Genomic DNA, 72,089 nt, shown 5'->3' on the forward strand with positions numbered 1-72,089 from the left:
CATCGCCTCCAACCTCTGAATCGGCCAATCTTCCCCTACCTCCATCCTCTTCCTTCTCTAGTTGCCATGGTAACCAGAACAGATCTCTAGCGCGCCCCACCCCATCGACGGAAAATGTGGCAATGATCTAATAGGTCGTTCTCCTATCTCCTCCTCCTTCCCCTCCTTCCCCTGGGCCCAATAATTTCACTTCCAGATTACCCACGTAGATGGCGACTGGATCCACACGTTCATGGCAAACACACCATAGATTTGTGTCGCATGTATCTACAACTAACATGAATTCCGTCCATTCAAGTTTATTCCCCTTTGCCCTCCAATGAACACAAAGTCTGCCATGTTCTAGCCTAGATCTGATCTAATCTTTTAGGTTGGGTTTGCTACCAGTAGGTGCTCGAGAAGGTTGTGTAGGATTCACTAACATCAGGGTAGAAAAGAGAAATTTGGGCGGTACATATGGAGGGGGAAAATTAGTTGCCAGCTATCTTTGTTGTTACTTGCCATCATGTAATGTTGGTTGTTGCCAGCAGTTCAACATGATAGTTGCCATCCAAATTGTAGAAAGGGTGAATAAATATGCATGCCGTATCAACAGAAACGCATGGCTACGATGCTTTCTGACATGCCATGTTGTATGGGTTGTTTATGCAAGAAATGTGATAAGTTTGCCGTGTTTCCTTTTATGTTGAAACAACAAAATGCAATTCTAATAGTAATGCATTCTTGTTTATGAAGTGACACTACTGGAATCAGCTACTTTGCCCTCTGCCAGCTCTTTGCCATCATCCACCGAAAAGCAGATGGCAAAGAAATGGCAGACGACAAAATAGGCCTTTGCCATCTGTCGGCTCTTTGCCATCAGCTGGCTGACGGCAAAGAGAGAGGTGCCCCCCGCCCCCTACCCGTTTAGAAAAAACTTAACACCCCACCTCTTTGCCGTCTGCTAGCAGACGGCAAAGAGAGATAAAGGCAGACGACAAAGAGCGGCGGACGGCAAAGAGCAGACTAACTAACGGCCCCCACCCCCCCCCCTGCCCGTTACTCTCTCTTCTCTCCCTCTCTCCTCCCCGACGCTCCGCCACCAGATCCCCACCCACCGCCGCCCCCGCCGTCGCCCCCGCCTCGCCGCCCGGTGCCGCCCCCGCCCCCGCACCCGCTTGGCCCGTCGCCCCACCACCCCTCCGCCCCCACCCCACCTGCCGACACCCCTTCACCCCGCCACCCGCCGGTGCCGCCCCCACCACCGCCCCCGCTTGCCCCGTCGCCCCACCACCCCTCTGCCCCCACCCCACCCGCCAACGCCCCGTCGCCCCGCCACGGCCCCCCACCACCGCCCCCGCTGACCGTCCCATTGCTCCAGTGAGGGACTACTTTTTTTCTTCTGTTTTTTCATTTTTTTGCTGTTTAATTGTTAGTGCTAGATTGTGTTAGTGTTAGTATTAGAAAAGAATTAGAAGTAGTAGAAGGAGTAGAAGAAGGAGAAAAGAAAAGAAGTAGAAAAAAGATGAAAAAAGAAAAAGAAGAAAAGAAGTAGAAGAAGAAGAAAGGAAGAAAAGAAAAGAAGTAGAAAAATGATGAAAAAAGAAGAAGAAGAAAAGAAGTAGAAGAAGTAGAAGAAGAAGAAAAGAAGAAACGAAAAGAAGTAAAAAAGTAGAAAAAAGATGAAAGAAGAAGAAGAAGAAAGGAAAGAAGAAGAAGAAGAAGAAGAAGAAGAGAAAGAAAGAAGAAGGATAGATGGAAACACACCGACCCCCTGACCCCGACACCCTGACCCCCTGACCCCAGCACCCCGACCCCGACACCCCAACCCCCTGACCCCTGACCCCGACAACACACCCCGACAGGACACCCCGACACCCGACACCCTGACCCCCCGACCCCGACACCACAACCCGACACCCTGACCCCGACGCCACACCCCGACACCCCACCCCCTAACCCCCTGAACTCGACACCCCGACCCCCGACCCCGAAACAACACCCCGACCCCGACACGGCACCCCGGCACCGACACGACACCCCGACCCCTGACACCTCCCGTAGAGGTGTTCTTTGGCCTTCCAGAGGCCGACGGGGTCATATATTTGTGAATTATTAGTTAGGTCATATATTTTTCGATTTTGTTATGAAAAACATCATATATAATTGTGTTTATCGGGTAGATTTAAATGTGCAGTTGTTTCATCACTGCGAGGTTTGGTGTTCAACGACCTCGCCGTGTGTTTGACGAGCTCTGCACCTTCGTTCATGGGTGAGCACAAATGACATGTCCTCCTCCCCCATGAATTATTTGCTCTGTTTCGGTGTTTGTGCTGATGAAACTTGATAGCTAGCTATATATGTGTCTTGATCATCGGTATATGTAACCAATATGCGTCTCCCATTCGAAAGCGTCTTAGTTATAAATATGCATGCATTTGCATATTTATAAGCTTGATTCTTTCGAATTGTCCAACGCTATCCATGGACAGCCCGAGTATGTGTAGATTGGGTTCGTTTTCCCATATGCTTTGCTCCGGATCCGACGCATAAATTTCGTCAGTGCCCCCCCTGTTGTTCTCCGGGTACACATCCTCTCTGTTTATTGCAAAGAAGTGTATCAGGAGAACAACGGGGAGGTGCTGCCGAAATTTTGCGTCAGATCCAGAGCATTGCATGGGAAAATGAACCCAATCTACACATACTCGGGTGGGATTAGGACCTATCATTACCTATTAGAGTGTAGGTTGCATGGACGTAATAAATTTGACAAAGTAGATCCACTAATGAATATATACATGGTGAATTACATATATAATTGTTGTGTGTCCAGTAGCTCTGAAAGTCAAGATGAGTGATCGTGCATGGATGTATACCGGTCACACTGGTCAGAACAAATGGAGCGCTGAATGGTTCACAAAAACCAAGGGGTTTGTGCAAGCCGCATTTGCAAATGGCCAGAGGAAAACCTGGTGCCCCTCTTTCTGGCGCGGCAATTGGGAAAAGAGGACAGAGGCTGAAATGGACAAACACCTGCAGAAGAGTGGTTTTACGCCCGATTATATGGTGTGGAAATTTCATGGTTAGTCTACCCAACGTGACCGAGTTGAGGTGGATCGTCGTTGCACTGACAAGCATGGTACCGGGATGCAAAACATGGTGCAAGACTATGATGATGCTCGGGATTCGGACGAGGAGATGGAGGAATCTGCAAAGGCCTTCAATGAAATGTTGGAGTCTTCAAAACGTCCGCTCCACGAGCACACTGAGCTTTGTGAGTTGGATGCCATCTCACAAGTAATGGCTCTGAAGGCTCAGTTCAACTTGGGCAGAGAAAGCTACGACGCAATTATGACAGTATTTGGACGCTTTCTAACCAAAGGCCATGTAATTCCTACAAACCTATACCAGTCGAACAAAATCCTCTGTGCACTGAAGATGCCCTATGAGAAGATACATGCCTGTGAGAAAGGATGTGCCTTATTTAGGCTTGACTATGCAGACTTGAACTATTGTCCCATTTGCAAGTCTTCCAGGTATATTGTGGTAGACAACGGTATGGGTGAGAAGACACAGACCAAAATCCCCGTTAGTGTTGTTCGGTATATGCCAATCGTACCAAGACTTCAACGTCTTTTCATGGTCGAAGAGACGGCTAGACAGCTGACATGGCACAAAACAGGCAAAAGAACCGAACTAGATGCAGATGGGAATCTGATGATGGTACACACATCGGATGGTGTTGCGTGGAAAAAGTTTGATGAATTACATGCTGACAAAGCGGCAGACCCGAGGCATCCTCGAGTCGGCATCAACACGGATGGGTTAAGTGTGTTTGGTATGACGACAGCTCAATACAGTTGTTGGCCGTTATTTGTCTTTCCACTCAATCTCCCCCTCGGACAGATTATGCAAAGAAAGAACATTTTCCTAACATTGATAATTCCAGGGCCCAACTATCAGGGGAAAAATATGAATGTGTACATGCAGCCGCTTAAGGACGAATTGCAAGAAGCCTGGGATAATGGGTTCAAGACATACGACGCCTATAGCAAACAGAACTTCATAATGCGTGTCTGGTACATGTACTCGACGCATGACTTGCCGGCGTATGCGCTATTCGTTGGCTGGTGTGTGCATGGAAGGTTCCCGTGCCCCACATGCAAAGGAGCTCTTGAGTTTCTTTGGCTTCAGGCCGGTCGCAAGTTTTCTTGCTTCGACATGCATAGACAGTTCCTGGATCCTCACCATAAGTTCAGGAAAGACAAGAATAACTTCATGAGAGGTAGAGTTGTCAAAAACTCTGCACCACCTGCATTGACAGGCCAATAGACCCTGGATTAGTTAAACTCTCTCGAGCCAGATCCAGAGCGTCCAGGGTACTTCAAGGGGTATAATTCTAAGCACGCCTGGACTCACAAAACATGCTTATGGGATCTGCCTTACTTCAAAGACCTCCTTTGCCCACACAACATCGATGTGATGCACACCGACAAGAATATCGTCGAGGCACTTTTTGGTACATTGTTCGTCATGGATGGGAAGTTAAAGGATAATACTAAGGCTAGAGTCGATCTGGAGGCTATTACTGGCAGAACTCAGCTATTTCTTCCGTGTTCTTTGTGCGAAAGAACTATCGCCTGGCGTGCTAGAAGAAATGGAAGAGTTGGCGCCAGAATTGATCTGTAAGTTAGAGAAGATCTTTCCACCGGGCTTCTTTAATCCAATGCAGCATTTGATTTTGCATCTCCCTACCGAGGCAAGATTGGGGGGCCCGTGCAAAATCGTTGGTGCTACCCAACTGAGAGGATGCAGAAGACGCTTCGTGAAAAATGTAAAAATAAACGTAGAATTGAAGCATCGATGGATGAGGCATTCATCACTGAGGAGGCAGCAAACTTCATGACAGCACACTACGAAGCCAAAAATCGTCATTTGCATAATCTGAAGCCTCGGTACAATGTTGATGACCCCAAAAAGGGTGGATCCAACCTCAGCCTATTCAAAGGGAATCTCGCACCAGCCAGTGTTTCAAATCCAGTATCTTTGGATAATGAAGAATGGCGGACCATTTCATTGTATATCTTCAACAACCTGATAGAAGTGCGGCCGTACATCGAGTAAGTTCTCGGTACATTGTTTCACAACTTCTATTTCCTTTGAACTGCTCTTATTCCTGGATATTTCATACAGTTGATACATCGCCGTATTCTCGTATGGAGTGCTGATCGAAAAGGATTCCGTCGAAGAGTATGAGCTTCTCGCAAAGCAAGGAGGCGGCTATCCCAGTTTCATCTCTTGGTTCAAACAAACAGTAATTCCTATTAGGCAATTTCATTTCATTCGCTAATTTGTGCATAATGCAACAATCCTTTGATATTAAACTTGTAGGCTAATTCAGAGTCTATGGACGCCGAATTGAGACAAGTCGCTAATGGTTTTGACTATAAGGTCCGTTCATTTGACAAATACGACATCAACGGGTATCGCTTTCGTACCTATGGCAAAGAGCTATCTATGGCCGACCGAAAGTCTACAGATTGTTGTGTATCTGCTATCAGCGAAGGAGGTACCGAGTATTATGGGAGAGTTGAAGCAATTTATGAACTTCTATTCTATGGTGAAAACCAGCCGAATGTCGTAGTCTTCAAATGTTATTGGTTTCAGCCGAAGGAGACTACAAGGACTCATGAATTAATAAGGGCTAGTTGAAATCAACCAAAGCAACCATTTAGATGTTCCTGATGTCTATATTACGGCTCAACAGGCGACCCAAGTATTCTATCTACCGTGGGCCTGCGAAACTAATCCAAATCTGAAAGGTTGGGATGTCGTTTATGAAGTGCTGCCACGTGCTAGACTTTCTCCCCCAAAGGAAGAGGATTATGAACCTCACATTAACCCAGACACATATGAAGGAGAATTCTTCCAAGAGACACGTCTTTCCAAAAAGCATTTCAAGAACCGCTATACTTCACCCCAAAACATTGAAGTAGACAGCGACAACGAATCCGACATCATCCCAGCAGAGGAACAAGAAGAGCCGGAACAAGAAGAAGTTACTTCTGCAGATGACCTGTCAATGCTTGACCGATTACGTCAAGGTGGCCTTGCACATGTTGATGCCACTGAACCCTATGAGTCCGTCATTGATTATAGTGATGATGATGATTATGCTTTTATTGATGATACTGATCGAGATTATTAGTAGTGTCAGGTATTCAATTTTTTTATGTTGTACTTGATGATGATACACTTAAGTGATATACATATTATTATTCATGTCGGTATTTTTTTATGTTGTACTAATTTCATTTATTCTTTGGCATGGCAGGTGTTGAAAGATGGTGGGAGCTGGTCGGGAGCGCGCCGAGGCCCCTTCTTCGTCGGCGCGTGGTGTGAGGTCTTCCATTCCACACGCACCTCTCCGCCGAGCGTTGCTGGACAGTATGGCTACACCGCCGGGCCCTTCTTCGTCGACCGCGGTGCCCAGCAGGGGACAAGGTAAGAAGAAGAGAGGAGGTGGAGCACGTGGTCGTGGGAGAGGAGGTAGGGTGACTGCTACGGCGCCTTCCTCGCCGCCACCCCCACCTATTTCATCGGAGCACGTGACTGCTAGGGTGGACTCGTCCGAGGAGGAGGCTACACGGACTCCGGTCCACGAGCCTTCGGTCCACGGGACTTCGGCCCACGAGCCTCGGGTTGACGGGCCTTCGGCCCACGAGAGTTCGGCCCACGAGACCCCGGAGGAGCACACATCTGGATGGGGTACCCGGCCGGATCAGCCTGAGGAGCCGAGTGGCCATGCTGATGATGGCGGGGAGCCGACTGATATTGAGGAGGAGGGGGCACCATCTACCAGCGTGGTTGTACACAGCTCTCGTCCGTGCCAGCGACCCGCGAGCAGAGGTGGTTGATTTTCCCTGATGGGGAGAGTTAAGTGCATTTAATATTTTTGTACCTTCTGCATTCACCTTTCTTCAAATAACTAATGTGTTGGCCTTGTCATGTTGCAGGGGTTGGGACCACCATCATAGTGTTGGCCGGCCCAACTCCGTCCTTGGAGTTCTTTGTCAGCAAAACTTCCCGGGGTTTGTCATGTTGCCTGGTGAGGGTCGGCTTGTAGAGCTTGGATTGAGTTGGGAGCACTACTTGGCTGCCTCGGCCCCGCGGGTGAGATTATCGACGGTGTCTTGTGCAAGACAAGGACACACATGGTGATCAGAAACTTCAGGGTAATTTCTCCTTTACACAATTAAAAATCTTCAACTAGCTAGTTATTAATTGTACTAATCAATATTGCCTCATTTGATTGCAGACATTCTACAGGTGTGAGGAGGGATACGAGGAGGAAGCGGCAAAGGTTATCGATAACGTCTACAAGCGCCTACTACAGAACTTACGGCATGAGGCTCGGGTGCAGGCTATTCGAGACTACTACGGCTCGCGTGGTATCAAGAAGACCAAGACGGCGTGCCGTGAGAAGTTCTTGAGTAAGGAGAAGTACATGAAGGTAATTCTTAAGGCCTTGTACTTACTTCCTTCATTTAGTAATTCATAGCCGTAGCGCTCAAGTTTCTATTTGCTAACTTAGGCCCCTCTGAGATGGTGTGCGGATCGGATGGATTGTTGGGAGGTGTTGGTCAATGAGTGGTGCTCAAATGAATGGCTAGCCCTCCACAACGAGGCCAAGGACAAACGTGCCCAAATGGAAGGTGTGCCACACTATCAAGGCAGCTCCAACTTATTTCAGTTCAGGTGAAACTGGGTATGTGGTTTTCTTCATGATTCATGCAATTCATTCATCATGCTAGCTTTAGCCCTTTAATTACTAACTAACTTTGTTTCTCTCTTTCAGGCACACTACAATAAGGCGGATAAGGTGTAAGAGGTGTGCGACCTGTATGCCATAGCCCACACTGGCCCTTACAAGAAAGTCAAGGCATTCTCTGCGTCTGACCTCGATGATCCAAAGAAATTCACCAACATCTCCTCCCACGACAAGCTCGTGCAATATAGAGATCAGGGGAAGGCGAGGAAAGGGGAGGACTTTAATCCGAGCCAGGTTCTCATTGATACAGAGCTGCTCATGATATCTGGTGGCAGGAGGTCCCATGGCTCCATAGCCATGGGAGATGTACTTATCCGTTGTCCTAGCACACTCCCGGAGATCAAGGCGTGCTAGTCGAGCTCCGCTCCTGAGATAAGGCCTCGTGAACGGCCAGTCCAACTCGCCTTCAAGGTTAGTTATATGTACTCAGCTATCTTTCTCCATTACATTGTGTGCGCTTCCATCAATGATTACAAATGGTCATGTGAGTGGTGTTGCAGGCTGCTATACAGCGTGAGAGAGATAGAACAGAGAAACTTCTGGCGGAGGCGGCGGAGAGGCAGAGGGAGTTGGAGGAGAGGACGACAAAGATGTTGGAGGAGGAGAGGGCACGGAATGACATGCAGGCAAGGGCCATGTACAAGATCCTTGTGGTAAGTTTCTTCTGCAGATTAGCCAAAACATTCATGTAGTGTTTGTCTCATTACTAACTAGTATGACTGTGTTTGTCAAAAACAAATGTGCAGTTTGTGTGTGAGAAGTCCGGTCATACCGGTCCGCCAATGACAGTGATTGCTCCTAGGACCACGGTGAGTTTAATTTGAATGGACATTACTTGCTAGTCTTAACATTTGAGTGTCATCATGGTAACGAGATATTGGTAATGATCATTGGTGCAGCGTAACTCCAGACAAGCATAGCACGATCCTTCTCCAGCTACCGGCACGAGCCAGCCCCCTCCTACACCTCCATGATCACGGTAAGTTTCTCTAGTGTTTTGCTTAAAAAATGCATAAAGACCTAGACTTAGCTTTATTTCCTCCAATATGCTTACCATAATGACCTAGAGTTAGCTTCTTTTCCTCCAAAATGACTTAATAAGCTTACTGACCTCCAAAACCATCCATTTTACCTAAGTTAGCTCTAAAACGATTTTTACTTAGCTTACTTATGTCAAAAAATGGATAATTAGCTTAGTTAGCTCATAAACGATCCATTTTACCTAAGTTAGCTCTAAAATGACCCATTTACCTTAGTTAGCTTATAAATGATCCAGTTTATCCAAGTTAGCTCTAAAATGACCCATTTTACCTAGATTAGCTCCTAAATGATCCATTTTACCTACCTTAGCTTTAAAATGACCCATTTCACCTAGGTTAGCTCCAAAATGACCCATCTTACCTAGGTTAGCTCCAAAATGACCCATCACACCTAGGTTAGCTCTAAAATGATGCTTTTTACTAAGTTAGCTCATAAACGATCCATTTCAACTAAGTTAGCTCATAAATGATCCATTTCACCTAAGTTAGCTAAAAACAATCCATTTCACCTAAATTAGCTCTTAAATGATCCATTTCACCTAAGTTAGCTAAAAAACGATCGATTTCACCTTAGTTAGCTGAAAAACGATCCATTTCACCTTAGTTAGCTCATAAACGACCCATTTCAACTAAGTTAGCTCATAAATGATCCATTTCACCTAAGTTAGCTCAAAAACGATCCATTTCACCTTAGTTAGCTCAAAAATGATTCATTTCACCTTAGTTAGCTCATAAACGACCCATTTCAACTAAGTTAGCTCATAAACGATCCATTTCACCTAAGTTAGCTTAAAAACGATCCATTTCAACTTAGTTAGCTCAAAAACGATCCATTTCACCTTAGTTAGCTCATAAACGACCCATTTCAACTAAGTTAGGTCATAAATGATCCATTTCACCTCAGTTAGCTCATAAACGACCCATTTCAACTTAGTTAGCTCATATATGATCCATTTCACCTAAGTTAGCTCATAAATGACATATACTTCTTGTTCTAATCTTCTTCTTGTTCTAGTCTTCTTCTTCTAGTCACCTATATATTTATAACTTTCTTATTTGCCATTTTGCAGATTTCATTCACTTCATGGAAGCTAGCTTGCTATGATGGAGTGCTTGTTTTTTCTTTGATGAAACTTTGCATTGTATCTAGCTTGCTATGATGGAACTTGCTATCTTGATGAAACTTTGCATTGTAATATGTGTATGGATGGAACTTGATGGAACTTGCTTATGTATGAATGGATGAAACTTAATTATGTGCTGCATATGTGATATGTTTGCTGTTAAATAGCCCTGTGAAATATATCTATATATGTCATGTATATTTGCTGTGAAATTTGTTGGATTAAAAAAACAGAAAAAAGAGCCAATATGCAGGCTCTTTGCCGTCTGCCATCGACGGCAACAGGCTCTTTGCCGTCAGCCGCGGACGGCAAAGAAGCCACATGGCAGCCAACTGTGCTTCCTGGGAGCTGACCCATTTGGTCAGTTTGCCTACAGTGGCAGACGGCAAACAGTAAACAATTTTGCCATCAGCGGTGGGTGGCAAAGGCCTGCCGTGTAGTGACGTCTAGCTGACATCATACGGCGGACTGCAAAGGCAGGATAAATTTTGCCATCAGCGGCGGACGGCAAAGGCCTGCCGTTAGCCACCTAACGGACTAACAGCGCAATTTTTGCCGTCTGCTACTGATGGCAAAGGCCCCTTTGCCATCAGCCGTGTAAAGCAGATGGCAAAGTAGCTCTTTGCCAGACCTTTGCCGGAGCCTTTTGCCGTCCGCGGCAGACGGCAAAGACCTTTGTCGTCCGCCATTCATGCCTTTGCCGTCCGCCGTGGCAGACGGCAAAGTAGCTGATTCATGTAGTGTGACTCAAAACACAGTGGGAGAAGCAGAAAAAATGAATCATGAAGACGGGATTGATCCTTGGATTTCTAGAAGGCCGCAAGCTCCCCTTTGGGATGCAATAGATTACAATCAACTCATTGTCGGAGGAACATTGCTGCCACTACTAGAGCAGTACACGAACATAGGTACGATGCATGATAAAAAAAGGAGAGTTGACATGTTTGTGGGCTTGAAAATGGCATTCTACTTATGTACTATAAAGTCATTGTTCGCAGGTTCATATGACACAACCACGCAGGCAGGGATACCATGGCAAGTTGCAACACAGGGGGCTATCATGAAAAATAGCATCCTAATGTTGTCAAAAAACTTGCAAGGATGGCAAGACTTACGAGTTTTTTGAAAAAATGCAGGACCATCATGCAGCACATGCCAATAGGCGGCAACTAGATACCTGCCATCAACGTCGTACATGTTGCGGACAATGTATTAGAAAAAGGAAACTAGGTGACATTGGTGTTTACGTGAAGTGATGAAAATTGAAAAAAAGATGACATTGGAGAAAAAATGATGGAAAGGGCATCTACCAAGTCTGGTCACCTGTATTTCTCACATGTGGACAACTGCGTGTGTCAAATTGAATGTATGACAGACAGTGGCCACAAGGTGATTGCACACAGTTGCCATGTCTTAACAGCTGTAGTTGCCATGTGTGAACAGTTGTAGTTGCCATGACTAAACAACTATGTTGCCATGTGTGAACAACTCTGGTTGCCAAGTGTGAACAACTACATTTACCATGATTGAACAACTACATACGCCATGTTATAGAAACTATGGTTGCCATGCATTGACCAACTGCACATGATCCCAGGTTGTTATGGTGGAACCACAGTAGAAAATGTCTCGTGGCAAGCTTCACCATTACAGGCCATTGGTATTGCATATACAACACACCAAATTGAAGTGACACACCAACTTTGATTAGCACATGCGGCACAACAAGGTAACTATGTGAACCAATAAAAATCGTGCATTTTCTTTTGTGGAAAAGCATTGGGGAAAGTGGATTTGTCACGGTGGTGGCGCAAACTACGATTGCCACCAAGTGAATATGTCCATTAGTCATTTATGATCATCTAGATTTTTTGATTACTGTCTGCATGCACATGCCGTTTGTGATTAACTACATTTGCCTTGTGGGCTTGTATCTAGAATACAAGTTTTGATGTTAAGATGCTGGTTGCCATGAATTGGCTACTGTAGTTGCCATATTTGGTCAACTATAGCTGCCATGGCTGAAAAACTGCAATGGCCATGCATGGCCATATGCAGATGCTCAAGGCTTGTATGTATGAATGATATCATGCCAATCAGATGCACCTGCTGTATTTCATTATGATGAATATTCCATTCAAGAAATACTGCCTACACACGTACCTTATTTTTTGTGGGAGCTTCAACTACAATCAACAGCAGCGCAGGAACATCTACTACGGGAACCTCAGAGCACACGGAAGGGGTGTTCCACGAGCAAGTCACTGATGCTGCCACAAACAACACAAAATCAGTGTCAGAACTGGCAATCATTGCAGCAATGACGACAAGCACACATGTGCACACCAACACAAGCAACACTCAAGCAGATGAAACAACCGCCAATACTAAAGTGAATGATGAAACTGATGACACAACGCAAGGGGAAGAAGAAGATGGAAAATTAGAAATCGTGCCACCTCAACCACCTTATGTTGGGTAGAGATTTGGTTCATTTGAAGATGCCAAGGAATACTACCAAGGATATGTGTTGTTCCATGGATTTGCTGTGAACACAGAATACCATAGGAAAATAAAAAAACTAATGAGTATAGCAGAGGTGAGATAAGGTGCTACAAGGCACGAAAGAACAAGAAGGGTAAATGTGTTGTGCATGTCGTGCTGGAACGAAAGAGAGGAATCATTCTTAAGACGGAATGCCCTTTCTGGATGAAGCTAAACGCAGATGGAGCATGGTGGGTGGTCACCGAATATGGCAAAGAACACAACCACGACCTCATAAAGAGGTTTAACCTAGTAAAATTTCCGAGCGACCACAGAGGATTCAGTCCCCATGAGAAGAAATTCATATGGTTGCTACATGATTGTAACATTGGTCCATCAAGTATGGTCCAAATACTGTCCCTGATCCAAAATAGGGATAGTAGTCTGAGTAGCATGCCCTACATACCAGCAGACGTCACAAACCTAAAGGCAAAGTACAGTAGAGAGTAGGTTGGCTGACATAGAAGATACAGTCGCCTACTTTGAAGAGAGAGCAAAAGCAGATCCTGATTTCTTCTGCAGGATAAGATTGGACGATCAGGACCGTGTCAGAAACATGTATTGGGTGGATGGTGCTACAAGAAGAGCCTACAGACATTTCCATGATTGCATTTCGTTCCATGCGACATATCTCACGAATATGTACAAGATGCCCTATGCTCCATTCATAGGAATAAATAACCACAATCAGTCCTTGCAGTTCAGTTGCGGTGTATTTTGGAACAAAGACACAGATGGTTACACTTGGCTATTCAAAACCTTCTTGGAGTGCATGGACGGACTTGCTCCGATGAACATAATTATAGACCAGGATTTTAGCATGTGTGCAGGCATAGAGGAGGTCTTTCCGTTGGTAGTGCACATGCGCTGGAGGTGGTATATTTTTAAGAAGGCTGAAGAGATGCTAGGACCATTGTTTGCTAACCGTCCAGAGCTACACAAGGCTTTCGAGTTGTGTGTGGACCACAGCTTGATGGTGGAGGAGTTTGAACGGAGCTAGACCGAGCTAGACAACGGGACACAACCTGTGGGAGAAGCGAATGTACTGGGTGCCGACCTACTTCATGTAGCGCTTCTTTCCATTTCTATAGACTACGCAACGCAGCAAGGGGTTGAATGCTGTTTTGAAGCGTTACATGAGCCCTGGCAACTCATTGCTGCAGTTTGCCAAGCAATATTTTGCTTTGCAACAGAAAATACTTGGATCTGAGCTACAACAAGAAGCAAACACGGCACTCAAGCAACCTAAATTGCTAACATATTTACCGATGGAGAGGCAGATGAGCAAGATATACACCAACAATATATTTAACAAGTAAGTGGATGATCTTACGATCTTATTTGCCATGTATGACACAACACATTCTACATTGAAAATGCTAAAAAAGTAAATAAATATGTTTGCCATATTTGCTGGTTTGAAGCTGACATGTATAGTGAACACGTGAATGCAAAACAAAATGGTAAAACTGCAATAAAAAACTATGTAGTTGTCAAAACAAATAATAGCTGCCGCTTGTTGTGAAACAAAGTGTAGCTGCCATTTTGAATGTGCTGTGGTTGCCATGTGGGATGTAGTATAATTGCCATGTATAATGCAAACTGTATTTCACATGTAAGATGAACTCATGTGCATTGAGAACAATATGATGCAGTTGCACTACCATGAAGACAGTAGTTGTCATGTAGAATGCAATGTAGTTGCCATCTTTGAACATGCTGATCATTTGAAAAAATAGCCCATGATTAGACTAGACGCATAAACTATAGTTGCGATGTGAAATAAACTGTCGTTGCCATGTGAAAGAAACTGCATTTGCCATGTTAAATAATCTTCAGTTTCCATGTTAAAAAGTCTGCAGTTGCCATGTGGAAACCAACAATACAAAAAATATGTGAAAAAATCTTTCTCTTCCATCGTTGATTTTAATACGTTTTCTATGTTGTGACCTACCTCAACAAAAGGTGCTACAAAAAAATATAAGAATTTAACAAGCACAAAACATGCAGATTCCAGGAAGATATAAAGCATGCCAACATGTACACAACTTACAAGGTTGATGAACATACCTTCAAGGTGTGTACTCTCATGGGCATGAAGAGCCGGACAAGGGAAGAAACTACTTTGTGAAGGCCTGAATAAATGAAGGTGAATACTACTGCCAATGTTGCAAATATGAGCGGTACGGGATTGTGTGATGCCACATACTCAAAATAATGGACATGCACGTGGTCACGCGATTGCCCCGCCATTTCATACGATGGCGGTGGACTTGGGATGCTGACGATGCATTGGGGCCACAAAAAACAACCACAGTTTTGGTTGTGCATGATGACAGACTAGAGGCAACCATGGACTCCGTGAGGCATGTTGTATTGACCAAGAACTATGCTAAACTAATAGATGAAGCATGCAAGAGTGATGAGGCAAAAAGATTGGCAGAAAAGCACAGGAAGGCCCTGAAAAGAGAGCTTGATGAGATCAAGAAGAGGAAGGCTGAAGAAGCCTTACACAGGTTCCCCCGCACCTCAAGTGTGCCTTCGTCGATGGGTCCATCATCTCAAAACTCGGAGGTAGGGTCTGGGAAGGGACATGCAATCTGTAAGCAACTGTGTAGGATTATAACTTGGGTGTTGGTGACAATTTTGTAACGTAGATGATCAAGGTTTAAAAAATGCGAGAATGACTATTGGTGGACAACAGAAATTGAAGAAAATGCCATGTATGCATGACTAAATATGCCATGTAGTTGCTACTAAATCTGCCATGCAGCTTCCACTGAATCTGCCATGTAATTGCTACTGAATTTTCCATCGCATAGATTTCCGTTTTTAGTCCATGCATTTTTTCCACACATATTGTATTATATAAATACTCTGTATGAACAAGTTGAAATAATCACGTTCGAAAACACGAGAGAGAACAGTCACTTATGAACTACCATGCTAACCGATACAGTTATCACTGCAAAGTCCCAAAACAAATGAAATGATTACTTGCATGCGTGATCAACTATATTTGCCATGTTTCGGGCATCATAAACGCATTCAAACTCCCAATTTGTACTCGCAATCACAAACACATGATAATAGTGAACATAAAAGTAGTTCTTGTCACACCTAAACAGGTTCAGATCCACACTTATATTAGAAATATTCAATGACACATACACGCCACCACTATATACTACAGCTACGGGGGATGCCGTCATACCATAGCACACGGACATAGTTTCAAAGAACAAGGTGATACCTTACATTCCTCAGCCATAGAATGTAAGGTATGCATGTGTATGGAGCATCACATGATCACTTGTACTTCTTGTTTGTGGATTTGACAGCTCCCTGTATGAAATATCGTGCTGAAGCCCGCGAGTTGAAATCTTCATTCATCAACTAGTTCCATGTATATATTTTACGGATCTCGATGACCATTGCAGCTGTGATCACATGGATCCATTGACCTTCCCACTTTGCAAGGTATTCCAACATGTAAAACCCGCAGTCATGCCTAGAACGAAACAAAACAAGTGAATACGTGCCAACAGAAACATGATAAACTTTGACGGAGAGGTGAAAAGGGATAAAATTGAGGTGGAGAACACATGAAAAAGATAGTAATTACCCGTTCTCTTGCTTCTCAGTCGTTACATACTCGATTGGGAAATGATTAATCTGGAGTTTTGAGTTTTCATAATGATGGTTCCATGTCTCTTTCAGGTTGTTGATAAAGAATTCAGCATGTGTAGTAAAGTCTTCGTCAACTCCTGAACGGATTGAATCAAGCACCTCAAATCATTGATTCCTCAGGTCAAGACAAATCGCGTACTGATGACCACACTTGTCATTCTAGTGCATGTAGCTGGAACATGGGGAACATGACCTGCAAGTAAAAAAGAGGAAAGAAAAAATAGAGTTCACATCAAAACAGAATGATGTAGTTGAAAAAATGATATGTAAAAATATTGCCAGATGTAGTAAGAGATATATGAAAAGGCAAGCATCAAGTGGCCAAAGTGCACACCTGGAAAAGGTTCGTTTGCCATGTTTAATTATAAGAAGTTGCCATCAGTGGGGAAACAAAGTTGCCCCATATTTTAAGTGGAGTTGCCACATAAGTTGCATTAAAGAGTTCCCACTTATTTTACATGGCAGTTGTTGCCACATGAAACGTCTGTCACGAACACTATGTAACCCACATATTAAGTATAACTACTAACAAAACATAGCATGGAAAAATAGGTACAACGAGAAGAAACACTCACATATTTCTTCAGTGTGAGCTTGAAATCACCATGCGCGGCAAAATGCTTCCTCGGGATTTTATGGTGGAAGTCACCATCCCATATTTTCTATGTCACACTGTACTTCATGGTCGTCTTGTCGGGACAAATGTCCACATGCTTGTTGACGAAGTCAATCCCACATGCAACTACATTCTTCGACATTTTACCAATAGGCCTCATAGACTCGACAAGATCACCCAGGTCGACGAATGTCGCTTCACATTGTATGATTTTGGTTCTGTCCAAACATGAGCTCTATGAAAATGATACAACATGAAAGAATCATGTCTACTAAAAAAATAAAAATAAACAACGCATGGCTAAAAGGGAAGAAAAAATTTGTAGACAAGCAAGTAAGGGGTTATGTGTGGACATTATGCTTTCAGCTCCTTCTTTTGCTTGTTGTTCACCTCGCATTTCCGAAACACTTGATGATATCATCTATTTGGGTCTGCTCCTTTGTAGCCTTAAAATCGGGCTCAAAGTCATCCACCGGTGGTGTGTGAACTACCCTCGTCTGCCTCACAGATCCAGGGGTTGCAGTTCTAACAGTATCCTCGGATACTGCCTCAGCAGGCATGTCAGAAATTGTTTTTCCCTGATTCTGTGAGGACCTGCTGTTTAATGCTTCCTGCTCAATCCTACGGTAAGCTTCTTCGAGGGATGGTGAAATCTCCTCAGGGGTGGCTGGAAGAATAAGACAGTGGGATAAGAAACTTTGGCACAACAAGTTATTATGCAAAAAAGTTCAAACTATGAAGTGTAAGTGCTGGTAAGAAAGTATCAATGTCAAATGTTAATTCGTAAACAAAGTTTGCCATGTGGAAAGGAAAGTACATTGCTGTCACCATGTGCAATGCAAAGCAATTGCCATGTGGCAAGAACTGCAGTTGCCATGCGCCATGCACTACACTTGCCATTTGGCAACAACTATCGTTGCCATGTGTAGTTCACTTCAGTTGTCATACGGCAACAACTGAAGTTGCCATGCACAATGAACTACAGTTGCCATGTGTCAACAACTACAGTAGCCATGTGCAAATGCACTGCAGTTGCCGTGTACAATCCATTTAAGTTGTTATGTGGCAACAACTACAATTGCCATGTGCAACTGACTACAGTTGCCATGTGATGTCGCTTGAAGCTACGTCGGTATTTCCCCAAAGAGGAAGGGATGATGCAGCACAGCAGCGGTAGGTATTTCCGTTAGATATGAACCCAAGGATATCGAACCAGTAGGAGAACCAAGCAATACAACATAAACAGCCCCTGCACACAAATAACAACTACTTGCAACACGACGTGTAAAAGGGGTTGTGAATCCCTTTTGGGTAGCGGCGCCCCAAGATGGGCAAACGGATGTGAGAGAGTTGTAAATATTGATAGATCGAACGACAAATAAATAAACTACAGCAAGGTATTTTTTATTTTTGGTTTAGTAGATCTAAAAATAAAAAGACAAATAAAATAGATTGCAAAGGAAAATAATATGAGAAAGAGACCCGGGGGCTATAGGTTTCACTAGTGACTTCTCTCGAGAAAATAGCAAACCGGTGGGTAAACAAATTATTGTTGGGAAATTGATAGAACTTCAAACAATCATTACATAGGCATCACGTCCAAGATTAGTAGACCGACTCCTGCCTGCATCTACTACTATTACTCCACACATCGACCGCTATCCGGCATGCATCTAGTGTATTAAGTTCATGGAGAAACAGAGTAATGCAATAAGAACGATGACATGATGTAGACAAGATCTATCTATGTAGAGATAGACCCCATCGTTTTATCCTTAGTAGCAACATACATATGTGCCGGTTCCCCTTCTGTCACTAGGATCAAGCACCGTAATATCGAACCCACGACAAAGCACATCTTCCATTGCAAGATAAATAGATCAAGTTGGCCAAACAAAACACAAATATCAGAGAAGAAATATGAGGCTATAAGAAATCATGCATAAAAGAGATCAAAGAAAATCAAATAATTTCATGGAAATAAAAAGATAGAGCTGATCATAAACTCAAAGTTCATCTTATCTCAACAAACACACCGTAAAAAGAGTTACATCATATGGATCTCCAGGAGACCATCGTTTTGAGAATCAAACGAGAGAGAGGAAGTCTTCTAGATACTAACTACGGACCCGAAGGTCTACAAAGAACTACTCACCCATCATCGGAGAGCCACCAATGGAGGTGGTGAACCCCATCCATCATGGTGTCTAGATTGGATCTGGTGGTTCTGCACTCTGCGGCAGCTAGAATTGATTTTCATCGAATCCCCTAGGGTTTTTGGAATATTTCGGTATTTGTAGAACAAAGAGGCGGTCCGGCGGGCACCCTAGGTAGGAACAACTCACCAAGGCGCGCCTGGGCCTCCTGGCACGCCCTGGTGGGTTGTGCTCTCCTCGGAGCACCCCCAGGCGTGGCCTTGGCCCATTAGGTGTCTTCTGGTCCATAAAAAATCTCCGTAAAGTTTCGTGGCATTTGGACTCCATTTGGTATTGATTTTCTGCGATGTAAAAAACATGCAAAAAACGACAACTGGCACTTGGCACTATGTCAATAGGTTAGTACCAAAAAATGATATAAAATGACTATACAATTATTATATAACATCCAAGATTGATAATATAATAGCATGGAACAATCAAAAATTATAGATACACTGGAGACATATCATGATCCCCATGCTTAACTCCTACTCGTCCTCGAGTAGGTAAGTGATAAAAACAAATTTTTTGATGTGGAATGATGCCTATCATGTCATATCATATTCTTTTCTTTATAGCATGCACATTTGGACATTTATATTGTTCACAGTAATTGTCTAGTTTTGACATGATAACTTAAATACTCAAGAATATCAACAAGCAACCATGTCTTTCAAAATATCAATGCTAAAATAAGTTATCCCTAGCCCATCATGCTCAATCATTGATCATTCATGAAACACACTCGCATATTAATTACACCCAATGCTCAAGTACGATCATAGTGCCTCCTAGTTGGTGCTTTAATAAGAGAAGATGGAGACTCAAAAATAAAAATTGCATAAAGTAAAAGAAAGGCCCTTGGCGGAGGGAAGTAGGGATTTGTAGAGGTGCCAGAGCTCAAAGTGAAAACCTTAGAGATAAAAACATTTTGGGACGTGTATCCATACCACCAATGAAACCACATTATCATAACCACATTGATTTACGACAACAATCCAAGAGTAGTGTTGATTAACATTGTTGAAAACTTGTTGAATTACATCTAGAATGGGCACTTCCTTTTTAAGATTCTAATCAAAGATTTTATTATCCCCAAGCAAATGTCTTAAAGCATAATCACTAGTGTAAGTAATTTCATCGGTCACGGGCTTTTCACGATTCGTACCATAAAAAACAAAGATTTCCCTAGCTTCCCATATGATATAGTCAAACTCATTCATAAGAACGAGAGTGGCCAACTTTTTAGCCTTAGGGTTCTTTATAACAGGGAGCTCAAAAAACAATCTTTGAAAAGTAGGATGAGTACGGATTAATTTACTTTCAAGTTTCAGAACTAGTGCTAAAATAGCATCATCATAAGAGGTGGTTCTAAGAGCATCATCAAGACTTAGATTTCCCACACAATTGAAAAATTCTTGGATACGTCCCTTTCCCATAACGTTCCATTGCCCCAAGATAAAAGTTTTAGCATCCAGATTGCCGGTACGTCCAATCCTAGGAGTTAGGCCATCATCTATTGGTGCCATACTGAAATCTCTCATGATTGCAAGCAAAGGATAGATCTGACGAGAAAACGGCGAACAAAAAAGAGGGGCGAATAAAACAACAATTTTTTGTGAAGTGGGGGAGAGGAAAACCACAGGCAAATGGAAAATAATGTAAATTGCGAGGAGATGAGATTTGTGATTAGGAACCTGGTATATGTTGAAGACCCTCCGCGGTAAAGGCGCCAGAAATAGGCACGTGGCCGGGAGACTATCTTGACTTGATCCTCCCAACAATGGCGCCAGAAATTCCTTTTGATGTCGCCTGAAGCTACGTCGAAAACGGGGGGGCTATTTATAGGCATAAGTGGAGCTAGGAGAGTCCAAAAGCGGTGCGGTTTTCGGCCACGCGATCGTGATCGAACGCTCTAGGACAAGGAGCAGAGTTTGGTGGGTTTTGGGCCAAATTGGAGGGGTGTTGGGCTGCAACACACACGAGGCCTTTTCGGTCCCTCGGTTAACCGTTGGAGTATCAAACGAAGTCCAAATGACACGAAACTTGACAGGCGGTCTACCGGTAGTAAACCAAGGCCGCTTGGCAAGTCTCGGTCCAATCCGGAAATGTTTAATCCCCACACACGAAAGAAAGCTAGAAATGGCCACCGGAGGAGAACGAAGCGCCGGAATGCAAAACGGACAACGGGGAAAATGCTCGGATGCATGAGACGAACATGTATGCAAATGCAATGCACATGATGACATGATATGAGATGCATGACAACGACAACAACACACGGAGACAAAAACCCGAACCCGAGAAAATAAAATAACTTAACGCCGGAAACGGCAAGAGTTGGAGTACAAATAGGGAAAGTTGCATCCGGGGTGTTACAACACTCCACCACTACGAAAAGATCTCGTCCCGAGATCTAGGACTGAAAGAACTCCGGGTACTTAGAACGGAGGTGATCCTTGCGTTCCCAGGTAGGTTCACAGTCGGAATGGTGTGACCACTTGACTTTGAGAAATTTGATTGACTTGTTGCAAGTCTTGCGTTCAGTCTCTTCAAGAATAGCAACTGAGTGCTCACAATAAGAGAGATCTTCTTGGAGCTCAATGTCCTTGAAGTTGATGGTACAGTCAGGAGTCTTGAAGCACTTTCAAAGCTGAGAGACATGGAACACGTCATGAACATTTGCAAAGTTTGAAGGAAACTCGAGTTGATAGGCGAGGTCGCCTCTCTTGCCGACAATCTTGAAAGGTCCCACGTATCTAGGGGCAAGCTTCCCATTGATACCGAAGCGATGAGTACCTTTCATAGGAGAGACATGGAGGTAAACATGATCTCCGATCTCAAAAGCCAAATCATGGTGCTTACTATCATAGTAGCTCTTCTAGCGGGATTGGGCTGCTTTGAGGTTATCACGAATGACTTTGCACATTTCTTCTGCTTCTGTGATTAAGTCATTACCCAAAACCTGATGTTCACCGATTTCAGACCAGTTGAGAGGGGTAGGACACTTCCTGCCATACCGAATTTCAAATGGGGCCTTGCCCGAACTTGCTTGAAAACTGTTATTGTAGGAAAATTCAGCATAAGGAAGACAATCCTCCCACTTCATGCCGAAGGAGATCACACAAGCCCTGAGCATATCTTCAAGAATCTGGTTGACACGCTCGACTTGACCGCTTGTTTGAGGATGGAAAGCAGTGCTGAAGCGGATGTTGGTGCCCATGGCCTTCTGAAAAGAATCCCAAAACTTGGAGGTAAAGATGCTGCCACGGTCTGAAGATATCACTTGAGGAATACCGTGCAGAGAGACAATACGAGAGGTATAGAGTTCCCCCAATTGAGCTGCAGTGATCGACTCTTTGATAGGCAGAAAGTGAGCCACTTTGGTGAGTTTATCGATGACAACAAATATAGCATCATTGCCACGCTTGGACTTAGGAAATCCAGTCACGAAGTCCATCTCAATGTGGTCAAACTTCCATTCTAGAATGGCAAGAGGTTGGAGGAGACCTGCTGGCCTTTGGTGTTCTGCCTTCACTCTTCTGTAGACATCACATTCATTCACGAATTGAGCGATCTCGTGCTTCATTCGAGTCCACCAATAAGCTTGCTTAAGGTCCTGATACATCTTCGTGCTCCCAGAGTGGATGGAGAGGAGAGAATTGTGAGCCTCATTCATGATCACTTTACGGAGGTCACCTTTGGGCAAAACAATACGATCCTCGAAGAAGAGAGTGTCCTTGTCATCAAGGCGGTAGCACTTGTACTTGGACTGACGCTTGGCAATCCCAATCTTCACCTTTTTCACCATAGCATCAAGAAGCTGGGCTTGGCGAATCTGGTCTTCTAAGGTAGGAGAGACTTGAAGGTTGGCGAGGAAACCTTGAGGAACAAATTGCAGATTAAGTTTGCGGAAAGCTTCACAAAGCTCGGGTTGATAGGGCATAAGAATCAGACTGTTGCAATAGGCCTTTCTGCTCAAAGCGTCAGCAATCACATTGGCCTTGCCTGGATTATACTCAATACTCGGATTATACTCTTGAATCATTTCGACCCATTGAGTTTGCCTGAGGTTGAGATTAGGCTGAGTGAAGATGTACTTGAGACTCTTGTGATCAGTGAAAATGTCCACTTTTCTTCCCAATAGAAGATGTCTCCAAGTCAAAAGAGCATGCACAACTGCCGCCAACTCGAGATCATGAGTGGGGTAGTTCTTATCATTAGGCTTCAACTGGCGAGATGTATAAGCAACAACTTTCTTCTCTTGCATCAAAACTGCGCCAAGACCTTGGAGAGAGGCATCACAAAAGACCTCGTACGGTTTGGATTCATCAGGTGGAGTCAGAACTGGAGCAGTGATCAATTTCTCTTTCAAAGTGTTGAAAGCAATATCACACTCCGGAGACCAAACGTACTTGACGTGCTTCTGAAGAAGATTAGAGAGAGGCTTCGTGATCTTGGAAAAGTTCTCAACGAATCTTCGGCAATAGCTTGCGAGACCGAGAAAACTACGGAGTTGCTTCACGGTCTGAGGAGGTTCCCAATTCACAATTGCAGACACCTTTTCAGGATTCACAGCAATGCCCTTGGCAGAGATGATATGACCAAGATCAAGAACCTCATCGAGCCAAAATTCACACTTGGAGAACTTGGCGTAGAACTGATGTTCTCTGAGCTTATCAAGAACCAATCGCAAGTGCTTGGCATGATATTCCTTGTTCTTGGAGAAAACCAGAATGTCGTCGAGATAGACCAAAACGAAGTCATTGGTGTAGGCATTGAAGATGAAGTTCATCATGCGAGAGAACATCGGAGGAGCGTTGGTGAGGCCAAAAGACATGACAGTGTATTCATATGAACCAAAGCTTGTTCTGAATGCTGTCTTGGGAATATCTTCTTCACGAATGCGAATCTGGTGATAACCCATACGGAGATCAAGCTTGGAGAATACTTGGGCACCTTTGAGTTGTTCGAAGAGGTCATTGATGTTGGGAAGTGGGTATTTGTTCTTGATGGTCTTCTTGTTCACTGGACGGTAATCAACACAAAGTCGGTCCGTTCCATCCTTCTTCACAAAAATAACACCACAACCCCACGGAGAAGAACTAGGCCGGATAAGACCCATTCTTTCTTGCTCATCGAGTTGCTTCTTTAGCTCCTTCAACTCTTCAGGTCCGAGCTTGTAAGGACGCTTGCACATAGGTTCCGTGCCAGGCTCAAGTTCAATAACGAATTCCATTGGCCGGTGCGGAGGCATTCCTGGGAGCTCTTCTGGAAAGACGTCTTGATATTTGCAAACGACTAGAATTTGCGAGATGGCATCCAATTCACCCTTCTCATTGAGATAAAACAGACAGATGGTATTATCCCGAGCGGCAAAGACAATTACATCCTCAGACGAATGAGTCAATTGAATTTGCCTGGCTGCACAATCAAGCTGAGCCTTGTGCTTAGAAAGCCAATCCATCCTCAGAATAAGATCAATATCCGAGTCACCGAGAACCGTTGGAGAAGATAGAAACTTGTAGTCACCCAAAGTGATAGAAACATCCGGAACTATGGAGTTAGCCTGCATGCGCTTACCGGGAGAGACAACTGCTAAAGGACTAGGCAAGATTTGCAAAGGCAAACCATGCTTAGATGAAAACGGTCTCGAGACGAAACAATGCGATGCACCCGTGTCAAAAAGAATTTTTGCGGGAATATCATTAACAGGAGGGTTACCCATAATCACATCTGACGAGTCCTGTGCCTGAGCTGCATTCATCAAATTGACCTTGGCATGCTTGGGGTTATGCTTGACCACAGCTGTACTTGCTGATCTGACAGGAGGAGGAGGAGGAAGACGCCTCTGGTTGAGACACTTGTTGGCATAGTGACCCTTCTGTTGGCACTTGTTGCACGTGACCTCTGAAAGCGGACGGTGATACGGAGCACTCGATCTTGGAGCTTGAGACGAAGTCTTGTTCTGAAAGCCAGGGTTGGGTGGGTGGGAAGAACCACTGCCACCTTTGCTCTTCTGCTGATATGGCTGACGGAACGGAGGAGGAGGAAGCCAAAACTTCTGCTGCTTGGCCACTTGAGTAGAGGAAGAAGGAGTAACATCTCTGACTCGCTTCCTGGAAGCATCACACCTCAACTGAGCAGCCTCTTGCTTCAGTGCCATGTTGTAGAACTCATCGTATCTCAAGGGCTCGAAGAGAACAAGAGCGAGCTGAATATCTTCTCTGAGACCACCCCTGAACTGATATATCATGCTCTTCTCATCAGGCACGTCCTGCTTGGCAAAGCGGGCGAGCTTCTGGAACAACTTGTTGTAGTCATAGACAGACAAAGAGCCTTGCTTCAGATTGCGGAATTCCTCACGCTTGCTTTCAACCACGCTCTGCGGAATATGATGAGCTCGGAAATCTCGACGGAAATCATCCCAAGTGATAACACGTCCACCTCTGGAGTCCTTGTACTGCTGGAACCATTCTGCAGCTTGATCTTTGAGTTGGAAGGAAGCGAACTTGACAAAGTCCTCAGGCCTGACGTTACTGCACTCGAAATGCTTACACAGATCCACAAGCCAATCGTCAGCATCGGTTGCCTCAACACAATTGCTGAAAGTCTTTGGCCCGTTAGCAAGGAACTGGTTGAGTGTAGCAAAGTGACTCTGATTGCTGCCTTGATTCCCTTGACTGCCTTGATTGCGCTCTTAAAGAATTTGCATGATCAGCTGTGTGTTTGCATTGGTTGCGGCCATCACAGCTTGCCATGCCTCTGGAGGAGGTGGAGGCGGTGGCGGATCAGGATTCGGAGTCGTGCGCGTTGGAGGAGCCATCCTGAAGAGGGTGACCACCATTAGCACATTGACAGATAAATATTGAAGCTGAATCCAACGGAATGAAAATTGCAACATATAGTCTTCACATCCGAACAAAATGAATGAATGCATTCCTCTTCAAATGGTCACATATCCATAAATTGAGAAGCCACATAGAATTAAGGTAGAGAAATAAATCAACAAGGTATGGATCAAGAACGAATAATCGGTAAGAAATCCCAATTTCAAACCGATATTCGTGGAAGAAGAACTAGAGCTACTAGAATTCCCACCTATGAAACTCCTGAACCTTTCCCGTTATGTAATCAGGTGTTGGGGATACAGGGGAAGCATAATATCTCACCCAAACTAGCAAATCCTACATCCAGCTGTATCCATCCTTCAACACATAACCAAGAAACCTTCAGAAACCATCTACCTCAACCTTCGAAAAGCATCTGTTATACAAGTTATGGCGATACTCCCGAACTCCCGCCCTAGTACTGGGTGGCGTCGAGGTTATCTCACCAACGAACTGCATAAAAGAGATTTTTGATGTCGGCGAAAATACCTCAAGTATTCCAGAATTGCAACGATAAAATTATGATGACAACACCTCAGAGCTCAACTCCCCAGGACACTTCCACTAAACCCCTGACAGGAGGCACCAAGACAATGTTCTCATCATAAGCCATCAGAACGATTCCAAGATACTCGCGTGATCCTAAATTTTTTTTTAGTGAAATTTGAGAAGAGAAGAGTCAAAACTCTACGTTAGGGTGCCTTACGAGAGCGATGAGGAGACTGGGAAGTAAAAAGAATTCCTAAGCTCTCCGATATATAATTCCTAAAAGACTCAAAATATTTTTCTAGACACAACTCGGCTGCTAAAAACGATCAAGGAATGGGGCTCCTAAGGTCGGGGAAGGCTCTGATTACCAACTTGTAACACCCTCGATGCGACTATAGCTCCCACGTGTCGAGGCACGACTTAGAGACATAATCGCATTGAAGGGATATGTCGCAAGTTAGGCAATCTTCACAACATCCCATGTAATATGAATAATAAAGGGGAGAACATAGTTGGCTTACACTCGCCATGTCAATCAAGAACATAAATAACATTACATCATCCAAAACACTCATGGCCCGACTACGGCGCCAAAATAGAAGAGAACCCAACATGCATCACGGTCCCAATCACCCCCAACAGGGCACCACTACTGATCATCGGGAAAAGAAACATAGTATTGCTGAGAGTCTTCGTCAAACTCCCACTTGAGCTCGTACTCGTCACCTGGAGCGGAATCACCTGAACCTGCATCTGGTGTAATAGTAATCTGTGAGCCACAAGGACTCAGCAATCTCGCACCCTCGCGATCAAGACTATTTAAGCTTATAGGAAGGGTAAGGCAATATATGTGGAGCTGCAGCAAGCGACTAGCATATATGGTGGCTATCATATTCGCAAAAGAGAGCGAGAAGAGGAGGCAAAGCGCGAGCGTGAAAAACTAGAGGAACAACCTGCGCAAACATTACTCCAACACCGTGTCCACTTCCCGGACTCCGCCGAGAAGAGGCCATCACGGTAACACACTCAGTTGATTCATTTTAATTAATTAAGGTTCAAGTTATCTACAACCGGACATTAACAAATTCCCATCTGCCCATAACCGCGGGCACGACTTTCGAAAGTTCAATCCCTGCAGGGGAGTCCCAACTTAGCCCATGACAAGCTCTCATGGTCAACGAAGGAATAGACCTCCTCCCAAGACGTTCCGATCAGACTCGGTATCTCGGTAACTCAAGACACTTCGACAGGTTAAAACAAGACCAGCAACACCGCCCGAATGTGCCGACAAATCCCGATAGGAGCTGCACATATCTCTTTCTCAGGGCACACTCAGATTGTCTTAGGTACGGGTAGGCCAGCCCAGAGTTGCCCCTGGTAGCCACCGGCAGCTGACAGGTGGACCAACACTCAGAGGAGCACTGGCCCGGGGGGGGGGGTAAAATAAGATGACCCTTGAGTCTGCAGAACCCAAGGGAAAGAAAAGGCTAGGTGGCAAATGGTAAAACCAAGGTTGGGCATTGCTGGAAAAGCTTTAATCAAGGCGAAATATCAAGGGGTTCCCATTATAACCCAACCGCGTAAGGAACGCAAAATCCGGGAACATAACACCGATATGACGGAAACTAGGGCGGCAAGAGTGGAACAAAACACTAGGCGAGAGGCCGAGCCTTCCACCCTTTACCAAGTATATAGATGCATTAAGATAACATAGCAATATAATGATATCCCAACAAGTAAATAAAAGACGTTCCAACAAGGAACGGCTCCAATCTTCACCTGCAACTAGCAACGCTATAAGAGGGGCTGAGCAAGCGGTAACATAGCCAATCAACGGTTTGCTAGGACAAGGTGGGTTAGAGGTTTGACATGGCAATTGGGAGGCTGACAAGCAAAAGGTAGGCATCGTAGCATTGGCATAGCAAGAGCGAGCAAACTAGCAAAGCAAAGATAGTAGTGATTTCGAGGGTATGATCATCTTGCCTGCACAGTTGTCAGAGTTGACTGGATCCTCACAAGAAAACTCAACGGGCTCCTCGGTAGCGAACTCGTCTCCCGGCTCTACCCAAACAAGACAAACAAGCAACAAGGATACAATCAACCACGTGCAAGGATCAAGCGATGCGATGCAATAATGAAATGATGGTATGCTATACGGGATTCGATGCGGGATGCAAAAATGCAAGATATGACAGGAAATGCATGAACCTGGCCTCAACTTGGAATTCCAAGGGTGCCACTGGAAAGATGAGATGAAATCGCTCGAAAACGATATAAAGAACGCCAGAATCGGAGTTACGGTTTGGAAAGGGCAAGCGATTCAAAAAATGACACCGGTCTGCGATTTATAGCAAGTAGGCATCTAAATGCAATGAAATGAACATGCTACAGCAACCAAACAAGACAACAAAATACATGGCAGGGATGCACACAAGATGCTTAACAAAAGACTAGCACTGAGCCACGGCCAATTCATCCATTATGAGGTTCAAACAAGCATGGCAAAAACGCAAATGCAAAACAGATTCCAGACTTAGTGAAATTAACACTTGTCTGAAATTTCAGATCACGAAGCCCTCTTCGGAGCAGCAAAACAACATGATACATGACCTGATTAAGACAAGTAAGAACATGGCATGGAGCTACTCCACAAGCTTAACAAAAGACCCAAAGTGACCTGGGGCCAAAAGGGTTCTCAAAATATACTAACGGGCACACGAACATAGCAAAAACATAATCAGTTTTCAGACTTAGTGAAAACTGAGACATGCTGAAATTTAACTCACGAAGGCATGTAAACGAGCTCGATGCACTCACCACGGTGAAAGTCACGGCAATGCAAGCATACATCCATTAAGAAGGAACAAAATTCTAGCTAGGCATAGCAATAACAAAGGCATATCATGCACGGATCAACTACAATAACATCGGCAAAATCGCAAACGAGTTGACGATCTGCCCAGATTCACCACGAAGCAAAAGTAGAGCTCGATTGACTCAAGCGAGGGTGCTCCACAATTGCAAACAAAGACATGGATGGATAGAGCATAACAAGATTAACAAAACTCCCTTACTGATCATCCTCAAAAGAGGCACGGAGCACTAGGAAACAAGCTGAACATATGGCATCACGAACTACTAAGTCCCTGAAAACAGATTTACCGGGTGCCTCACTTTGCAAGCTTGCACAAGTCACCACACACATCCTAAAAATGTATGGGTTGCACCTCTGGAAAGATAACAAAATCCTTAACAAAACATATGAAGGACTCACAGGCATATCATGCACACAACAATCATGGAAAAAATGACAAAAGTCTAAGATGAACTAGCAGATCTGACAATTAACTCACGAAGCCCTCTTCTAACATCATTTTTGGCATCAAGATGAGCTCAAATGAAAATGATGCAATGGAATGAAATGATGTACTCGTTGAGACGAACATTTTGATATACTATATGCCCAAATCGGAGCTACGGATGTGGAGATTTGGACGGTCAAAGTAGGCATAAAAAATTAGGGTTTGGAGGGAAAGTCAACCGAGGAGTCTCCAGATCTGGATCTGACGCGCGGATAGAGGAGATCGCCGGAATTCGCATTGTAGCTGGCCAGAGTCGATGGAGGGGGCCGGAGCAGCGGGGAGAGGCCGGGGCGGCGTGGTACTTGGAGGGAGAGGCCGGGGCGTGGTGCGGCAGCGCCGGCGGGCGCGGACGGCGGCGGTGGCCCGCCGGAGCGGCGCGGGCGGCGATGGTGCGGCGAGGGGGCGAGGCGGCGGCTGGTCACCGGAGTTGGCACGGCAGCGGGACGGCCGGGCTCGAAGACGAAGGCGACGGGGCGCGGGTGCTGGGCGGCGGCGGCTCCGGGCCGGGAGGGCCCCGCACGGGCCTACGGGCCAGCGGCGCGGTCGGCGAAGTGGGGCGCGGGGTGGCGAATCGGCGACTGCCACGTGGCGGCGGTGGCGGATCCGGACGCGTCCGGCTCCGTCCGGACGTGTCCGGCGGCGGCGGAGGAGATTTTAGGGTTTCGTGGGGGAAGAGAGATCCGAAAAACGGGGGGGGCTATTTATAGGCATATGTGGAGCTAGGAGAGTCCAAATGAGGTGCGGTTTTCGGCCACGCGATCGTGATCGAACGCTCGAGGACATGGAGCAGAGTTTGGTGGGTTTTGGGCCAAATTGGAGGGGTGTTGGGCTGCAACACACATGAGGCCTTTTCGGTCTCTCGGTTAACCGTTGGAGTATCAAACGAAGTCCAAATGGCACGAAACTTGATAGGCGGTCTACCGGTAGTAAACCAAGGCCGCTTGGCAAGTCTCGGTCCAATCCGGAAATGTTTAATCCCCACACACGAAAGAAAGCTAGAAATGGCCACCGGAGGAGAACGAAGCGCCAGAATGCAAAACGGACAACGGGGAAAATGCTCGGATGCATGAGACGAACACGTATGCAAATGCAATGCACATGATGACATGATATGAGATGCCTGACAATGACAACAACACACGGAGAGAAAAACCCGAACCGAGAAAATAAAATAACGTAACGGCGGAAAAGGCAAGAGTTGGAGTACAAATAGGGAAAGTTACATCCGGGGTGTTACAATATTTCCCCAAATAGGAAGGGATGATGCAGCACAACGGCGGTAGGTATTTCCCTCAGATATGAAAAAAGGTTATTGAACTAGTAGGAGAACCAAGCAACACAACATAAACAGCCCCTGCACACAAATAACAACTACTCGCAACCCGGCGTGTAAAAGGGGTTGTCAATCCCTTTCGGGTAGCGGCGCCCCAAGATGGGCAAACAGACGTGAGAGTTTTAAATATTGATAGAGAAAACGCCAAATAAAATAAATTGCAGAAAGGTATTTTTGTACTTTTGGTTTAGTATATGTAAAAATAAAAGGCAAATAAAATAGATCACAAAGGCATATAATATGAGAAAGAGACCCGGGGCCGTAGGTTTCACTAGTGGCTTCTCTTGAGAAAAATAGCAAACCAGTGGGTAAACAAGTTACTATTCGGGAATTGATAGAACTTCAAATAATCATGACGATATCCAGGAAATGATCATTACATAGGCATCATGTCCTAGATTAGTAGACCGACTCGTAGTTCATCTGATCCCAACAAACACATCGCAAAAAGTGTTACATCATATGGATCTCCAAGAGACCATTGTATTGATAATCAAACGAGGGAGAGGAAGCCATCTAGCTACTAACTACAGAACCGAAGGTCTATAGAGAACTTGTAACACCCTAGTTGTGTTCTATACCAAATGGTTTTCCTCTTAGTCGGTTTCATTTTGGGCTTGCTTTGTTTCCCATTGCATTCTCTTGTCATTATTTGTCATATTTCTTTTGCCATCCATTGTTGCATTATGGCCTCATCATATGTTGCATTGTGCTAGGGGGCATTTTACTTGTCATCATCATCATGTGCATCTTCATGTGTAGCATATTGCATTGTGGCATGTTATTTTGTGAGTCATGGCATCATCATATTCCCCCCTCTTCTCCCCACCTCTCTCTTGCATTATTTTGGCAAGCTAATATTTTAGCCTCCAATAATGTTCAAATTTGCTTCGTTATTGTATCACCATGTCTTATACCTATCTGCCAAATTTTAGCTCAGTTGAAGATGTTTTAGTTAGGTTTTAAAATGGCTCAAGTTTGAATTTTATTCTAACTTGAATTATTTTTCAACCTCTAAAATTTCCCAAACCATTTTATTAAATTGGTGCATATTTCCAGGGTCATGGGGATATTCTTATATTTCTCATACACCTCCCCAATCCGCCTGTGCTTTTCTCTTGATTTTCTGCCTGAGGAAAAGTAAGGAAAAAGGAAAAGCAGCAACACCCCCATGGGCCTCGACCTCTAGGCTAGCCCAGTAGCAACAGCACCAGAGCAGGCCAGCCGGCCCAGCTAGCGCCCGCGCGCCAGCCCAGCTAGCCGTGCACCTCCCCCTCTCGGCCTTTTCTCACCTAGGCACGAACGCACCCCCTCTAGCGCGTGCCCACGTGGCCGAGGCGACCCCACTGGTAAGTGACCGCGCGAGCACCCCGCACCCGCCTTTCTTCCACCGTGGTCCCTTGTGAGAGCACGCACATGCCATGGCCCAGCGCGACGGTGTGCTCCACCCGCTCGCCCTTGCCCCCTTTTAACCCCTCTCCATGTCCATGCACCCCCTAGGGTTTCCCTCTCCCTCTCGCCACCGCCGCCAGGTGCGAAGAACCACCTGATCCACTGTTAGAACCCCCTCCCGAGCGCACCTGAGAGCGCGACCTCGTCGCCAGAGTGCTCTCTGTTGACTATAGCTTCCCAGACCATGTCCATCTTTCTCCCCGACATCGTCTACATCCCCGGCGTCCACTACTTCGCCGCGGTACGCCAGCACGCTGTGGTCTTTTTCCGCTTCTTCCCCGCGGTGCCCGCAAGTGTTCATTCATCACCATTGCCCGCTCTGTCCTCTTCTCGTCATCCCGATCATGCTAGCGTGTTCGTCCTGACCCCCAGCTCCTCGCCGACCTTTTTCCCCTCACCTTAGGCTGCTCTATCGCCGGTTGCCATGTTCGCCCAGCTCGCCGCAATCGGGCCTTGTCTCCGGCGAGTGCCCCGACCTCTATAGCGCCTCTGCGCATGTCCATTGTCATCGCTGTGTCATGTAGGCCGGTTCCACATGTTTAGCTGCTCGCGTAGTCATCCGCCTCGCCGCATACGTCTATGTCGTCACTGCCTCTGTAGCTCATCGTCGGTGTCGACTCCGTCGTCGTCCGGTGCGGCTAGTGGCACCCAGGACGCGGGATCATCCTGCAACCCTGCAGCGCCCCTCTGCCACTTCCCTAGGCCACTGGAGCTACTCTGGTGAGCCCCTCTGCTGCTTTGTGCCCGCGTCGAGCTGATCCCCTGCTTCCTCTATTTTGGAAGCCCGCCGTGCAACCACTGCCATGTCGGACCCCGTGTGACCCACTGGTCACCGAGTCAGTGGCCAGGTCCCACCTGTAATCCTCTCCCACCTTTTCTCTTTTCTTTTGTTTATTTCCAACAAATTTTCCATTTCGGGCAGAAGGAATCTTTCCTTTTCAGGCCGAGTCCATTTCTGGACATTTCCGAATATGGATATTGCCATATCTGCTTAATGGTATTTTAGGCAGGTTACATCTTAGAGCAATTGTGATGATTTTTCTACAGTAACCCCCACATATTATACATGTTTTTGGGGTAGAAAAATCCCACCAATCTAGTGGTGTCATTAGTTTTTCCATTTGAGAATGTTCATGGCCATGTCATTTTACATCATGTTACTATTTTGTCATTTTTGTGTGATTAAATTCAAACATGCTATGTGGTATTTTGGCACATGTGTAACTTCCTTTTCATGTATACTTCATGCTAGATTTTATTTCATGCCTTTTAGTGCACTATGATGAGTGCCACAATCTTGCAAAGTTGCTATCATGAATCTGTTTATGCCATGCCATGATTTCTTCTAAGTCTGAGATCTCTTCATATCATTTGCCATGTTTGCATTGATGGTACCATCTTTTCTGTGGGTATTTGGGACAAGTTCAGTAAGGGAGTTTTATCAAGTGCATTTGGTACTATCATGCCATGATCTTGTGTAATGTAATATGTGTCAGCGTTCTGGGAACGGGGTCCCCAGACTTTCATGCTTGCGGCCCATAGCGTGGCACTGCAAGCTGGCCCGTACGACCCATCTTCACCAACAAGCATTCAAGACCCTCGTGAGGGGCCAAGCCTCGCGAGGTGGACGACACAAGACCTACTCGGGAGCGTCCTCACCAGGCTGGCTCGCGAGGGGTAGAGGGATCAAGGCAAGGCAAACCTCGCAAGGTTCCAATGACGTGAGCCATGGCGATCGAGACCAGGCAGGCGCCAGGCGGGCACCAGCGCGCACAGTGTCCTTGTTTCCTCTTTGGTGCTAATGAGGCAATCGCAGGCAAAGAGTCTCGAGGCATCAAGCAAAGGTTTCCGTATCGGTGCAACGAGACAAAGACCAGTAGGATGGAAAGACGAAGGTTACCATGGAGCCCAAGGCGGCGTCACCAATAGAGCCTTTGGCAGGCGAAGACTTCTTTTGTTAGGATAACTTGTACTAGATGTCCCCTTTCACATTAGCCATTGTTGGCTCCCTTCCCGCTCAATATTTGGGGTGAGGACCAAGGCCTCTATAAATAGGATTAGCCACCACAGTAGGGGGAAACGACGAACGAACAAAGCCCCAGACATCTCAACTTGGACTAGGTCCAACCCATCCACACACCCACCAAGCACAAGAACACATCGCCTCAGGAGGCTGTTCTTCCCCTTGTACTGTTCATCCTCAGCCCGAGAGTCAATCCACCACACCACACTGGAGTAGGGTATTACACCACAACAATGGCCCGAACCAGTATAAATCTTGTGTCTCTTGTGTTGAGAGTTCGTCAAGCTATGCTTAGAGATCGTAGCGAGGATGGGGTGTGATTTGGTAGGGGGAGATCTTCGCGCACACCCTAGTGTTCGAACCTCAAGGGTTTTTTCAGAACCCGAGATTCGACATTTGGCGCGTCAGGTATGGGTGGGCCGAAGCTTTCCTTCCATTGCTCCGCGTCCCGATGCTTCGTCACCTCCATGTCGGACGCTCGCCGAGGTCGCGCTGAGCGCCGGGCCGCCCTCGCCGCCCACGTCATTCAGACGGCTCCTATCGGGGGGCCACCCCGTCGTTCTCTATCGCCTGCTGCATGCCGCCGACGCCATCACTGGCCCGGCGGGGAATGAGCAGCAAGGCTCCTCACTGCACCCTTCGATGCGATGGGACGGCCGCACCGCCACTCCATCGCTGACCCCGGCCGGCTCATCGTCTCACGCTCGTCGCACTCCCACAGACACGCAGGCCGCTCTGTGCATGGAGCGCGAACTCCAGCGCTACCGCCCCATCGACGATGTCCATGAGGACTGGCTCGACCGCATCGCCGAGCTTGTCAGCGCCGCAGGGGGCTCCCCTGTGCCGTCCCTCTCGCTGCCTCGCCCTCCGCCAGCTGCAGGCGATGTGGCTCATGGAGCGCCTCCACCACCTCTACCCCAAGACGGCGCCCTGGGGCCAAGGCGTGCGGCCCGCCAGCATGATCCACCGCGCCGGGCGCCTGTACGCGAAGAAGGAATCTGCCAAGAAGTCCCTCGTCCGTAAGAAAACGCTCCTACACTCCTGGCGCCGCTGCGACAAGACCGTGCACCGCCTGTGATGGCGGTGCGAGGGCGTCAAGGCTAGGCTCCGCATCAGCAAAGGGTCCCAGTGGCCATCGCGGGCTGCCGCGCTTTCACCCGCGAGCTGCATAGCGTCGCCTGTCCAGGTGAGTTCAAGCCAGAACTTCCTCCGTGCTACGATGGCACCACCGACCCCGCGGAGTTCCTGCAGCTCTACGAGCTGAGCATCAAGGCGGCCAAGGGTGACAAGAAAGTCATGGCGAAGTGGTTCCCCATGGCTCTCAAGGATGGCACACGCTCGTGGCTCCTGAACCTGCCTCCAGGCTCCATCTCTTCCTGGAACAAGATGCACGACCGTTTCGTCGCCAACTTCCAGGGGCACTCGCGACCGCTCTCCGACCGTGGGTGACCTGCGCCGCATCAAGCAACAACCAGGGGAAACCCACCAGAAGTACATCCAAGGCTTCAACAACGCTCGTCTCAAGATCCCCAAGGTGACGGACGAGGCCATCATCTCTGCATTCTCCGATGGCGTCCGCAACGTCAATATGAAGGAGGAGCTTGCCATCCATGAGGAGCTGAGCACATCCCTGGAGCTGTTCAACCTGGCGACCAAGTGCGCAAGGGCTGAGGAAGGGCGCCTTTTCCTTCTCGAGCTACCAGCTGCCAACCTGGAGGAGAAGAAAGCCAAGGCCAAGGACGTGAAGCGCAAGGGGGCGGCCGTACTCGTGGCAGGGACAAGCCTAAGTCATCCAAGAGCAGTCGACCATTTTGCGCATTCCACAACATGCACAGCCACGACACCAACGATTGCCAAGAGCCCAGAGCCATTCACGACAGATGCTTTGGTCGATGCCCCAACCGCAACGACCGAGGCTACGACCGAGGTGGAGGACGCGGCGGAGGACGCTGGGACGACCGGGGCCCATGTGTGGAGTGGCGCGACTGGCCTCGTGAGGACCGCTGGCAGGATCAGCCTCGCGTAGGTGCCTGGAGGGATCAACCTTGCGAGGACTATTCTTAGGGCAATGCTGGGCTTCCTCCACTTCCGCCACTACCAAGAAGGAACGACAATCACCATCAAGACGAGTGGGCTGGGGGCTTCCAGGAGCCGCGTGCTATCGCCTGCATTTTGGGAGGAGCTTAAGCCCCAGCCTCACAGCGTATCTTCAAGCAGTTTGCTCGCGAGGTGAACGCAGTCCTACCCAAGCTCGAGGTTACTCGTCCGCTATGGTGGTCCAAGTGCGCTATTACCTTCAGCTCAGCAGACCAGCTCAAGTGCGCGGCCACCACTGGCTCTCTCCTGATGCTCAGTTCACCTGTCATCGACAACATGCAGGTCACCAAGACTCTCATCGACGGTGGTGCAGGGCTTAACGTCCTGTCCATCGAGAACTTCGACAACCTTCAACTGCCATACGATCAGCTTCAGCCTACCAAGCCTTTCTCAGGAGTGACCGACGGCTCCACCACCCCGATAGGTCAGGTCCGCCTCCCAGTCACCTTCGGACAGCGCGACAACTACGCGCCGAGCTCATCGACTTCGAGGTCGCCCACACCTGTCTGCCGTACAATGCCATCCTCAGGTATCCATCCTTGGCTAAGTTCATGGTGGTGACCCACCATGGCTACAACGTCCTCGATATGCCATGAAGTGGCGGAATAATCACAGTCCCCTACGAAGAAAGATACGCGGTGTGCTCCCTCGAGCGTGCCTTCCAAGTTGCAGCAATCGACAACCCCGACAGCAAGGGAGAGTACCGTCCTGAGGCCATCCCCAAGAAGAAGAAGCAGCTACGCTATACTGGGCCTCAGGAGAGCGGCGCCGCAAGTGGCGCCACGTCAGGATCAGCGCCCGCACCTGGGGTGCCTCCCTCTGTCGCATAGGAAGGTGTGCCCGACGCCCTCCTCGTGCAGGGCTCGGGGGCTCTATTCTGGAGGGCCTAAGACCTTGCCAACATTACGAGGGAGGCACTCGGGCACCTTTTGGAGGCGTGCTTCGTGGAACGTTTCGCTCAGGAGGACACAGGACGAGGAACGCTAAGCGCTCAGGAGTTCATCACCAAGACAACTCAGGAACTGCATGATGCGAGGCCCATGCGCGGCGATCGCCGCTCACTTGGCGCAGCCCCCCATCCAGGCGAGGATGCCGGGCTGCGGGTCAACATCGACGTCCCAGGGCTCAACAGGGCCGCGTCTCAGGAGCTCTTCTGGCCTTTGCGTGTGGGACGCTGCAAGGGCCCACCACACAGCTACGTTCACATGCCATTCGGCCTGGCGGGCGTGGCGTCCGCCTACCAACGCAACTTGCGTCGCGTCCTGGCGGCTCAGGAGGCCAGGCATCACACAGTCCTGGTTGAAATTGCGACGGTAATCAAGGAACCGCCTGGGCCCACAAAGCATTTTGATGCTCGGGGCCCTGGCGGCTCGTGAGGAGCAACCCCTTCGCCGCCTACCTTCAGCTGCCCCAACATTCCTCCATCAATAGAATCATGTGACATTCCAAGTTTATAGCTAGGAGCGCCCTCAGGGATGCATCATTCCCAGGCCGTGTGGGTCCATCCCTATGGCATGTATCCCTTCTTGTTCATGTCTTTAGCTTACCTTGCTGGGGGCGCCCCTCGTGATGCATCATCCCCAAGCCGCTCAGGCCTGACCTAGTGGCGTATTTGATTTCCATGCTTAATCAATCTATGACTATCACTTGGTTGATTGTCACCAACCACGGGAGCCGCGCGCCGATCGTCTTTCTTCAGGACCCTTCGCGTGAGAAGGTTAGGCACGGCGTTTGTGCTTGGGCCCGTCCGTGTAGCGTCGATAAATCCAATGGCTAAGCTCTGTCTGGCGGGCCGGTCCCGTTCACGTAACCTCCACGGGCCGTTGGTGCTTGGCCTTCTCACGCGATAACCTCAGGAGATTCATCCGGCGCAGGTTGTCTAACCACCTCGCAGGACCACCACTGCGAACAAGAATCAAGACCAGGTGCAACCCGCCTTGAGGTAGGGCCTCATGAGTCCCGCGCTGGCTCATGAGTCTCCAGACACACCTCGTCTAGCCATGTCGTGCTAGCCACATGTCAGGGCGGGGCTGTACACGCCCCGGGGGCTCTCCGCAGTAGGGAGTCCCCTCCCATGTACTAGTGGAAGCACCATGCTCCGCGCTTGCAGTCCACACTTCCGAGGAGCGGCTATGCCTGTGCAAGTGCGGAAGCGCCATGGTCCGTCTTGGTGATAAACAACTGAGGGCGGCCTCACGGCCGTATCAACCTCAGGGAGCCTCCGGGCTCAGTGTCTGGCCTAATCGCAATGCCTCCCCTAGGGAGAGCCATGCGAGGGGGCTGGGCATGGGGGTTGGCTCGGGTCACGCCCAAGCGTACGCCACCTTGCCAGGTCCCGCGGACCAGTCGTCGCACGCCCTCCCAAGAGGAGCTAAGGTATGAAGGTCGTTTGAACATCAAGGGGAACTCCTGAGCATCGCGACTCAGGACCCTAGCTGACCACGTAGCCCCTCACTCCTTGGTCCGTCCTGGTGATCCGGTCGGCCCAATGGTGGCTAAGGTATGCGCAGGGTCGGGCTCTACTGACGTAGGAAATAAAGCAAATGGGAAGGAAAACACAGAATCTCAAAGCAAATATTACAAGACATGTTGTTCTCCGAATATCAAACACAAGTTTAAATGCCTCCACGAGGCACACTACATGCTGCAAGAGTTTCAACAGGAAAGGAGCCGCAAACCAGTCATCCCTGGATACCGCCGGCACTCGCAAGAGGCGCCCCCTCCTGGGTGGCGTCACCTTCACCTGCACCACTGGTCGAAGGCGGGGGGGGGGGGGGGGCGAAGGCATCGAACCTCTGCATCAGGGCCTCCACCTGACCCATCACGGCTACGGCGGCAGCTGCGTAGCACGCGTCGTCCACAAGCTCCAGCAGCTCGTCAAGGCCGGCGGCAGGATCACGAAGATGGAGGTGGCTGAAGACGTGCGTCAGCGCGGCTGAAGAAGGGACGTGAGCCTCTTCCTCTGACATGGGGCCGATGTCGCTCATGACTTCCTCAAGCGCCTCGACCAAGTAGGGAAGCAACTGGGCGGGGCCATCCTCATTGGTGGCTAGCGGCTTCTGCAGGCCCTTCTAACAGAGTGTCTTCAGAGCCTCGCAAGACCTCTTCTCAAGAAGCGCGAAGGCTGCGCGGTCCTCGGCCAGAAACTTCACCTTGGCATCAAGTTTGGCTTTCTCCTCCTGCACCTTTCGCTCCAGCTCCTCTAGCCAGCCGCGCTCAGCAGCCTGCGACTCCGCCAGCTGCTACAGCTCTTCATCGCGACCCTTGGCGGTGTCTTCCTGGGTCTTCGTCCTCTCTTCCTTCGCCTTACGACTATGGGCATCTTCGGCACGCTCTTCACGCAGGATCTTTACCTCGGCCTCCAGCACCCGGCAGCGACCTTGGGCAGCCTCGGCATCCTTCAGCGCCGCCTCGCGAGCAACTACTGCCTGAGCTGCGGCTCGCTTCTCCCCCTCAAAGGTCGCCGCGACCTAGCTCAGCGCCGCCCGAACGGACACATCAGAATGAAGCCAACCAGAGACTAGCTCCAGGTGCCTAGCCGCCAGGAGGGGTTTGACGCTCTGGAGATCTTCTGGCAGCCGGCCAATCTCAGAAAAGGCCCGCTCCACGACGTTAGGAGAAGCAGAGGAACCTGGGGCCAGCAACACGGCAGAAGGAGGAGGAAGAGGCATCATCATCCCCATGGCCTGGGAGGCTGGAGGCTCCTGAGCCCCTTGGACCTCAGCACCCGAGCCGGACTCTGGCACCTCCCGAGTCATCGGGGCCTCGAGGGCTGACTTCTCGCGAGGATGCTCCACCCTGCCTCACCAGGATGATCGGGCAGGAGTAGCACGAGCACCGTCCTCACCTTTGCTCATGGAGAGGGTCGCAGCCGCAGGAGGCGACCAGGGCTCAAGAAGCACCACCTCGCCCTCCCTTCTCCTCTTCGCTTCAAGTATAGTTGCACAATGAAGAATAGTTAGAAGTGAGCATCAGAAGCAAGACCAAGGCGGGACGAGAACACTTACTGGTTCAAAATGGAACAGTCCCTCTGCTTCGGGAGCTTGAAGCCGGAGAGCTTTGTGACCCGAGGCGCGGGCGCGCCAGCTCCGGGAGCAGAAGCAGGGGCAGCAGCTGGGCCAGAAGCAGCTCTAGGAGGCACAAGAATAGAAGCAGCGTCCCGGAGGATCAGCGCCGATCGGCTCCTCATCGGGATCACAGGCGGCTCTGCCTTCTCCTGGCGGGTGCCAGCCTCATTGTCGCCGGGAAGGGTGCGGAGGATGTCAGCTTTTCTCAAGGGGGGCCGCTCCATCCCTTCAGGGTCACCTCCGAGTCTTCCTCCCACTCCTCCTCCTCCTCCTCCTCCTCCTCTTCCTCCCCACAAAACTCACCAGAAGATAGCTCCACTGGCGTCGGCGCCGCAGTGGCCTCGTGGGGCGCCGGCGGCACCAGCCCGCGCCCATCAAAGGTCGGCTTGGCGGCCACGACCTGCGCCCCGTCCTTGCGGCGAAACAAGCTATTGAAGACACTCGGTGGGTACTCCTGGTCGTCCCCGACCAGGAGGCAGAGAACCACAGCCAACTCACCGTCGGACAAGGCTTTCGGGCTCAGGTGAACCTTGTCCTCTTTGTCCCCAAGCTCCCACAAGGGGCGCGTATGCGCCTGAAGCGGGGCTACGCGCAGCATCAGGAATTCCCTCAGGAGCATGGCCCCCGTCACCTTTCCCGCCCTTGCGTTACCCGGCTTCAGGTTGGCGCTCATCTGCTCCAGCACCAACGTCGCCCGCTCATGAGTGAGTTTCACGCAAGACCACCCCTTGTCGGACAAGGGCATCTCCGTTGGCAGCATCAAGCATGGGTGGACGCACTTGGTGTCCATCATGGCCCATTTGCTCCTGAAGCCATCGGCCTTCTTCCTAGTCTTCAAGATTGAGTTGGGCTTGCCGGCCGCGATCAAATTGGCACACCCGGAGGTATGACCCTCGTTGATACGGAGGAAGAAGAAATGGCGCAGCGGAGCCATGGACGTCATCACGCCGAGGTACACCTCGTAGTAGTAGGAACAGATCTACAAGAGAGGGATAGAGTTGGGATGAAGATGCAGTGCCTGCAGCCCATAGTGGCCAAGGACCTCACAGAAGAAGTCAGAGAAGGGGGGAACCAGCCCTGCGACGATGCTGCTCGTGAAGAAGGGGAAGAAGGTGCTTCCCTCGAGCTCCGGCATGTCGGGGCCGACCTGGAGCTCAGTCTTCCCCATCTCGTTGCTTTCCCCCACCGCCAGCAAGCACGTGGTAGTGAGGTTCTTCTCCGAGACATTGGGCGTGTCGAGAGCTAGCTCGTACCAAGCCGGCGACGAGGCAGGCTTGACCTTCCGGGGTGCCATTGGTCACTAATGCGGAAGGGGATGGGAGTAGATCTGGAAATTTTGGAAGCAGGGAGCAAGAAAGGGGATCTGGAGCAAGGCAAAAGGAAGAAATGAAGGCAAGCGCTGTCTACGCCAGCCTTTTGACAGTCGGGTAGTTGCCGAGGCAACATGGGGAAGCGGAGACGCCCACGACCAATCAACCTCCACACGTCGACCAAGGCCGTAGGCTATTGGGCCAGCGGCGCTCCGCACTTGCCCTTTGGCTTTGCCTCGAAGCCAAGCCCGAGCGCGCCTTGGGCCCGGGGGCTACTGTCGGCGTTCTGGGAACGGGGGTCCCCAGAGTTGCCTGCCTGCCGCCCACGACGTGGCGCTACAAGCGGGCCTGTACGACCCATCTTCACCAACAAGCCTTCAAGACCCTCGCGAGGGGCCAAGCCTCGTGAGGCGGACGACACAAGACCTCCTCGGGAGCGGCCTCACCAAGCTGGCTCGCGAAGGGCGGAGAGATCAAGGCAAAGCAAACCTCATGATGTTCCAATGAGGTGAGCCATGACGATCGAGACCAGGCGGGCGCCACGCGGGCACCAGCGCACATAGTGTCCTTGTTTCCTCTTTGGTGCTAAGGAGGCAAGCGCAGGCGAAGAGTACCGAGGCGTCAAGCAAAGGTTTCCATATCAGTGCAACGAGACCATGACCAGCAGGACGGCAAGACAGAGGTCACCATGGAGCCCAAGGTGGCGTCACCATCAGAGCCTTTGGCAGGCGAGGACTGCTTTTGTCAGGATAACTTGTACAAGTTGTCCCCTTTCAAATTGTCCCTTGTTGGCTCCCTTACCGCTCAATATTTGGGGAGAGGACCAAGGCCTCTATAAATAGGATTAGACCACAGTAGGGAGAAACAATGAACGAACAGAGCCTCAGTCATCTCAACTTGGACTAGATGTAACCCATCCACACACCCACCAAGCACAAGAACACCTCGCCTCAGGAGGCTGTTCTTCCCCTTGTACTGTTCATCCTCAACCCGAGAACCAATCCACCACACCACACTCGAGTAGGGTATTACACCTCAACGGGGGCCCGAACCAGTATAAATGTTGTGTCTCTTGTGTTGCGAGTTCATCGAGCTAAGCTTAGAGATCGTGGCGAGGTTGAGGCCATGATTTGGTAGGGGGAGATCTTTGCACGCACCCCAGTGTTCGAACCTTAAGGGTTTTGCCGGAACCCGAGATTCTACAATATGTTCATGTAGCATATAGTTTGTTGTGCTTAAACTTTGCTACATGATGCTGTTTCTGTCATGATCAATGAATTTCTGCTAAGTCTGTTAAACTATTGTTATTTTCATTTTTGCCATGTTGTTTTAGACTTGTTCTAGGGGTTTCTAGAAGTAGCTCAGTGTTCATGATTTGTAGAGCTTCACCTGTACTTCACTGCCATGCAATGTGTTTTCATGTTTGGGTGTTGTAGTATGTTTAAACCTTGCATCTAAGTGGCCGTGTCGCTATTTTAATCAGTTCGCATCATATCTTGTTTTGCTTGTCATTTGCAAACCAAGCATCCGTTTCCGGTGATCTTCATATTGATTTCATTCGAAATCTCCCAACCTATCCAGTGGCATGCTTGGTTTGCCAAGTTGATTCCATGATCATCTTTCCCCGTCTTGAGTACCCATATGCATTGGACATCATACGTTGCACTCCATGCCATGTCTTGCATCATGTTGCTTGCGCATTGCACTGTGATTGATTGTTGTTCCATTGCTTGTGTTCTTGCATTGGGTAGATCCGGGAGATGAGTTCTTGAACGAAGATCCTGTCGAGTACATTTATGATGAGCAAGCTTTTGACAACCCTGAGAACTTTGCAGGCAAGATGATCATTACCCCCGATATCACTTCTAGCTTTGCTTGCTAGTTGTTCATTCTATAGCTGTGTTGTGCTACCTACCACTTGTTTATCAAGCCTCCCATATTTCCATGTCAAGCCTCTAACCCACCTTCCTAGCAAACCATTGTTTGGCTATGTTACTGCTTTAGCTCAGCCCCTCTTATAGCGTTGCTAGTTGTAGGTGCCATGCAGGTTGTTCCATGTTGGAACATGGATATGTTGGGATATCACAATATCTCTTATTTAATTAATGCATCAATATACTTGGTAAAGGGTGGAATGCTTGTCCTTTTGCTCGTTGTTTTGTTCCACTCTTGCTGCCTTAGTTTCTGTCATACCGGTGTTATGTTCCTTGAATATTGCGTCCCTAACACGGTGAGGGTTATCGGCTTCTCTTGACAGTTCATTACATGGCGATTGTAAGCCAACTATTTACTTCCTTGTTCATTACATGGGATTGTGTGAAGATGACCCTTCTTGCGACCATACCAAAATGCGCTTATGCCTCTAAGTCGTGCCCCGACACGTAGGACATATAGCCGCATCTTGGGCATTACAAGTTGGTAATCAGAGGCATCCCGACTTAGAAGCCACCTTCTTGATCGAACCACTGATGTTGTTGAGTCTAGAGAAAAACTATTTTGAGTCTTAGGTTTATATATATCGGAGAGTAGGATTCTTTTTACTCCTCAGCCCCCGTCGTTGCTCTGCTGAGGACTCCTGATGTAGATATTTTGATTTTCCTCTCCTAATTTTCACTAAAAAAATTCGGATCAAACAGGTATCTTGGGATCGTTCCGATATTCTTGTGACAAGAACATTGTTCTTGGTGCCTCCTGACATTTAGGGGTTGTGGCAGTGTCCCGGGGAGTTGAGCTCTGAGGTGTTGTCGTCACAATTTTATCGTTGCAGTTCTGGAATACCTGAGCTCGCCGACATCGAAAATATCTTTTATGCAGTTAGTGGTGAGATAACCTCGATGCCACCCTGTTCTAGGGAGGGAGTTCAGGAGTATTGCCATAGCTAGTATAACATATGCTTTTCGAAGGTCGAGGTACATGGTTTCCGGAGTTTTCTTGGTTATGTGTTGATAGATGGATACAGTTGGAGCATAGGGCTTGTTAGTTGTGTGTTATATATTGTGCCTCCCTGTATCCCCAACACCAGATTGCATAAGCAGAAAGTTTTGGGAGTTAATAGGTGGGAATTCAAGTAGCTCCTAGTTATTCTTCCAGCAGATAATTGGTATGGGATTGGTTAATCCTTACCATTTATTTGTTCTAGTCGTACCTTGTTGTTTCATTCATCAACCTATGTCTAAGTGGCTTCTCACCTTAATGGTCGTGTAATGTTAACTTTGGAATTCATTTGTTCAATCTCTGTTCGAATGTGTATTGTGAAGACTATATGTTGCACATATCTATCCGTTCATTCATCTTGTCTATCATGATTCTAATGGATGTCACCTTCTTCAGGATGACACCCCCAACGCATCTGAATCCGCAACGTAACGATGGAGATCAGTCGAACCCTCCGCCTCCGGAGGCATGGCAAGCTGTCATGGCAGCCACCAACACCAATACCTAGATGTTTTTGCAAATCTCGCAAGAGCGCAAGCAAGTGCAAGGCAACCAAGGGAATCAAGGCCAAGCGCAATTCAACAATCAGCCTCAGTTTGCTACCCTCAACCAGTTTCTTGCAAATCAGCCAAAGTCTTTTAGTGCTTGTGCCAAGGGCATGGACGCCGATGATTGGCTTGTGTACATCAACAAGCATTTTGAATGCAGCAATGTCAGGCCTAAGGACTACGTCAAGTTCGCTTCTTTTTAGTTCAACAACCAAGCAGCTGATTGATATCAGCAATACAAAGATTCCAGAGGGGTCGAGAGATTACCTGGACTGACTTCTACCGGGACTTTCGAGCTCATCACATTCCAACAAGTGTTGTCGAGAGCAAGCATGAGGAATTCCGCAATCTCAAGCAAGGAAGCATGTCTGTGTATCAATACAACATCCAGTTTCTGAAGCTTGCTCGCTTCGCAAGGTAAGACGTTCCTGATGAAAAGGGCATGATCTACCACTTCAGGGGTGGCCTTAGAGAGGATATGCAGTTAGCTCTCATTCTTGTTGAGCCTACTCAGTTCGATAAGTTCTACAATATGGCCCTCAGGCAAGAAGCTCCTCAGCTCAAGTGTGAAGCTTCAAAGAAGAGAATCAGGGATGCAGTTCACTCGTCTTCTTCCTCACAAGTGGTAGCTAAGCAATAGAAGTTCTGGCTTCCTCCACCTCCTCCGTTTTTCAACCCTACCAGCAGAAGAACTTAGGTGGTCGTGGATGTTCCCACCCACCCAACCTACGCCATCAGAACAAGTCTCGGGCTCCGAGGAAGGTGGCCCTCCTCCTCCACCTTTTCGTCCGCTTTCAGAGGTCACTTGTCATAGGTGTGGTTTGAAAGGGCATTACTCAAACAAGACCACCCAGAAGTGCCTTCCGCCTCCTCCCCCGGTTAGGTTAGCGAGCCATGCAGTTGTCAAGCACAATCCCAGGTCTGCAAAGGTGAACACGTTGAATGCATCTCAAGTAGAGGATCTTCAGATGTGATCATGGGTAACCTTTCAGTTAACTCTATTCCTGCCAAAGTTTTATTTGATTCCGGTGCATTGCGTTTCTTCTCGTCAACACCATTTGTTGCTAAGAATGATTTCATCTCGGAGATGTTGAAAAAAACCCATGGGAGTCGTTTCTCCGGGCTTGTCTATGAGGGCTACCATGATGATTCCTGATGTTACCATCAAGATGCGCAATTATAAATTCCTGGTTTCCCCATTTTTTCTTGGCGACTTTGATATTGATCTCATTCTCGGCATGGATTGGCTATCTCAGCACATGGCTTCTCTTGATTGTGTTGACAGGGACATTAAATTGACGCACCCTTATGAGGATGTGATCATCTATGCCACTCGTGATGAAACCATTCGGTTGTTCTCTGTCAATGAGAAGGGCGAGTTAGATGCCATTTCTCATATTCCAGTTGTTTGTGAGTATCAAGATGTCTCTCTAGAAGAGCTTCTAGGTATGCCTCCTCACCGGCTTGTTGAGTTCGTTATTGGTCTTGAGCCTAGTACAAAACCCATTTGCAAGGGCCCCTATAAGCTTGGGCCAAAAGAGCTGAATGAATTGAAGAAACAGCTCGATGAACAAGACTGCCTATGTCTGATCAGACCAAGTTCTTCTCCATGGGGTTGTGGTCTTCTTTTTGTCCAGAAGAAGGATGGCCCGGACCGACTTTGCATCGATTACAGCCCATTGAACAAGAACACAATCAAGAATAAGTACCCACTTCCCAACATCAATAAGCTATTCGAGCAATTCAAAGGTGCAATGGTGCTTTCCAAGCTTGACCTCCATATGGGATATCATTAGATTCACATTCGTGAAGAAGATATCCCAATGATAGCATTAAGAACAAGCTTTGGTTTTTATGAATATACTACCATGTATATCGGGCTTGCAAATGCCCGTCCAACATTCTCTCGCATGATGAACTTCATCTTCAACCCCTACACCAATGAATTTGTCCTGGTGTATCTCAATGATATCCTCGTTTTCTCCAAGAATAAGAAGGATCATGCCAAACATTTGCGATTGGTGCTCGACAAGCTCACAGAGTATCAATTCTATGCAAAGTTCTCTAAACGTGAGTTTTGGCTTGATGAAGTTCTTTACCTTGGTCACATCATCTCCGCCAAAGCCATTTTTGTTAATCCAGAGAAGGTTTATGCAATTGTGAATTGGGAGCCACCTCAGAATGTCAAGTAGCTCCGCAGTTTCCTTGGGCTTGCAAGCTATTGTTGGCGTTCTGGGAACGGGGCCCCCAGACTCGCCTGCATGCGGCCCATGGCGTGGCTTTGCTGGCAGGCCTGTACGGCCCATCTTCATCAACAAGGAATCAAGACCCTTGCGAGGGGCCAAGCCTCGCAAGGTGGACGACACAAGACCTCCTCAGGAGCGGCCTCACCAGGCTGGCTCATGAGGGGCGGAGAGTTCAAGGTCAGGCAAACCTCGCCATGTTCACGTGACATAAGCCATGACGATCGAGACCAGGTGGGCGCCAGTGCGCGCAGCATCCTTGTTTCCTCTTTGGTGCTAAGGGGGCAAGCACAGACACGGAGTATCGAGGCATCAAGCAAAGGTTTCCATATTGGTGCAACGAGACCAGGACCAGAAGGACGGCAAGACATAGGTCACCATGAAGCCCAGGATGGCGTCACCACCAGAATCTTTGGCAGGCAAAGACCACCTTTTGTCAGGCTAGCTTGTACTATTTGGCCCCCTTCAAACTGGCCGTTGTGGGATCCCTTCCCGCTCCATATTTGGGAAGTGGACCAGGGCCCCTATAAATAGAACTAGCCGTGACCATAGGGGGGATGTAAGGAAGATCATCCTCAACCACACAAGTTCACCAAGCACAAGAACGCCTCAACCTCAGGAGGTTGTTCTTCCCCTTGTACTGTTCATCCTGAGCCCAAGAGGCAGTCCAGCACCACCACACTGGAGTAGGGTATTACACCACAACGGTGGCCCGAACCAGTATAAATCTTGTGTCCTTTGTGTTGCGAGTTCGTGGAGTTAGTTTGTGAGATCTTAGATAAGTTAGGACCTGGATCGATAGGGGGGAGATCTTCGCGCGCACCCCAGTGTTTGAACCTTAAGGGTTTTTTCGGAACCCGTGATCTAACATTTGGCGCACCAGGTAGGGGTGCGCCGGAGTCTTCCTTCCGTCGGCTCGCGCTCCACCAACTCCACGCCCACTCCCCATGGCGGACGCCCCTCCAGCTCGGTCTACTGCTGCACACGGTGGCGCTCGGGGGCTCCGAGTCCTTGCCCTCGCCTTGTGGCAGGTGCAGTGGCCACCCAAGTTCAAGCCAGAGATGCCGCCGTGCTATGACGGCATGGCGGACCCGTCGGTTTTCCTGCTAGCATACGAGGAGGTCGTCCTAGAAGCCCGGGGCGAAGAGAAGATGATGGCCAACTGGTTCCCAATGGCCCTTGTGGGCACGCCGTGTGCCTGGCTTCTCCACTTGCCGGAGTCTTCTGTCGCCACCTGGGAGGGGCTGCGCAGCCTCTTTGTCCCTCGCTTCGGGGAACCGGACACCCCCATTGTCGCAGTTCTACTCGGCGGTTTGCAAGCACCACCCTCAGATCGGCACGTCAAGCCGTACCTTCGCCAGATCGGCGTCGCTTCCAAGCGCCCAGGGGCTCCGCCCGGCTGTGCCGCACCTGAGGCCAACCTTACCTTCGACTCGGAGGACCATCCCACCTCCACCGTCGGTTCGGGTGCGCTCCTGATGCTGTGCGCACCCACCATCTGCCACATATCCATCACCAAGACACTCGTCGACGGTGGCGCCGGCCTCAATGTGCTCTCTGCCGAGGCCTTCAGCCTCCTTCACGTAAAGTTCGAGCGACTCCGCCAGGCAAGCCATTCTCGGGAGTTGGCGGAGGCCCCGCCTGCTCCCTCGGACAGATCCACCTCCACGTGACCTTCGGCACGTGCGATAACTACCGCACCGAGCTCATCGACTTCGACATCGCCCGTATTGGCCTCCCATACAATGCCATCCTCGGGTACCCAGCTCTGGCCCAGTTCATGGCAGCAACCCATCCTGCTTACAATCTCATGAAGATGCCAGGGAGCCAGGGTGTCCTCACCATCAAGGGTACGCCAAGGAGGCCCTGGCGGTGCTCAAGATTGCCCTATAGGCCGCCGCGAAATCACACCTCAGCGACCCGGATACCTCCAAGGCCAAGGGAGCCATACCAACCAAGAAGGAGTAGTTCTTCACTCTAGCCAAGGCAGAAACCAAGCAAGTGTTGGTCGAGGAGGACGGGTCCTCAGGGGCAACCTTTACCATAGGTGCCACCCTCGAGCCTGCTCAGGAGGAGGCGCTAGTGAAGTTTTTGTGTGCAAACAAGGGAGTGTTCGCCTGGGAGCCCGATCAGCTGGAAGGGGTCCTAAGAGAGGTAATAGAGCACCACCTGAAGGTGTGTCCCAATGTACGCCCTGTGAACTAGAAGGCAAGGCAGCAGTCCATGGATAAGCAAGATTTCATCGTCCAAGAAACTCTCAAGTTGGAGGCTGCGGGTGTCATACACGAGGTTCGGTACCCTGAGTGGCTGGCGAACCCCGTCATTGTCCCCAAGAAATGCGGGAAGGAGAGGATGTGCGTCGACTTCACCAACCTCAACAAGGCCTGCCCCCAAGATCCGTTCCAGCTTCCACGCATGGACCAGATCATCGACTCCACCACCAAGTGTGACTTGCTATGCTTCCTGGATGCGTTCTCAGGTAATCACCAGATCAAGATGGCGGTAGATGATGTGGAGAAGATGGCCTTCCTGACCCCATGTGGGGTGTACTGCTACAACTGCATGCCGTTCGGGCCGCACAACATGGGTGCAACCTTCCAGCGATTCATGCACATCACCTTAGGGCGGCAGCTCAGGATAAACGCTGAAGCCTACGTCGATGACATCATGGTGAAGTCTCGGGCGGCAGGGACCTTGATCCAATACCTAGAGGAGACCTTTGAAAGCCTTCGCCAGGTGGACTTGCGGCTCTATCCGGAGAAATGCGTTTTTGCGTCCCTTCCGGCAAGCTGCTGGGTTTCCTGGTGTCCAATAGGGGGATCGAGGCCAACCCATAGAAGGTGAAGGCCATTGAAGACATGAGTCCACCACAGACCCTCAAGGAAATGCGAAAGTTGGCTGGTCAGGTGACTGCGTTTGGGCGCTTCATCTCCAAGTTGGGAGAGCGCACCTTACCCTTCTTCAAGCTGATGAAAAAGAAGGGCCCGTTCGAGTGGACCCCGGAGGCCGACCAAGCTTTCCAAGACCTCAAGAGATACCTGACCAGCCCTCTAGTGATGGTGGCGCCATGACCTTGCGAGCCCCTAGTGCTCTATCTTGCTGCCACCCCGTACTCAGCCTGCACGGCCCCGGTGGCAGTTCGGAAAGAAGGCCAAGCCAAGGGCGCATCGCGCCGTGCCACGCCTCCAGCAGAGACAATGCAAGTCCAGAAGGGTGCCACAAGGGCCGCAGAAGAAGCGGCAGAGGATCAGGCTTGGCAGGACGACGCCCGCAAACCCACAAAGACTTTGGCAAGCGACCAAGCGTCGGGGGCACTACCCCTCAGGAGACACCCTAGCTTCCAGAAGATGCAAATCTCGTTAGCACGCCAACCCTCGTCGAGCACCCGGTATACTTCGTCAGGATGGTGTTGTGGGACGCACGAGCGCAGTACCCCATGCCTCAGAAGCTCCTACTCGCACTCCTAGTAGCCTTGCGAAAGCTACAACACTACTTCCAGGGCCACCCCATCAAGGTCGTCTCAGCTTACCCATTGGAGAGAGTACTTAGGAGCCCCAACTCCGCCAGAAGAGTCGCTGAATGGAACATCAAGTTGCAAGCATTCCAGCTGGAGTTCAGTACTACCAGGGCCATCAAGGAGGCGGCGCTCGCTGATTTCGTGGTAGAATGGATGGACGCCCCGACACTTCAAGAAGGCGAAGACCGGTCCCTCTCGCCGGGAAGCGAGGCGCCTGACGGCTGGGTCATGTATTTCGATGGTGCCTTTACGCCAGGGCGCGGGGGCTGGAGCAGTACTCATCCTGCCCACTCACGACAAGCTCTACTACACTGTGCAGCTATGCTTCCAGCAGGGCAAGAAGGTCTCCAACAACATTGCAGAATACGAGGGCCTCATAGCTGGCCTGAAGGCTGCGGCGGCGCTGGGAGTGAAGCGTCTCACTATCAGGGGCGACACACAGCTCCTCGTCAACTTCTCCAACAAGGTATACGAGCCGAAGGACGGGCACATGGAAGCATACCTCACGGAGGTGCGCAAGATGGAGATGCAATTTCTGGGCCTGGAGTTGCAGAACGTGCCCCGTGGCACCAACAAGGAAGGAGACGACAACGATAGCTCCAGGAGCCTGGCATCTTCGAGGATCAGCTCTTCAAGCCATCAGCAACGCCGTTGCTTTCAAGAACAACTCAGCCTCGGGAGGAACTCCCGCGACCGCCTGCCTCAGAAGCCCCAGCATGTGGCCCGACCTCAGGGGCGCGTCTACTCCTGGCGCTCGAGCCCCAAGAGGGATGTTGGAGCAAGGAATTCTGGGAATACCTGATGCAAGGGGCGTTGCCAGAGAGGGAGGAGGACGCGGAGCGCGTGGCCCGTCAGGCCACGGCATACTGCATCCAGGACGGTGAGTTATACAAAAAGCGACCAAATGACGTTACACTGCGTTGTATCTCTAGGGAATAGAGGAAAGAGCTGATAGCTGATATACACAGTGGAGACTGTGGGCACCACTCGTCACCGCCAACCCTCATCGGCAAGGCATTCTGAAGTGGGTTCTACTGTCCTACGGCGCTCAACGACACGGCCGAGCTGGTGAAATCCTGCGAGGCCTGCTAATTCCATGCCAGGCAGATGCATCAGCCAGCTCAGGGCCTCCCGACCATCCCACTATCATGGTCGTTCGCGGTCTGGGGGCTGGATATTTTGGGACCATTCCCTCGGGCGCCTGGGGGGTATCGATACCTCTACGTCGCCATCGACAAGTTCACCAAGTAGACGGAGGTTGAAGCCGTCCGCGCCATCCCAGCTGGCTCTACAGTCAAGTTCATCAAGGGCCTCGTTAGCCATTTTGGGGTCCCCAACTGCATCATCACCAATAACGGCTCGCAGTTCACTAGTGATCTCTTCAAGTCATATTGTGCTAACCTTGGAACATAGATCTGCTATGCCTCAGTAGCACACAGCAGGAGCAATGGCCAGGCAGAACGCGCCAATGCGGAGGTCCTGAAGGGCCTCAAGAACAGGACCTTCAAGAAGAAGCTCAAGGCCTGCGACAGGGGCTGGCACGACGAGCTCCAGTCTACGCTGTGGTCGATCCGCACCACCGCCACCAAGCCAACAGGCGAAACCCCGTTCTTCCTCGCCTATGCAGCAGAAGCAGTCCGCCCTCATGAGGCCGAGCATCGCTCCGCATGGGTCCTGGCGTTTGATGAGACGTAGCAGGACGCCATGTGGGGGATGGACCTTGTGCTAGGGGAGGAATGATGCCGTGAAGCTGCACTACGGGCGGCAAGATACCAGCAGGCGATGTGGCGGTACCATTGCCGCAGCGTCTGCTCCAGGACTCTTGAGGTGGGTGACCTCATCCTGAGGAGGGTGCTCTCCAGGGAGAGGTTGGATAAGCTCTTGCCCATGTGGGAGGGCCCGTTCAAGGTCGTCCACGTCTCCAGGCCTGGCGCCGCGCGCCTGCAGACATAGGACGGGGTACTTGTGCAGAACGCCTGGAACATCCAACACCTCGAGAAGTTCTACCCATGAAGAAAGGCCCAATGCCTGTGAAGAAGTCCCGATGCCTGTGAAGAAAGGCCCAGTGCCTGTGAAGCAAGGCTCAGTGCCTGTGAAGCAAGGCCCCGTGCCTGTGAAGAATCACCGCCCGTGACACTCTCACGTAATAATGAGTGGGGTTGTACACGCCCCGGAGCCTCAGGAGAGCCGCCCTTGGGCCTCGGGGGCTCCCTCCCACGCCGAGTGGCAGCACTTAGCTCCGGGCAGGTGAGAAGACGTCGAAGACTAGAATAGGTGTCGGACCCGACTTTGCATTTGCTTTCCGAAGTTGGCTCGCCCCTCTTTTTAATGAAATTTTCTTTCTGGTGTCTCTTGCTAGTCCCATTTAATCTCTTTCTGTCTCTGTCTCTGCCTTTGCCTCTTTGGTCGACCTGAAGTCTCCCTCGCGTCCCTCGCGAGGTGGGTGAACAGGTACCTTCATGCGGTTCCTCCTTTTGTCTTTTCGTGAGGCACCCTCGTTCGAGCCCACAAGCTGGCACACCTCTCCTGGTCCATGCCCCACGGGTATCACGACGCGAAGCACTAAGTTAAGGCCAGCATCTCCTACAACCAAGCCCCGGTTGAGCGATAAACCTCTTATGAATTTTTTGCAGTTCTTAAGCGCATATCGGGTCAAGGAGGCCTCGACAAGCACTAGGAAGCGAGCGCCTCGTGAGGAGGAGGTCACTCAAAACAAGTCGAGCTAAGTTATCCCTACATAAAACAACAATGTTATGACACAACACAGTAACGGCAAACATAACATAATGATTGAGATCACAGTTTCATACACGCCCCTCCGGGGCTCACTCTGGTTTCTTTCTGATGCAGGAAGGAAAAGAAGAACAAAATAGAAGTGGCGCCTACAGCGGTTCACGGGTGCAGGCCCCAGCGCCCTCCTGAGCTCAGCCGGACCCCTCCTTGCGCATCACGAAGGCGCGGCGACGAGATGACCAGCCACCGTCTTTGAAGCGGGAATGGCGGCTAGTCGTAGCCGCCACTACTGGAGCTGTCGCTGGGGGCAGAGCTGCTGTAGCTGGAAGAGACGCGGTCGACGCCAAGGGCGGGTTCGCCCCCATCATCGTCGTGGCCGTTGTGAAGGCCAAGCACCTCCTCGCCATCGTTCACCTCGGGGCAGCACCCGAAGCGGCGACCATCTTCCCCAAACGCCCTCACATAGAGGGTCGCGTCGCCATCGAACTTGAAGTGAAGGGTGCACCGCCTGCCCACGCCGCGTGCCAGAGCTACATTGCCCGCAGCGGATACCTCGACCACAGCCCCGGAAGCACTGCTGCAGCAGCCATCCGCCTATAGCCAAAGCCCACCAGGACTTGAGGCCGGCAGCTTGTTGGCAAAGAAGCGCGGGAGCTGGAGCCAGTTGCCGGCCGGGTTCTCCACCCATACGACGAACTCCGGTAGCGTCTCCGCCGAGTGGAAGCATGGCCGGGGAGGCCGCGCAACCATGACACGTCTCCCTTCATCAATGGGACCGCCACAACCGGAGCGACCCCTGCCCCGCGAAGCGGCACCACGATGGCCGCACAGAGCTGTGGTAGGGGTTGTGGTGTGCTTGCGGGAACGGCCGCATCCACGCTTGGGCACCGGAGAGCCGGGCCCCTCGCGAGGTACCTTCCCCTTCTCCACGGCGGTGAACCTCCTCGACGGCGCCATTGGTGGCAGGAGAGGAGCAAGGAAGGAGAAGAAGCGGAAGCGAAGAGGAAGGATGGGTGACGGGGGCTCCGCCCCCTCCCATTTATACCAGGAGAAGGCCAACCAGCACCCCCCACGATCACAGGTAATGATGGTTTTCCTTGCATGTCGCAGGGACTTGTCACGTCGGGCAGTTGCCGAGGCAGCATGGGGAAGCCGAGACACCGACGTCCAATCAATCGCCACACGTCGACCGAGGCCGCAGGCTATTGGGGCCCGCGGCGCTCCGCACTTGACCCTTGGCCTCGCCTCGAAGCCGAGCCCGAGAGTGCCTTGGGCCTGGGGGCTACTGTCGGCATTCTGGGAACGGGGGTCCCCGGACTCGCCTGCCTGCGGCCCATGGCGTGGCTTTGCTGGCAGGCCTATATGTCCCATCTTCATCAACAAGGAATCAAGACCCTCGCAAGGGACCAAGCCTCGCGAGGCGGACGACATAAGACCTCCTCAGGAGCGACCTCACCCGGCTAGCTCGAGAGGGACGGAGAGTTCAAGGTCGGGCAAACATCGCGAGGTTCTCGTGACGTAAGCCATGACGGTCAAGACCAGGCGGGCGCCAGCGCGCAGCGTCCTTGTTTCCTCTTTGGTGCTAAGGGTGCAAGCGCATGCACGGAGTACCGAGGCATCGAGTAATGGTTTCCATATTGCTGCAACAAGACCAAGAACAGAAGGATGGCAAGACGGAGGTCACCATGGAGCCCAGGATGGTGTCGCCACCAGAACCTGTGGCAGGCGAAGACCACCTTTTGTCAGGATAGCTTGTATTATTTGTACCCCTTCAAACTGGCCGTTGTGGGATCCCTTCCCGCTCAATATTTGGGAAGTGTACCAAGGGCCCTATAAATAGGACTAGCCACCACCATAAGGGGGGGTGGAAGGAAGATCATCCTCAACCACACAAGTTCACCAAGCACAAGAACGCCTCAACCTCAGGAGGGTGTTCTTCCCCTTGTACTGTTCGTCCTCAGCCTAAGAGGCAATCCACCACCAACACACTGGAGTAGGGTATTACACCACAACGGTGGCCTGAACCAGTATAATTCTTGTGTCCTTTGTGTTGCGAGTTTGTGGAGTTAGTTCGTGAGATATTAGCTAAGTTAGGACGTGGATCGATACGAGGGAGATCTTCGCGCGCACCCCAGTGTTCGAACCTTAAGGGTTTTGCCGGAACCCGTGATCCGACATCTATTGCCGAAGATTTGTTGATAATTTCTCAAAGAATGCTAAGCCTCTTTCCAACCTCCTTCAGAAGCATGTCAAGTACTCCTGGACTCCTCAGTGTGACATTGCTTTCAACACTCTCAAAGATAAACTCGTCTCAGCTCCTGTCCTAACTCCTCCTGATGAGTCCAAGCCATTCAAAGTTTTCTGTGATGCCTCATTGCAAGGTCTTGGTGATGTGTTAATGCAAGAGAAGAAAGTTGTGTCCTATACTTCTCATCCGTTGAAGCCCAATGAAAGGAACGTCCCCACTCATGATCTTGAGTTTGCGGTAGTTGTCCATGCATTAATAACATGGAGACATCTCTTGTTGGGAAGGCAAGTGGACATTTTCACCAATAACAAGAGCCTCAAATATATCTTCACTCAACCCAACCTCAAACTCCGGCAAACTCGTTGGGTAGAAAAGATTCAAGAGTACAATCCAAGTATTGAATACACTCCAAGCAAGGCAAATGTGATTGCAGATGCTTTGAGCAGAAAGGCTTATTGCAACAGCTTAATTCTCAAGCCATTCCAACCGGATCTTTGTGAAGCTTTCCGCAAGTTCAACCTCCAAGTTGTTCCTCAAGGTTTTCTTGCCAACCTTCAAGTCACTCCAACTCTGGAAGATCAAATTCGTGAGGCACAACTCCTTGATACCATGGTGAAGAAGATGAAACATGGTATTGCCAAGAGCTTACCCAAATACAAGTGCTATCGCATTGATGACAAGGACACCTTATTCTTCAAGGACCAGAATGTGGTTCCAAAAGATGGTCTAAGGAAGATCATAATGCATGAAGCGCACAGTTCTCTTCTTTCCATTAATCTGGGCAGTTCGAAGATGTACCATGAACTCAAGCAGTCGTATTGGTGGACTCTAATGAAGCGAGAGATTGGTTAATTCGTGAATGAATGTGATGTGTGCCGAAGGGTGAAAGTAGAACATCAAGGACCAGATGGTCTCCTCCAACCTCTTTCTATTCCAAAATGAAAGTTTGACCATATCGAAATGGACTTTGTCACTGGCTTTACAAAGTCCAAGCATGGGAATGATGCTATCTTTGTTGTCATCGACAAGCTTGCAAAAGTGGCTCATTTCCTTCCAATCAAAGAATCTATCACGGTAGCTCAGTTGGCAGAGCTATACACCTCCAGAAGTGTCTTGTTGCACGGAATTCCGCAATTGATCTCTTCAGACCACGGAAGCATTTTCACTTCCAAGTTCTGGGACTCCTTCCAGAAGGCCATGGGCACCAGCATTCGCCTCAGCGCGGCTTTCCATCCTCAAACAAGTGGCCAAGTCGAAAGATTCAACCAAATCCTCGAAGGCATGCTCAGAGCTTGTGTGATCTCTTTCGGTATGAAGTGGGAAGATTGCCTCCCATATGCCGAGTTCTCCTACAACAACAGCTTCCAATCACGTCCGGGTAAGGCCCCATTTGAAATTCTTTATGGCAGAAAGTACCGTACTCCTATCAACTGGTCCGAGACTGGTGACCGTCAACTTCTTGGCAATGACTTGATCACAGAAGCTGAAGAAATGTGTAAAGTCATCCATAAAAATCTCAAAGCCGTGCAATCGTGCCAGAAGAGTTACTATGATAGCAAGCACCGTGAGTTGGCTTTCAAGATCGGAGACCATGTCCACCTCTGCGTCTCTCCAATGAAAGGCACTCGACGCTTCGGTATCAAAGGGAAGCTTGCCCCGCGATACGTGGGTCCTTTCAAGATCATTGGCAAAAGAGGCGACCTCGTCTATCAACTTGAGCTCCCTTCCAACTTCTCAAATGTGCATGATGTGTTTCATGTGTCATGGCTTCACAAGTGCTTCAAGACACCCGATCGCACTATCAACTTCGAAGAAATTGACCTCCAAGAATACTTGTCTTATCATGAGCATCCCGTTTCCATTCTTTAAGAAACCGAGCGCAAAAATCGCAACAAGTCCATCAAATTCCTCAAAGTTAAGTGGTCTCACGATTTCGACTGAAGCGACTTAGGAGCGCGAGGATCACCTCCATTCAGAATATCCGGAGTTCTTTCAGTCCTAGATCTCGGCACGAGATCCTCTTGTATTGGAGGAGAGTTGTAACACCCCAGTTGTAAACTTCCATATTTGGAGATGTATCCAACCTGTCATGTTCAATAACAAGTGGTTTTCCTCTTTCTGGGTTTCATTTTGGGTTTGCTTTGTTTCCCATTGCATTGTCTTGTCATATTTCTTTTGCCATCCATTGTTGCATTATGGCCTCATCATATGTTGCATTCTACAAGGGGGCATTTTACTTGTCATCATCATCATGTGCATCTTGATGTGTAGCATATTGCATTGTGGCATGTTATTTTGTGAGTCATGGCATCATCATATTCCCCCCTCTTCTCCCCACCTCTCCATTTCCTTATTTTGGAAAGCTAATATTTTAGCCTCCAATAATGTTCAACTTTACCTCATTGTTCTATCACCATGCCTTAAGCATCTCTGCCAAATTTAGCTTAGTTGAAGATGTTTTGGTTAGGTTTTAAAATGGCTCAAGTTTGAATTTAATTCAAACTTGAATTATTTTTCAACATCTAAAATTTCCAAAACCATTTTATTAAATTGGTCCATATTTCCAGGGTCATGAGGATATTCTCATATTTCTCATACACCTCCCCAATCCCCTGTGCTTTTCTCTTGATTTTCAGCCGGAGGAAAAGAAAGGAAAAAGGAAAAGCAGTAGTAGCACCCCCCGGGCCTCGGCCTCCAGGCCAGCCCAGTAGCAGCAGCAGAGCAGGCCAGTCAAACCAGCTAGCGCCCGCGCGCCAGCCCAGCTAGCCGCACACCTCCCCCTCTCGACCTTTTCTCACCCAGGCGTGAACGCACCCCCGCTAGCACGTGCCCACATGGCCGAGGCGACCCCACTAGTCAGCGACCGATGGAGCACCCCGCACCCACCTTTCTTTGAACTTGGTCCCCTGCGAAAGCACACACATGACATGGCCGAGCGCGATGGCGTGCTCCACCCGCTCGCCCTGGCCCCCTTTCAACCCCTCTCTATGTCCATGGACCCCCTAGGGTTTCCCTCTTCCTCTCGCCGCCGCCGCCAGGTGCGAGGAACCACAAGATCCACTGCTAGAACCCCCTCCCAAGCACACCTGAGAGCGCGGCCTCGCCACCAGCGTGCTCTCCGTCGACTCCAGATTCCCAGACCATGTCCATCCTCCTCTCCGATGTCGTCTACATCCCCAACGTCCACTACTTCAGTGACGGATGCCAAGACACAATGATCTTCTTCCGCTTCTTCCCCGCGGTGCCCGCAAGTGTTCGTTCATAGTTGTTACCCGCTCCGACCTCTTCCCGTAGCCCCGATCATGCTAGCATTTTCGTGGTGAGCCCCTGCTACTCGCCGACCTTTTTCCCCTCTCCTTAGGCTGCTCTGTCGCCGGTTTCCATGTTCGCCCGAGCTCGCCGTCGTCTGGCCTCGTCTCCGGCGAGTGCACCGACCTCCGTTACGCCTCTGCATGTGTCCATCATCGTTGCTATGTCGCATAGGCCAGTTCCACGTGTTCAGCTACTCGCGTAGTCATCCGCCTCGCCACGTACGTCTGCGTCGTCACCGCCTTTGTAGCTCGTCGCCGGCGTCGACTCTTTCATCGTCCAGTGCGGCTAGTGGCACGCAAGGGCACGTGATCCTCCTGCGACCCTGCAGTGCCCTTCCGCCGCTCCGCTGGGCCACCACAGCTACTTCGACGAGCCCCTCCGCTGCTCTGCGCCCGCGTCGAGCCGATCCCCTGCTTCCTCTGTTTTGGAAGCTCGTCGCGCAGCCACTGCCATGTGGGACCCCGTGGGACCCATTGGTCAGTGAGTCAGGGGCTAGGTCCCACCTGTCATCCCCTCCCTCCTTTTCTCTTTTCTTTTATTTATTTCCAGTGAATATTCCGTTTCGGGTAGAAGGAAGCTTTCCATTTCAGGCCGGGTCCATTTCTGGACATTTTCGAATATGGATACTGCCATATCGGTTACATCTTAGAGCAATTGTGATGATTTTTCTGCAGTAACCCCCACATATTATATATGTTTTTGGGGTAGAAAAATCCCACCAATCCAGTGGTGGCATTAGCTTTTGCATTTGAGCAATTTCATGACCATGTCATTTTACTTCATGTTTCTATTTTTTCATTTTTGTGTGATTAAATTCACACATGCTATGTGGTATTTTGGAACATGTGTAGCTTCCTTTTCATGTCTACTTCATACTAGATTTTTTTTCATGCCATTTAGTGCACTGTGATGAGTGCCACAAGCTTGCAAAGTTGCTATCATGAATCTATTTATGCCATGCCATGATTTCTTCTAAGTCTGAGGTGTGTTCATATCATTTGTCATGTTTGCATTGATGCTACCATCTTTTCTCTGGGTCTTTGGTACAAGTTCAGTAAGGGTGTTTGTGTAATGTCATGATCTCGTGTAATGTAATATGTTCCTATAGCATATAGTTTGCTGTGCTTAAACTTTGCTACCTAATGTTGTTTTAGACTTGTTCTAGGGATTTCCAATGGTAGCTCAGTGTTCATGATTTGTAGAGTTTCACCTGTACTTCACTGCCATGCATTGTGTTTTCATGGTTGGGTGTTGTAGTATATTTAAACCTTGCATCTAAGTGGCCATGTTGCTGTTTTAGGCAGTTTGCATCATATCTTGTTTTGCTTGTCATTTGCAAACCGTGCATCCATTTCCGGTGATCTTCTTATCGATTTCATTCAAAATCTCCCAACCTATCCTGCGGCATGCTTGGTTTTCCAAGTTGATGCCATGATCATGTTTCCCCGTCCGGAGTACCCATATGCATTGCACATCATACCTTGCATTCCATGCCATGTCTTGCATCATGTTGTTTGCGGATTGCACCGTGATTGATTGTTGCTCCATTGCTTGTGGTCTTGCTTTGGGTAGATCTGGGAGATGAGTTCGTGAATGAGGATCCTGTCGATTACGTTTACGAGGAGCAAGCTTTCGACAACCATGAGAACTTTGCAGGCTAGATGATCATGACCCCCGATATCACTTGTATCTTTGCTTGCTAGTTGTTCGTTCTATCACTATGTCGAGATACCTACCACTTGTTTATCAAGCCTCCCATATTGCCATGCCAAGCCTCTAACCCACCTTCCTAGCAAACCGTTGTTTGGCTATGTTATCGCCTTTTCTCAGCCACTCTTATAGAGTTGCTAGTTGAAGGTGTCGTGCAGGTTGTTCCATGTTGGACCATGGATATGTTGGGATATCACAATATATCTTATTTAATTAATGCATCTATATACTTGGTAAAGGGTCGAAGGATTGGCCTTTCGCTCGGTGTTTTGTTCCACTCTTGTCGCCTTAGTTTCCGTCATACCGATGTTATGTTCCTTGAATTTTGCGTCCCTAACACGGTGAGGGTTTTTGGGCCCCTCTTGATAATTTGCTTTAAATAAAACACTTCCAGCAAGGCCCAACATTGGTTTTACCATTTGCCTAATAACAACTAAAATTTGCATTGGGAGTAATTAACCCATGGATTCTTAATCAACAACCCGGGCCAGTGCTCCTCATGAGTGTTGGTCCAAAATAGAGCACCGTGCGGGACCGCCCCTTGGCAACATGGGGTATGTCGGTACCTGTACGCTTAGCTTATCCGTCGTGGCCTGAGACGAGATATGCACGGCTACTATCAGGGCGTCGGCGCGTCGGGAGGTCTTGCTGGACTTGGTTTACCATTGTCGAAATGTCTTGTGCACTGGGATTCCGAGTCTGATCGGAGGGTCCTGCGATGGAGGATTATCTCCGCGGATCATGAGCTTGTCATGGGCTAAGTTGGGACACCCCTGCAGGGTTTAAACTTTCGAGAGTCGTGCCCATGGTTAGGTGGCAGATGGGAATTTGTTAATATCCAGTTGTAGAGAACTTGACACTTGACTTAATTAAAATACACCCACCGCGTGTGTAACTGTGATGGTCTCTTTTCGACGAGGTTCGGGAAGAGAACACGGTGGGGTTATGTTTAAACGTAAGTAGTTCAGGATCACTTCTTGATCACTCCTACTTTATGACCGTTGTGTTGTTTCTCATCTTACTCTGGTACTCGTATGTTAGCCACCATATTCGCTTAGTGATTGTCGCAACTCCGCCGCATAACCACATCCTACCTTTAAGCGTAAATAGTCTTGATCTCGCGGGTTTTGAGATTGTTGAGTCCTCGTGACACACAGGTACTACAACAACAGTTGCAGGTGACGATCATACCAATGCAGGTGATGCCACCGAGCTCAAGTGGGAGTTTGATGAAGACCTTGGCCGTTACTATGTTTCCTTTCCGGCTGATCAGTAGTGGTGCCCCGTAGGGTCAACCGAGATTTAGCATTTGGGGTTGTCTTCTTTTCATCTGGATCCGTCTGTAGTCGGACCTTGTGTGTACTCTAATTGATGTATGAATAATTTGATCATTGTGTGACGTGGCGATTGTAAGCCAACTATTTACTTCCTTGTTCATTACATGGGATTGTGTAAAGATGACCCTTCTTGTGACCATGCCAAAATGCGGTTATGCCTGTAAGTCATGCCTCGACACGTACGAGATATAGCCACATTGTCAGGACCGGATTTTCGGGATATAAATTTCCCAGAAAATGGCCTTTGTGCTCACCAGCCCCAGGATTACTGTTAGCTGATGAGGCACCAACTTGATACAGAAATTCCAAGCAAGGTACATAATATGTAGTACAAGACCATTCTGGCCTATGGGTACAACAATTTGTTTCTAGTGGTTGATGGAGGAAGCGGTTTGCGGATCATCAGCGTCTATGGGACCCCTTTTCCCACAGGAACATCTGACCATTGCGTAGGTTCCGGGGCTGTCATCATAATGTTCGTCTCCACGCAAGAAATCTGGCCAAGACAATAGCCAGGGACAAGCTAGTGAGTACTTTGAATGTACTCGCAAACATTAAGAACACAGGTATAATATAGCCACTGATAATCATGCTTTGAAATATTCTATGATCACTTCGTCAGTTATGAAATAAGGTTCATGATGCACACAAGCAGATCATTCAAATAAAACATGAGTAAACAATCTAGGAGTAGAAATGAAAAGCACCGATCGAGTGTCTGAAGCGATGACTTGAAAGAATAATAATATGAAGCATGCCGCAGTCGAGCGTCTGAGCGACACCACATAAAGGGCTTATAAATAAAAGGAATAACAAGCATGCCACATTCAGGCGTCTGTGCGACAGCACATAAAGGGCTTATAAGTAAATGAAATAACAAGCATGCCACAGTCGAGCGTCTGTGCGACACCACATAAAGGGCTTATAAGTAACTGAAATAACAAGCATGCCACAGTCGGGCGTCTGAGCGACACCACATAAAGGGCTTATATATAAAAATAATCACAGTGAATATCCAGGAGGTGGAACCATCCCAGGGATACTCATTAATTTCAAATAATACAATTGATTAGTCCACAATAATAATAATCATAATCATCATATGTCACAGGTCATAATCAATGTTCTGGTTTAGTAGTTTTCCTCCGAAGACCGACACTAAGACCGACACTTGACCCATCCCAGACTGTAGTCCTTAACCATGGACACGGCTATTCGAATAGGTATAATATCTCTGCAGAGGGTGTACTCTTTACCCACTAGCAACGGATTCCTTTAGACCATCGGGACTAATTCCGTCTACGGTCTTTCATTCGAAAACACACCTGACCGCACACACCAGCTTAACTTACCGGTGTCTGGAATCACCCACAACACCTGTCAAGCGAAACTCTAAGTGGGGAGGCTACAACCTTGCTTAGCATGGGATCAAACTTATATCGCGTGCTCTAAGGGGTGCCCCCTCTCAGTCCTAATCGGAAACACCCATGCCCCTGGACCAGGTGGCATGCCTACTGGTTGCAGCCGGTATCTTCCAACATGGCCTCTCTGTACGGTGTGTGCTAGGACAGGGGTTGACAACTTACTGAACCGTACCCTACCTACGGCAGGGACAAGTGGCATCACGAAACAAGTATGGGGGTTACTGGAACAAGACTCGATCTACGGCCGACTCAGTAGGTTTAAGCATTCCTGCATGGTTAGCTAAAGAATTATATTTCACATCCATCAGACAGAACCACCACTCATCATACCTCCCCACGCCCCACCGGTCATAATCGTCTCGACGAGGGACAAGCTCCTGTCTACCCAAGACAGAGGCTTTCTCAGATCCTTCCCGGTAGGCATAAGAGGCATATGAGGGAGATTTCTATCACAAACATATCGAATGCCAACAGCATGAAATCATCAATATGCATTATGATCGTATCATCGCATAGAATAACGAAATCTCCGAGACAAGATGGGTTGCAACTGTATCAACAACGCCAGACAATATTATGCCAGGGTTCAGAATGCTTGCCTTCAAGTTGTGGAGAGGCAGGGTGCATTCCAAAACTTTTGAAAGTTTTCTTCTCCCTCTCCAAAATCCTATTTTAAATAAATTTGAATTAACACATACTTTAAAAACAGCACAAAAAAGTTATTTGGAAAATTTTGAAATAAATATGAAAATCAGCTAGATAATATTTGGGAAACAATAGAAAAAGAATCAAGTCATTTGGATTTATAATTAAAAAGATACAGCCAGTCAAAGTTTCAGTCTAACTCTGTTTTTAAAATAAAACAGAAAAGAAAACGTTTTGATGAGAATACGCTTTCGAAGCAGGGGAGACGTACTTGGGGGTTTTACGCTTCCCCTTAAAACCACGCGGGCCGGCTTGGGTCACTGACAGTGGGTCCAGGGTGCCCACTGGTCAGGTTTAACAAGTCATTCCCCGCCTCCTTCCTCCTCTGTCCGAGCCGAGGCGGGGTTCCGGCAATCAACGCCGGCGAACGGCGGCTTCCCGCGGGCTCCGGAGGGTAGGGATGGATCCGCCAGACCGGGGCGGTCCTCCCGGTGGTTGTTGGGTCGGTGGGGGTGGAGGGAGTCACCGGAAGCGAGCTCCGCAGCAGAGGAAGCTTCGAGTGCAATTGGGGTTCTGGGCTGCGGTGGTTCCCCATCGCAGCTGAGGGCTTGGGCGGTTCCGTAAGATCGAGGGGAAGAGGATGGTGGCTCTGGAGGGGCGGGGGAGGCTCTGGTCACGACTGAATGGACCAGAGGGCGGCGGCGGCTGTACTGGCCGGAGATGGGGGAGACGGCCTTCCACTGTTGATTGCGGGCTAGGGGAGCTCCATAGGGTTGGCTTGAGGTTGCCTGAGGGCCTAGGAAAGCTCGGGGGTCCTTTTATAGTGCAACGAGTTCTGTTCCGCGGTGCTGGATAAGAACGACGGCGAACCGCCGTTCTGTTGCTGCAGGGGGGACGTGGCGGCGACGAGCGCTTGCAGATGAGCTTGTGAATGAGCTCGGACTGCTCTAGAGGGCAGCTGGCGCACGCGTGTGGCTCGGGCGGCGCTGTCCATGCAGAGGTTGTTGTGGCCGCCTGCTTGCTGCCATAGCCGACCTGACGGCGGCGCTGTAGGGCGCCAGGAGGGGGCCAGGGCGGCTCTGCGGTGAGGGGGGGGGTCAGGCGTGCTGGCTGTGTGAGGGGGTGGCCAGAACGAGCGCGGGGAGGCGTTAGTGGGGACGTGGCGACTCGGTGCGCACGCGTGCAAAACGTGCGCTCTGGGCACGACCAGCGCACGCACGCTATGTGCTCAACGCAATGCCAGAGCGTGCTAGAGGATTAGGATGAGGCTGGGGATTAGTAGGCCTGGGTTAGGGTTAGCTAGGAGCTTAGTGGACATGTTGGTTGGGTCAGGGGGTCAAGTCCATAATGGAGACTAAAGATCGTGCCAAAACTGTGCATGCACTCAAGGTGTTTGATAGAATGCCATGTGCATCTAGGCAACTCTTGGGGTGGCCAAAAGCTCCAGACCAGTGTCTCTTTAGATGATACAGAGGGTGGTCAGGTTAGTTTGTCAAAAGCAAGAACTTGTTAGTGCAAGTTCTTGAGAAAACCAATTCTGGACAGAAAGAAAAGGGCATAGTTTCATGGACTAAAATTACTCCAATGGGTCTACTCTCCTGGACTTAAGGGTTTAGTAGGGTGTTCTTTAATTAGGAAAAAGCTCATGGCTACTAGAGAAAGAATGATTAGGGTTGCAGTACAAATCATCAAGTTGGACTAGAATGAAACTGAGGTTGATTCACTCAAAATTTTCAAAGAACATCACTGGTTTTTTCATAAAGTTGAATAATATACTCCTATTAACATCCCATAATTTTGGTGGAAGGTTTAAAGAAATATTTAAATAGGTTGTAGTGCAAAATTGCCCACTGGACCAGATTTGAAAACTTGGTGTAGAGCTCAAAATTTCCAATGAGTAGAAGATATTTTTGCATAAAAGTGATTTAAAAACATCACATGACATCTCCAAATTTTGGTTGGAATTTTAGACAAATCTATCAAATGGTTGTAGTTCAAAAAGAGCTCCAAAACTAATGAAAATCACTTTAAGGAATAAAGCTCAGAGAGAAATAGTTATGCAAATAAATCCACTGATAATAGAAATGTTTTTCTTGAAGGGGCAAACAAGTCCAATAATATATTTGGAAAGTTTTCACTTGGGGTAAAAACTCCATAATAATAAGGAAAAGAATGGCTCTGAAATCAACAGAAAATCCAGAAAATAAAGGTTTAAATTTCCTGGCAAAATTTTAATTAATAAAACAAGGTTGGAATTTTTGGGGTGTCACGCGCATCTTGGGCATTACCGAACTACTCACGCATCATCGGAGAGGCACCAATAGAGGTGGTGAACCCCATCCGTGATGGTGTCTAGATTGGATCTGGTGGTTCTGGAACCTGCGGCGGGTGGAATTGATTTTCGTCGACTCCCCTAGGTTTTGTGGAATATTGGGGTATTTATAGAGCAAAGAGGGGGTCCGAGGGCACCCGAGGTGGGCACAACACAGCATGGCACGCCCTGGCGGGTTGTGCTCTCCTCGGAGCACCCCCCTGGCGCAGCCTTGGCCCATTAGGTGTCTTCTAGTCCATAAAAAATCTTGTAAAGTTGCGTGGCATTTGGATTCCGTTTGGTATTGATTTTCTGCGATGTAAAAAACATGCAAAAAATAGCAACTCACACTTGGCACTATGTCAATAGGATAGTACCAAAAAATTATATAAAATGATTATAAAACATCCAAGATTGATAATATAACATCATAGAACAATAAAAAATTATAGATACGTTGGAGACGTATCACCATGCGACAACATGTACAGAAAACAACTGTTGTCATCACGTAAATAAAAAATCAGTATCTGTGTATTTATGAATAGCAACTGCCAAATTAGGTAACCTGGAAATGACAACAACATGTGCATCCCATAAGATTTGCCATCACAATTTACAAACCAATGCGACCAATGTCAGAAAAGAAAATGTAGAAACAAAATGATAAACCTAAAAAGTTTACCTTGCACTATAGGCTCTGCAAACTTCACAGCCTTCCTGCCATCAGCCATTGGCTATGCCATCACTAGGATCGTGCCTGCCGAGAAAGAAAAGGCAACAGGCATAGGATCGTGCACTGTTCATCCTGAGTGCGATCTATGCCAAGACAAAAGCTTGGTGGGGTGAAAGCCATGGGGTGCCTCTCCTGCTACCAGCCGGATTGCGAACAAATTGTTTGGTAGAATCAAGAGGTCATAGATCGACAAACATGTCTGCCTCGTCTACTGTAGGATCATTATGCTTATTTGTAGGGTGGGGCCTCCTATCCGCGGTCTCAATCACAACTTTCTTGCCTATCTTCCTTTTTGGGATGTAGGGGACACCAATGTTGACAGGGAGCTTAGAAGTGCGCAAATTTAAGTTGGTGTTCTCCATGGCGGTAAAAGATGCAGTATGCTATGAACGTCCACCTCCTTCAATGGTGCACTACTTAGCACCTGCATTTGTTGTATTGCAGACTTCCATCTTCTCGACTATGTTGCTTTTGGTAGAAGGTGGGAATAGTGTGGAAGTAGGCACATAACCAGAGTCACCTCTGCTGCTCTTAACTACCTCTGGTGCATTACATAACTGTGCAAGATTCTTGTGGGGGCTATACCGCCTAGGTGGCAGGCTAGCTCGCACAACGGTTGGAGTAGAAGCCTCTAGGCCACCAGCCACTAGAGCTGTTGTGCGATGAGGGTCATCTATGGATGGCATGTCATTCTTAAATGTGGCCGCAACCCCTTCTTCCGTGGACACAGAAGTGCCAGCAGCTACACACTTGGAATTCGTTTCAGATGATCGGGAATCTTCCTTGTTTAGGTTGAGCTCGGGAGTGTCCACTTCAACACTTGATGGTCGGCTGGCATGGGCCACAACAACATCTCTCATTGCCACCAGGGTACGCAATATTGCAACAGTCCTGGCAGATACTGACTCGTCACTCCCAGATGTATGGATTCCTATTGTCGTAGTCTGCACATCTACAACCGGCGGAGATGGGCGGCCGCTTGCATCAGAGCGATCGGGAACAGTGCATGGTGCAGCGGCAGATTTTGTCGGATGCTGGGCTCCGTAGACCCTTGAGAGGTTTGAACACTGGGTGCGTACGAAGAAGTCCTACTCCAAAACCTGCCGGCCTAGCTCGACGAACCCAAGGGACAAGAGACACATCAGTTTATTCTGGTTCGGGCCAACTTTCGGTGTAATACCCTAGTACAGCTTTGTGGTGGATTGCCTCGAGGGGCTGAGGATGAACTAGTACAATGGTTGAACAGCCTTAGGAGGTGAGGTGTTCTTGAGCTCAAAGAGCTAGTGGCTGTGAGGATGGTCTAAATGATCTGATCCCTCCCTCGGGTGGTGGCTAAGTCCTATTTATAGTGGCCTTGGTCCTCTTCCCAAATGTCGGCAGGAAGGAATCCCACAATGGCCATATTCAAAGGGACACAACTAGTACAAGTTATCGTGACATAAGTAGTCTTCGCTTGCAAAGGCTCTGGTGGTGACGTTGTAGTGGGGTCCGTGATGACCTCCGCCCTGCCGTCCTGGTGGTCTTGGTCTTGGTGCACCAATATGGAAACCTTTTCCTGATTCCTCGGGACTCCATGCTTGCGCTTGCCTCCTTGGCACCAAAGGGAAAACTGGTACACTGCGCCCGCTGGTGCCCGCCTAGCCTTGGTCGTCATGGCTCACGTCATGTGAACCTCGCGAGGTGCACCTTGCCTTCATATCTCTGCTCCTCGGGAGCCAGCCTAGAGAGGCCACCCCCAGGGAGATCTTGGCGTCGTCCGCCTCGCAAGGCTTGGCCCGTCGCGAGGGTCTTTTGTTGTCGGTGCTGAAACTGGGCCGTACCGGGCCGCTGATGGAGCCACGCCGTGGGCCACAAACAGGCAAGATTGGGTACCCAAATTCCCAGAACGCCGACTGTAGTCCCCGGGCCCAAGGCACGCTCAAGCTTGGCTTTGAGGCGAAGCCAAAGGGCAAGTGCGGAGCACCACAGGCACCAACCTCCTACGGTCTTGGTCGATGCGCTGTGATTGATGGGACGTGGGAGCCTCCGCTTCCCCATGCTGCCTCGGCAACCATCCCTGGCTGTCAATAAAGCTAGCGCCTGCTGCAGAGCTCTCATTGCCTTTCCCTTTCATCTTGATCTAGATCCCCTTCTTCTCCTTGCCCAGAGAGCCCAGATCTGCCGAAACTCTCCCCCAAGCCTGTAGCGGATGGCCAACGATAAGGCGAAGGCCGCGCGCTTGCCTTCCTGGTTCGAGCTTGCCCTGAGCGTGCCCACCGTCACGGAGAAGAACCTCTCCGGTGCGCTCCTAGTGATGGTAGATGGCAGCAACGAGGGGGGGAGAGACAATGCTCCCGGCCGGCTCCGCTAAGCCGGAAACCATGGGCGGCACCTTCTATCCCTTCTTACATAGCGTCTTCGCGGGGCTGGTCCCCCCTTCTCCGGCTTCTTCTATGCCATCCTTCGCCATTATAATCTCCACGCCCTTCATATTCATCCCTATTTTTTCCTTCTTCTATCGATCTTTGCCTTTTACTGCAAGGCGTTCGTGGGGGTGATGTCGTCTGTTGCGCTGCTCCGCCAGTTCTTCCACCTCCGGATCAAGGAAGGCTCATGCTCAGGATTTGCCAACTTTGTGACAGCCAATGGCAGCAATGCGATCTCACGAGCCAGGAAGAAGGTAGAAGATTTTAGGAACAAGTGGGTCCTCATGGGTGCCTCGAGTTCTTGCCCTCGGCTGGCGCTACCGACCGAGATGCCACTGCCTCACGAGGGATGGAATCATGAGAAGTTCAATGATCCCCGGGTGGAGCACTTGATGCAAAGGATGGTGGCTGACCTGAGGCCTAATGACCCAAAGGCGGAGACTGGTGGGGGCTATGATCGTTAGGGAATTCCTGACACAGCACCTAGATCCGCTCCATGCACGCTCGCGCCCTTTGTGGGAGCTCACGGGCCAGGGTGGCATACTCCGCCTGCGGCCGGACGATCTGCCCCAGGAGAAGTTGAACAAGGTCCCGCGCCTCCTGGTCGAGAAGGACCAGGGTTGCTTGCCGGACACCCATCTGCCATTGTATCGTCACCGTGATGGGGCGAAGATCGCCGCTGCTATGCTGGTCTTCAATGAGCACGGGCTCCTACCGCCGACACCCACCAGTCCTCCGAGCTCCCCGGTGGTGGCGGCTTCTGGTGAGTCCGACGAGGAGGGGGGTCGGACTCGAAGGAGACTGTGGAAGGTACAGTGACGTCTCCCCCCTGCGCCAACCTTTCCTCGCCCTTTCTGATAATGATGGCGACACCGGCGAGCACCCTGCTCGGGAGCCCCTGCACAGTGCCGGGGTCACCACAAGATCCAGGGGCACCACTCCGAGGAAGCTGACACCGGGGGTCCTGAAGAAGAGCCGGTCGGTGTGGATTCCCCAAGGTGGTGCCTCCGACTTGCCGCCAGCCGGCGTTGACGTAGGCCCGGGTGCCACGCCCCTGTCTGCCCCTGGGGCTCATGCGCCCTTGCCGCAACCTATGAAGACCAAGGGCATGGTGCTCCTGAAGAGGGCGAGAGACTATGCCGCCGTGGATCATTAAGTGCTCTGCCCTGATCTTCCTTCCTTGCTCTTGTTGTAGTATCTCGATGCCCCCCTTTGGAATGGCTAGGCCTGTGCCAGTGGTGAAGAAGAAGAAGGAGACGACTGTGGTCCACGCAGTTCAGCAGCCCGCCGCGGCCACACCGCCCCCGCACAGATGGGCAGTGATGAGCCTCGTGCTCCTGTGGAAGGGTTGCCCTCGCGGGACCCGGAGACCCACCCTCAGGAGGAAGCGGTATCTGTAGATAGGCCGGCTCCGGATCTGCTTGCCCTCAGCTCGCCTGCTGTGGTCCCAAAGGCTCCGGAGCACACGGACCCCACTGCCGCCGCTAACTTGCCGATCCTAACATCGGCGCCACCTTCTACTTCGCCTCGTACTCTGAAGGAGGCTTTCTCTGCGCTGACCCAACTTCGCGATGATCTTCAAGGCGTCGATCCTCACCTGGCGTCCGGTCGCCTGGAGGTGATCTCGGGGTGGCTGCCATCCGAGAGTCCGTCAGGGCGGCATGGAGCCACGCCTTGGCGGCCTCTGAGGAAGATAAGCAGGTTGCCGGCCTGGCCGCGGCCACCCCGACGTTGCATTGGAGGACACTAAGGCTGCCAAGGAGCGCTGCCGGGTGGCGAAAGCCGAGCCGGAGACCCTGTGCAATGAGCGTATCACCGAGGCTCGTCAGTGCGAGGCGCGGGAGGAGGAGCTGAAGGCTCGGGAAGACGCGGTTACCGGTCGTGACACTAAGCTGGAGCAGTAAGCGCGGGAGCAGGCCAGAGAGCGCAATCGCCTGCTGA

This window comes from Triticum aestivum, chromosome 2A (genome assembly GCF_018294505.1).
Source record: "Triticum aestivum cultivar Chinese Spring chromosome 2A, IWGSC CS RefSeq v2.1, whole genome shotgun sequence".
NCBI classification, from domain to species: Eukaryota; Viridiplantae; Streptophyta; class Magnoliopsida; order Poales; family Poaceae; genus Triticum; species Triticum aestivum.